This window comes from Adiantum capillus-veneris, chromosome 2, assembly GCF_014529385.1.
Source record: "Adiantum capillus-veneris isolate H3 chromosome 2, ASM1452938v2, whole genome shotgun sequence".
Lineage (NCBI taxonomy): Eukaryota > Viridiplantae > Streptophyta > Polypodiopsida > Polypodiales > Pteridaceae > Adiantum > Adiantum capillus-veneris.
In genome coordinates, this window is record NC_140932.1 from 180,127,893 (window position 1) to 180,199,981 (window position 72,089).

General features: G+C 42.3%; 1 protein-coding gene and 1 pseudogene across 1 annotated transcript; one reads left to right on the forward strand and one right to left on the reverse strand.

Annotated features, from left to right (window-relative positions):
• Positions 1–23,043: 23,043 nt before the first annotated feature.
• Positions 23,044–24,497, reverse strand: LOC147464167 (uncharacterized). The gene is made up of 4 exons (XM_086482650.1): positions 24,323–24,497; positions 24,122–24,207; positions 23,951–24,012; positions 23,044–23,861 (listed from the first exon to the last, which is right to left on the reverse strand). The coding sequence occupies exons 2-4, from the start codon at positions 24,160–24,162 to the stop codon at positions 23,650–23,652; spliced, it is 315 nt and encodes a 104-aa protein (XP_086338776.1). The 5' UTR covers positions 24,163–24,207; positions 24,323–24,497; the 3' UTR covers positions 23,044–23,649.
• A 36,799-nt stretch (positions 24,498–61,296) lies between these two features.
• Positions 61,297–61,954, forward strand: LOC147464168 (uncharacterized; annotated as a pseudogene).
• Positions 61,955–72,089: the final 10,135 nt, after the last annotated feature.

Below are 72,089 nucleotides of genomic sequence, written 5' to 3' on the forward strand. Positions count from 1 at the left end.
TTTGGGCACCTGATAGTGTCAAAATAGGGAATTACAACACGTTGAAATTGACTTGCAGCTCATTGGAAATCTTCCCAACCGCAAGGGTCCTTGACGTGTACTTTTGACTTGCAGAGGTTTTTGCGTCATTATGCTTGCAAAATTGGGTCAAATACCTGCGATTTCAGGCATGGACATGTTTGGGCAGATTGGTGCGAGTTAGGTAAAAGCATTTGGATCGTCTATTTTCAATAAGTATAAAGAAATACCAAAAGGGGCGCCAATCTTTGGGGCCAAGAGGGTGTCGATGTCTACTTGGTAGCACTCTAGCTGTCAGGCCGTGGTTTATGTAAAGTGTTAATTCTAGTCACTGGCTTATTTGTGAAGTTCCTTTGTGTCATAGAGTTTATCAAGTAAAGAATCCGATGAAAGCTAAAGTCTACCGCCCTACAAGCCGGTTTGAGCAGTCCAATACTTCGGCAGCTTAGCGAGCCTCCCCTCGGCCATTCCCTTACCACCATCAAGTGCTCCATTGCTATCCATCATTGTCCTCATCGAGATCTGCGTCTTCAGCCCTTCATTCCTCTCACATCGGGATAAAAATTCAGCCCAAGATCTTAATCTTGGTGGTCATCCGCAATCCCACATCGAAAGGATCCAAAGCTGCATCAAATCAGCCCCGGAGGTGCCTCATCTTGAGGAGTTACCGCAACAACAGAGCAATTTAGTCCCATATCTTCCCCTTGATGATCATCCGCAATCCCACATTGACAAGCATCCAAAGGTGCATCAAATGAGCCTTGGAGGTGCCTCATCTTACGAGTTACCGCGGTGACTGGGGTCTGCATGTGTGAATATTCCATTTACCCAATCTAAAGCAAATGCCACATCAATAATGGTGTGGGGGGCCCTTGAAAGGGTTGGTTGGGATCCCATAAGGTGTCATTCTCCTCCTCTCTCTTCCTCTCTCCCTCTATACATCTCTACTGCACTCTCTCTTATTCCCTCTCTTTGGGTTTGGGGAAAAGTAAAAGAAACCATCATTCAAACTAAAAGGAATCACTAATGCAAGGAAAGAAAGAAAAAGATTTGTGGAAGTGTAAAACCTTGATCTTCAACATTTCAATTCAGTTGCACCTGACATTGCTATTCTTGCAAGCACTCTCTTTGTTCTTGACGTGGGAAAAAAGCCTATGACGCCTCTCTCTCTCTAGGCGTCCTATTTTGGCATATAGACTCTCTCTATTTTTGAGGTCCACAAGTGCCTTAATCAAGCAACCACCAATGCTCCAATTCGGGACCATCGCCCCTACTAATGTGGATATTCTTCTGCGAATGTGTTTGTACAAGATTTTCCATGTTAATGAAGATATTCTTTAAGGGGGACCAATCAATTCTCTTATTCGCTCTTCTCCCTATTCTCTTTGTTAGATTCTATCTATCTAAGTCTATTGATTATTTGTATGTGCCCTCGTTTGTGGCACAAGGTTAAAATATATATCTATTCGTAGAGATCGAGAGAGAATGCATGACAGAAAGGGAGAATGTTCAAACCATCACATTCGGCAATGAATTTGTTATGAGTGCGCCCCAAGCTAAAAGAGAGTGAGAGGAGGCACTCACAATCAACAAGAATTTGAGATTTGATTATAAACTTAAATTTGATTGGAAGATTTAATGCTTGATTAACAAACTTGGAGGCTTGAATTACAAGACAAGGCTTCGTTACAAGGACATGGCTAAATAACAAGACAAGAGCTAGAAGAGGACTTACCTCGCAGGAGTCTACCTGGTGTTCACAAGATTGAGGGGCTCGTAGCCCAAGACCTCTCTCTACTTGGTTGGCCTATGGTGTTTTTGCTAAATGAGGTTTGAGATTAGTCCACGTTGCCTGCATCGTAGCCATCTATTATAAAACGTCATTGTAGGGCTATTTTCAAAGCTTTTGAGGAGTTAATTTCAGATTTCTCATACATAGCCTTTGTCGACTAAAGCCGTCACAAAGTGATGATGTGGCATGACCATCTGACAGAGAAATGGCCAAGTGGAAAAGAGAAACTAAACGTACTAACTTGAAGAACTTATGAAGCACCGATCGTTGGGCCCGAAACCCTAAAAGACAGAAGCTTGAACCCTGAAAGGAATTTTCGTAAAATGCATTGACATGCTGACGTGGCAGATTGTAGGGATGCTGATGTGGCAGGGCGTACAAATTTTTTGTGATTTGTGTTGCTAGTGCCACGTAGCATGCTGTACGGATGTCGCAAATTACGCTAGCCGCTTTTGGGAATCTCAAGTGTTAGCTTTTGGGGACTATAGCTTTCGGGTGAAAGTGCTTTTGAATTGATTGCTTTTGGGGGTCTGCTTTTAGACATCCCATACCATTGTGGCTTCCAAGGGACACTTAATCCCTTTAATGTGTTGAATGCTAATTATTGAGGCAAACTACTTCGTAGAGGTCCCTATCTCTACTAAGTCCCCTATCGTGTAAGCCTTGAACTTTCCTAGTCAATCATTGTTGAGCCCCATGTTACCTTGTGATGAGTTCCCTTGCTTTGATTCAATGTTCTCAGCTGCCTCTAAAGTGTGATTAGTGGTAGACTCGGTCTAATACACCCGGTGGGCTGAGTCTCTCTCTTTTCACTCAAAGACTTTGGCAAGGCAAAAAAACAGATATTTCTCCCAATTGTTTGTAGCTATTTCCACTCCAAATTTGGAAATGTTGTCGATATACAAAATGTAGCTCATCAACTCAAGAATATCTCAATTTGGAATTTTTCAAGATAATGGCACAAAGATATGTCGTTGTGAATAGCTCATGAGCTCAAGAATATGCTCAATTTATTTTGTAATTTTTCAATATAATGACACAAAGATATGATTTTGTGGTGAATTCGAGTTTGCCTACTTGATGCACACAAAAGGCATTTCGTCTGCTCTTGCCCCTTCACGCATACACAGATACTCTCATTCCTCTCCATTACTCACTCAAACCTGCAATTCCTATGTCCTCTCTCACCCTCTTAGTAGAATCCTCCTCTGTTAGGTCCCCACCCCGCCGTCTCAAACGGCGGATCTGATGGTAAACCTGGTGGCCACTAGATCTATAGCGGAAGCAAACAAAGTGGTTGAGGGTTCATCTAGCGGACGATCTCTCATCACAAAGTGAGTCGAGTTCGAGCCTACTAGCAACGAGATCTAGCTCCACCTCGCAAGGGAAGCGTGAATAACTTATCTAGCGATCCTAAGACCCACCTTCCATAAGGAGATAAATCCCGAGTGCCTTTTTCCCCATGTTTCAAAGGCACGTACACTTGAGACTTCACCACTCTAGGGGCAATGAGTATTACTAGTGTCGATTTATAACACTATGGGGACGGAGAGTTCCCGACCAATCGGGACCACCCTTCTTATAGGCATTGACAACCTGAGCCAAGCCCCCACTTTCCACCCCCACGCTCACACTTCTTCGTGTGTCCTAATTACTACCACAATGGTTGTTCAACATATAAGTTCCTTGATTAGTTTTCGATTCACAAGGTTCATTAAGACAGCCCTTCAACCGGTATTGCAAAGTGGCACCAAGAGAGTAATTCTAGTAAAAATTCTACTCAAACTTATTCATTAAAATTCCAATGTTTTGAAGGTACAACATCCCCCCTCCAGCAAGAGTTTACTCCTCCGGTTGTCGCCTAGCTGCCCATACAACTAGGTATGTCCACCGCATAGAAAGCACGACATGGACATTCCCACCGCATTGAAAGCAAGACGTGGGTTCCCACCGCAAGAATGCAAGTCGTGGGTAGAGGCCCTAAGCTAGTAACTCTAGCTACTGCGAAATCATCGCGAGCCGCCCCCTCTGATCAGTAGGGGGATCAGGACTAGTTCAACATTGGAAATAGAATGAACATGCATAGCTAAATTTTTCCTAGCAGACATTCTTTCCTATTTCAAACAGTATATCCATCAACCATTTTTTCCTACTTAGAATTTAATATACAATTGAATTCAAATGCCGAGGTTTCCGTCGGATTTCTCCAACATGTTTAGGGATATGTTCTTTCTTAACTTATCGTTTGCAATGTTAAATTAAACAAACTTGAATAAAAATGTGACCTACCTCCTCCATTTCCTCGTCATTGAACCGTGAGATAGCCGGTACTTGGTCGTCCATGGGAGCTTTCCCTTTCCCGTTCACGTCGCTTGTTCCTGCCTCGCGGTCATGGACACCATCGGAGCGAGTTCTCTTTACCGGGGCCATTTTATACTCACTACTTAATTGACAAACTCGGAAAAAAAGAATTAATGTTTGAGAGTACCATAACAATCAAGATGACAGATTAGAAGCACTGAACAATTCCTTTTATACGAGAGGGATAGATTTCCTTCAAGACATAGTGTTTTATGGATAGTACCTTACTTGTTCTATGGGAATTGGCTCTAAAGTTAAATACTTGGCTTTAGTAATTAGGAATTTCAGATTTTTATTAATTAAATTACTAGGGGGGTGAATTAGACATGCTCAATCACCTTCCTAATGTAAGTAGAGAGATGTATAATTACCATATGCATAGGTGAGAGGATATTCCCTTCCTAGTGGATTAATGAAGAATTAATTTTCCTTAATTACATCCTAATCTATGAAAATATTGAATCTAACTTAGTTACTCAACATTGTGTGATAATAGGGTGAAATTGATCAATTCCACATCATTACCCGCTTGATAATTATTTACTATGATGACTAGCGGGAGATTTCTTCTTACTAATCATGCATTAATCTAGGATTAGGAGAGATTAATGGCTTGCATAATTAACTATTGGATGATGATTATGTAATAGACTAATGATATGGAAAATTAGAGAGTAGCTATTGAGTAATTTAGCTATGATTAAGCATAATAGTTGCGAGATTAGGAGAATGATAGAGAGATTTGCAGCAAAGCTTAAAATAAATTGATATTAGCGTGATTAGGGGCTGAATCTACTCGAAATTTTGATCCAATGGAGTTCTCGAGATGAGAATCGGGCAACACTTCCCTCCTTTGCTCCTTCTCCAAAAACTATGTGTGCCGACAACACCTCCCCAAGGTGTGTGTGTAAGTGTGTGTGTGTGTACTAAGTGAGGGTGTGAGCATATCTGTGTGTATGTGTGTATGAGCACACTCTTAAATAGACCCTCCCATGCTGAAAATCGAACCTAGCTGCTATATGCATATGGAGAGGACTCATCTCATGCATGGTAAGTCCAGTTACATGCCTACCAAATGTCCAGTTAGCTTGTGTAACTGACTCTCACACTCTCTCTCAAGCAAGGCAACTCTCCCACAACTCCCTAGTCATGAGAAGGCGCCCCCTAGCTGCTAAAGCAAGCTCTGAGTGGCCTGGGACCTGTTCCCACACAGCCGCGAGCCCCGGTGCCTCCCCGCACAACCTTAGGAAATTTTGGTTTTAGGCTAAAACGGGCCATACGAGTTGGAATTTTATGCCGTAAATTGCTATACTAAGTTCTAACTAAGGTGTATCTATTCGAGTAACTGTCATATTTAGCAGCCGTCGGGGTCCGAAAATGCATTTTTTTCAAATTCGGGGTTCGGGTGCAGTTTTTCGAGACGGTCAAAACTAAACAGGTCGGGTGACCAAAAACTTACTATTTTGGAAAATTTTTCACAAAAATTATTTTAATTCACTTTTGGAAGCTTTATAACATTCTAAACATCATGGCACTAACAGAATTTGGAAAACTGCTAAAAATAGTAACTTTTTCCATTATGTTCATTCCATGGTACAATGGTGCTCTTTTTTGGTCGGGGTCAGAGACCTTACAACCTCCCCAAAGTGAATAATTTGAGATGTCCTCATCTCAAGAATGTGTTTGGGTAATCTTTTATGAGCGTTGGCTCGTCCTCCCAAGTTGCATCTTCTTTGGGGTAATCCTTCCACTTTACTAGATGCTCCGTTATTGATCTGTTGCGTAACTTTCTTTCCCTTGTCTCAAGTGCATAGTCAGGTTGGAGCTTGAGAACTCCTTGTGCTGGCATGACTATCTGGTCTGAGTCCAAGAATTGATCAGGATTAGGGATATAGGGTTTGAGTAAGCTGACGTGGAATACATCATGAACCTTTAAGTTTGTATGTAACTTTAGCTTGTAGGCCTGGTCACTCACAACTTTAGTGATCTCGACTGGTCCACAATACATTGGGCTTAGCTTCTTGTATCTGCCTAGTGATAAGTTGCTTTCTTTGGTCGGACTTGTAGAAAAATCTTCATCTCCTTCTTTGAAAGTTCTTTCCGAACGGTTCTTATTTGCATAGTACTTCTGTCTATCCTGAGCGGCCTGAATGTCTTGGCGAATAGCTTTAGTCTGAGCTTCCATATCTTCTAACATCTTCCTAGAGGCTTCTACCCTGATGGTTGGGTCTGAAAAGTTAAGCGGTGCTAAGTAGTCCTGTCCATAAAGAGCTTTGAAGGGTGACATTCCAATGATTTTGTGTTCGGAAAAATTATAAGCATATTCTACCAAAGGAAGATATTGTAACCACTTATTTGGCTCTTGCAAACAATAGGCCCTGAGAATTTCCTCAATGACTTGATTTACTATTTCAGTCTGCCCATCTGTTTGCGGATGATACGCTGTACTGAAGGCTAATTGTGACCCAATAGATTGGAAAAGAGAAGTCCAAAATTTTGATGTAAACTTGGCATCTCTATCACTGACGATACGCTTGGGTAAACCATGTAACCTAAAAATTTCCTTGATGAATATCCTGCTAATATCCGAAGCAGTAAAGGTTTTCTTTACGGGTATTAGATGAGCCACTTTTGTGAGCATATCAACAACCACAAAAACAGAGTCATAACCTCCTATAGAAGGTAATCCTGTAACGAAGTCCATACTGATGCATTCCCATTTCATCTGGGGTATGTCAAGAGGTTGAAGTTACCCTGGTAACTTGATTCTTTCGGCTTTTATCGGCTGACAAGAAAGACATTGCCTCACATAGTGAATTATGTCTCCTTTCATTCCAGACCAAAAATAACTCCTCCTGATAGCATGAAGAGTCTTAGCAGAACCTGGATGTCCTGATGTAGGGCTATCGTGTGCTTCATACAGAATAGCCTTCTTTAAAGCTGGATCTCTGGGTACACAGAGTCTATGTCTGTAGTAAAGACATCCTCCCATAAGAGAGTAATCTTTAGCTTCAAGCATCTTATTCTGCTGGACTAATGATACCATACATTGGTATTCTGGATCTACCAAAGATGCTTCTTTGATTCTATCCCAGATAGGGTTATTTGGAATAGAGATAGCTCCGAGAAAAGATTTTTGGCTAAGTCCATCTGCAACTGTATTTTCCTTCCCTGGTCTATACTTTATGTCAAGGTCATATTCTTGTAAAAGCTCTATCCATCACCGTTGTCGCATATTGAGAATAGGTTGAGTAAAAATCCATTTTAAGCTCTTGTGGTCTGTAACTAGCTGAAACTTTCGTCCGAGAAGATAATGTCTCCATAACTTCAGCGCATGTATAACCGCTAAAAGTTCCAAATCGTGAGTAGGATAATTCTTCTCATGATCCCTCAGCTTTCGTGAAGTATACGCCACCGGTCTTCCTTCTTGAGTAAGAACTCCGCCTAAAGCAAACTTGCTAGCATCAGTCGCTACTTCAAATTTCTTACTAAAATCTGGAAGCTTTAAGATAGGAGCTGAGAACAAGAATTCTTTTAGATTAGCAAAACTAGACTCGTGTTCGGCCTCCCATTCGATCCTCATTCCTTTCTTCAGGAGTTCCGTCAAAGGTGCAACAATACGTGCATAGTCCTTGACAAAAATCCTGTACCATCCCGTTATCCCAAGAAATCCTCTTACTTCGTTGACGGTAGATGGTTGAGGCCAATCAACGATATCCTTGACTTTATCTGGGTCCACTGAAATCCCTTCGGTCGATATGACAAATCCAAGATAGTTGACCTTTGGTGAGCAGAAGGTACACTTGCTCGCTTTAGCGTAAAGTTGGTGTTCTTGAAGAAGATCAAGTACTTTGCGAACATGTTTTTCATGTTCTGTCTCATTCTTAAAATTGATCAAATTGTCATCAAAGAAAACCAAGACAAAATCATCCAGATAAGGTTTGAAAATATGCTGCATAAGTCGATTGAAGCTTGCAAGAGCATTTGTTAGACCAAAAGACATTACTGTGAATTCGTAGTGTCCATACCTAGTGTTGAAAGCTGTCTTTGGAATATCTGATTCCTTGATCCTGATTTGGTAATATCCTGACCTTAGATCAATCTTTGTAAACATTTTGGCACCATGGAGCCTGTCCAAGAGTTCGTCAATCCTTGGAATTGGATACTTGTTTTTGATAGTTACCTGGTTCAATCCACGGTAATCTATGCATAGACTTAAGGTTCCATCCTGCACCCCAAGGAGAAGTACTGGGTCGAATGAATCCTTGTTCAATGAGTTGCCTAAGTTGATCCTTGAGTTCGATAGCCTCTGAAAGTGACATCCAGGGATAGGTTCACATCCAGGGATAGTCTCAAGCTCACATCCAGGGATAGTCTCAAGCTCATGATCTACCTCTCTATGTGGTGGAAGATTCGTAAGGTCTTCAAGAAATACATCATCATACTCCCTCAACCAGTTTGGTCAAAGTGTGGTATCTGATTGGTCCACCTTGTTGAGCTTTACAGCATAAATTTGCTGCCCTTTTTTCAGTCCCTTCAAAAGTCTGCTGGCCTTAACTAGAGTAGCCCTAGGTCTCCCGTTTTCCCCGTGGATTAAGACTTCATTACCCAAGTTATCTGTATAGGTAAAGTCCCTTGTGCACAATGGATGTGGGCCTGATTTTGCTTTAGCCAGTCCATCCCTAGTATCCCATCAAAGAATCCTAAGGGTAGGATTCGAAATTGGGTAGAAGTTGGGTGTCCCCTTATATCAAAGTCGATTGTCCATGTAGAGTGTTGAGATACTACTTCCTTGCCGTTTGCTAACTCTACAACTAGATTTCTTGTTAGATACTTATCTAGCTTTAGCTTCCTTATGCATCTGGGTGAAAGAAATGAAAGAGTGTTACCACAATCTATAAGGAAGTTAACTATTTCGCCTCTGAGAGATCCTGGCGTATGAATGATCGCGTATTTCTCGCAACCATTGGGGTTGTCAATTGCAGCGTGCAAGGTTGCTCTCTCCTCTGCTTCATCTCCCACAGTTGGTTGTACCACTGCGGCATTCACTCTGGTGATAGCTCCACGCCCTCACCCTTTGTTCATCCTTCCACGTACTCCTCTTCCATTAGATTGGCCATGCCCATGGACATTCAAGGCTATGGCATTGGCGCTGGTTGCCTGAGTCCTCTTGGGACACTTGGATCTGTAATGCCCAAACTCGCCGCAACCGTAGCATCGAACATTTGGGAACTCCATGGTTGTGGTGGTAGCCACAATAGGGCTCTCGTCATACGCTTGGTTGGCTAGTCTGTTATTCCAAACATTTGTCCTTGCCCTTTTTGCCAAATGATTCCTCCTATTCTGCTTAACTTTTTGTACTTCAAGAGCTAAAGGTTTGGCCCTCAACAAGGCATCCTGCAGCGTTGTTGGCCTGAGAGCTTCCAATCGAGTATTCAAAGGGTCGATTAGCCCTTGACAGAACCTTGCTACCTGTTGTTCCAACGTCATCTTAGGAGCATATCTCCGAAGAGTGACCAACTTTAAATAATATTCTTCGATAGATGAAGTCAGCTACCGAAGTGAAAAGAACTCGTTCATCTTCAAGGTTTTATAGGCGGGTGGTAAGTAACGCCCCATCACTGCAGCCTTAATGTCTTCCCAGGATTGGGAAGATCCCTTAATATCCAAGTCCCTACAATGTTGCTTCCACCATATCTTGGCGTCGCCAGACAAGGGGAACATCACAAGCATGGTTTGATTCACGGGTTGGGTTTCCGCAGCTTCAATTTAGTCGTCCATAGCCTCTATCCATACTTCCGCATCTCTCTCCACATTTGCCCCCTCGCCCTTAAAGAGTGGAGGTTGGGCTTGTTTAAGGAGGAGCTTCTTCTCTTGCGCCGCCGAGTAGAGAGCAGTAGGCGGTGCCTACATGGGTTACACGAGATTCTTGATACCATTTCTTGGATTTCAAATAAGCAAGAGACTTAAATAGAATTCAAGATCCCACTTTATCAAGAGACAGAGACTCAGAGACAAGAAAAAAAAAACACTTTATTGATGAAGATTTATTACAATCAAAACCTCTCAAGGCTTAGGATAACCCATGATCAATTTATTACATGGCTTTTGGAATGCTTATAAGATACGCCTAGCAGGTTGTGTTCACATGATACTCTACTTTATTCGTGAACTAGTTCCTATACTCATCCTTGAGTGGATAGTAAACTATAGTGTCGAGCTGGGATTCTTCTTTTGGTACTCCAAAAGTTCTAACTCTGTTTGATCGGATTACATTAGTGACCTTCTCCAAAAGCCACTCGTTGAGGGTTTGATTGGTGCTGTCAGAGACAGTCAGGTCCATACATGTAGGCAGCAAGTAGAATATCTGCACTACCCTCAATTCTTCTCCCCAACATATTTTCTTCAAATCGGTAACCAGGCATCCTAGCTTTCGAGCGTTGATGTAGTAAACCCCTCCTGCAAGTGTCCAATCTAGCCCCCATCCTCTATCGATGCGAGTGGAGTGCGGTGTATGAGCCTTCAGCAGCATCTCCATGACATCTCGCCTGAATTGGTAAATTGGGGATCGTCGAGCTTGTTCGTAAATAAGTTCAAACACTTGGAACTTATGATATTCTAGCACGAGGTCTTCCTGCAACACCAATGCAAGAAATTCGGATCAGCTATCTATATACCCTTAGTTCCTTTTAAATATTCAAACAATACGACTTTATTTCTCAGTCTAACCTAACCTTAGCTCTGATACCAGGTGTGAGGTCCCCACCCCGCCATCTCAAACGACGGATCTGATGGTAAACTTGGTGGCCACTAGATCTATAGTGGAAGCAAACAAAGTGGTTCAGGGTTCATCTAGCGGACGATCTCTCATCACAAAGTGAGTCGAGTTCGAGCCTACTAGCAACGAGATCTAGTTCCACCTCGCAGGGGAAGCGTGATTAACTTATTTAACAATCCTAAGACCCACCTTCCAAGAGGAGAGAAATCCCGAGTGCCTTTTTTTCCATGTTTCAGAGACACGTACACTTGAGACTTCACCGCTCTAGGGGCAATGAGTATTACTAGTGTCGATTTATAACACTATGGGAACAGAGAGTTCCCGACCAATCGGAACCACCCTTCTCTAGGCATTGGCAACCTGAGCCAAGCCCCCGCGTGATTAACTTATTTAACAATCCTAAGACCCACCTTCCAAGAGGAGAGAAATCCCGAGTGCCTTTTTTTCCATGTTTCAGAGACACGTACACTTGAGACTTCACCGCTCTAGGGGCAATGAGTATTACTAGTCCCGACCAATCGGAACCACCCTTCTCATAGGCATTGGCAACCTGAGCCAAGCCCCCACTTTCCACCCCCACACTCACACTTCTTCGTGTGTCCTAATTACTACCACAATGGTTGTTCACCATATATGTTCCTTGATTAGTTTTCGATTCACAAGGTTCATTAAGACAGCCCTTCAACCAGTATTGTAAAGTGACACTAAGACAGTAATTCTAGTAAAAATTCTACTCAAACTTATTCATTAAAATTCCAATGTTTTGGAGGTACAACATCCCCCTCCAGCGATAGTTTACTCCTCCCGTTGTCGCCTAGCTGCCCATACAACTAGATATGTCCACCACATAGAAAGCACGACATGGACATTTCCATCGCATAGAAAGCAAGACGTGGGTTCCCACCGCAAGAACGCAAGTCGTGGGTAGAGGCCCTAAGCTAGTAACTCTAGCTAGTGCGTAATCATCGCGAGCCGTCCCTTGTGATCAGTAGGGGGATCATGACTAGTTCAACATTGGAAATAGAATGAACATGCCGAGCTAAATTTTCCCTAGCAGACATTCTTTCCTATTTCAAACAGTATATCCATCAACCATTCTTTCCTACTTAGAATTTAATATACAATTGAATTCAAATGCCGAGGTTTCCGTCGGATTTCTCCAACATGTTTAGGGATATGTTCTTTCCTAACTTATCGTATGCAATGTTAAATTAAACAAACTTGAATAAAAATGTGACCTACCTCCTCCATTTCCTCGTCATTGACCCGTGAGATGGTCGGTACTTGGTCGTCCATGGGAGCTTTCCCTTTCCCGTTCACGTCGCTTGTTCCCGCCTCGCGGTCGTGGACACCATCGGAGCGAGTTCTCTTTACCGGGGCCATTTTATACTCACTACTTAATTGACAAACTCGGAAAAAAAGAATTAATGTCCGAGAGTACCATAACAATCAAGATGACAGATTAGAAGCACTGAACAATTTCTTTTATACGAGAGGGATAGATTTCCTTCAAGACATAGTGTTTTATGGATAGTACCTTGTTCTATGGGAATTGGCTCTAAAGTTAAATACTTGGCTTTAGTAATTAGGAATTTCAGATTTTTACTAATTAAGTTACTAGAGGGGTGAATTAGACATGCTCAATCACCTTCCTAATGTAAGTAGAGAGATGTATAATTACCATATGCATAGGTGAGAGGTGTAAGGTCTCTGACCCCAACCAAAAAGAGCACCCTTGTACCATGAAATGATCATAATGGAGAAAGTTAATATTTTTAGCAGTTTTTCAAATTCTGTCAATGCCATGATGTTTAGAATGTTATAAAGCTTCGAAATGTGAATTAAAATAATTTTAGTGAAAATTTTCCAAATATAGTAAGTTTTTGGTCACCCGACCCATCCAGTTTTGACTGTCTCGAAAAACTGCACCCGTACTCCAAATTTGAAAAAATGCATTTTCGGACCCCGGGGGCTGCTAAATATGGCAGGTACTCGGTCCAGTATGCCTTAGTTAGAGCTCAGTATAGCAATTTATGGCATCAAATTCCGACTCGTATGACCCGTTTTAGCATAGAACCAATTTTCCTAAAAATTGTCCGGGGAGGTACCGGGGGCCCGGGACTGTGTGGGAACAGGTTCCAGCCCACTCCAGATCAGCTTTAGCAGCTAGGGGGCGCCCTCTTGCTTTGTGGGAGTCCTGGGAGAGTTTCCAAGCCTGTAACTAAGTCTTAGAGTCAGTTAAACTAGCCAACTTGACACTTGGTGAGTAGGCAACTAGACTTGCCAATGCAGAGACTGAGTGCTCACTCAGATGCTTATAGCAGTACAAATCGATTTTTAGCTTGTAGGAGCCTATTTAAAGACCTACACACACACACACACACACATAGACATATATGCTCACACACACACATTGCATACTCACACACCTACACACTGGGAAGGTGCTGCCGGCACACACACAACTTTTGAAGGAGAAGCAAGGAGGGAGGTGCTGCCGAAATTCCCATCTTGAGGATTCATTGCATCAAAAATTTAAGAGGATTCTCAGTCCCTAATCACGGTAATTATGATTTAATTACTGCTCTTCTTAATCTCATCATTACCCACTCATAATTCTTGTCTACTATGCCTACTTTTAGCTATAATTCTCTATAGCTGCTCTTTAAGTTTTCATAGCTATACTTCAGTACATAATTATCATTCATTTAGTTAATTTATTCAGCCATTCATCATCCTTAATCAAGGATTAATGCATGATTAGGAAAGATTCTCTCTCTAGGAGGTATAGTCAATGAATTGTCAGCCAGTAATAGTGTAGATTTGATGAAATTCATTCTTTTACCACTTAATAGTGTTGTAATTAAATTAGACTCAATCTTCTCCCACATTAAAATGTGATTAAGGCTGAAAATTAATCCGTCATTAGGCCATTAAGAAGAGAATTTTATGTCACACATGCCTGCGGCAATTCTGCATCTTCATATTGCTCTAGGAAAATGGATGAGCTTGCTTACTTCATCTCTTTCGTGAGTCAATTAGTAAAATTTTGAATTTTTTAATCATCTAAGCCAAGTAATTAACCTTAGAGCCATTTCCCATAGGATAAGTAAAGAATTACCCATAAAATTGTTAGGTCTCGAAGGAAAAATCTAATCTCTTGCCTAAGGAGGATTCTTTAATAATTCTAATCTGCCATTTGGTTGTTATGATGCTCTCGGACTTTAGCTCTTTTCTTCAAGTTTATCATTTAAAGTAGTGAGTAAAATGGGCCCGGTTAAGAGAACTCGCTTCGGTGGTGCCCACGACCACGAGGTGGGAACGAGCAATACAAATGGAAAAGGAAAAGCTCCCATGGTCGAACAAGCACCGGCCATCTCACGAGCCAATGACGAAGAAATGGAAGAGGTAGATCACAGTTTTATTCAAGTTGTTTAATTTAACATTGCATACGTTTAGCTAGGAATGAACATATCCCCAAACATGTTGGAGAAATCTGACGAAAACCTCGGCAACTGAATTCATTTGTATATTAAGGTCTAAAGTAGGAAAGAAATGATTGACGGATATGCTGTTTGCAATAGGAAGGAATGTCTGCTAGGGAAAATTTAGCTCGGCATGTTCATTCTATTTCCAGTGTTGAATTAGTCATGAACCCCCTCCTGATTACAGGGGGCAGAGTTCCTGGTTAAGGGCTCTTGAATCCACGACTGCTGGTTAAGCGGTGGGAACCCACGACTGCTGGTTAAGCGGTGGGAATGTCCATGTCGTGCTTTCTATGCGGTGGACATACTTAGTTGTATGGGCAGCTAGGCGACAACGGGAGGAGTAAACTCTTGCTGGAGGGGGGATGTTGTACCTCCAGAACATTGGAATTTTAATGAATAAGTTTGAGTAGAATTCTTACTAGAATACTGTCTTGGTGTTGTTTGCAATACTGGTTGAAGGGCTGTCTTAACGAACAATGTGATTCGGAATTAATCAAGGAATGTTTATGTTGAACAACCATTGTGGTAGTAATTAGGTCACACAAGGAAGTGTGAGTATGGGGGTGGAAAGTGGGGGCTTGGTTCAGGTTGCCAATGTCTATGAGATGGGTGGTCCAGATTGGTTGGGAACTCTCTGTCTCCATAGTTCTTACTCGATATTAGTAATTACTCATTGCCCCTAGAGTGGTGAAATCTCGAGGGTACGTGCCTCTGAAACATGGGGAAAAAGGCACTCGGGGTTTCTCTCCTCTTGGAAAGTGGGTCTTAGGATCGCTAGATAGTTCAAGTACGCTTCCCCTACGAGGTGGAGCTAGATCTCCCTGCTAGTAGGCTCGAACTCGACTCACTTTGTGATGAGAGATCGTCTGCTAGTCGAACCCTGAACCATTTTGTTTGCTTCCGCAATAGATCTAGTGGCCACCAGGTTCACCGTCAGATCCGCCGTTTTATACGGTGGGGTGGGGACCTCACAAGAGGATATTCCCTTCCTAGTGGATTAATAACGGATTAATTTCCCTTAATTACATCCTAATCTATGAACAGATTGAATCTAACTTAGTTACTCAACATTGTGTGGTAATAGGGTGAAATTGACCAATTCCACATCATTACCGGCTTGACAATTATTTACTATGATGACTAGCGGGAGATTTCTTCTTACTAATCATGCATTAATCTAGGATTAGGAGAGATTAATGGCTTGCATAATTAACTATTGGATGATGATTATGTAACAGACTAATGATATGGAGAATTAGAGAGTAGCTATTGAGTAATTTAGCTATGATTAAGCATAATAGTTGCGAGATTAGGAGAATGATAGAGAGATTTGCAGCAAAGCTTAAAATAAATTGATATTACCGTGATTAGGGGCTGAAATCTACTCGAAATTCTGATCCAATGGAGTTCTTGAGATGAGAATCGGGCAGCACTTCCCTCCTCTGCTCCTTCTCCAAAAACTATGTGTGCCGGCAGCGCTTCCCCAAGGTGTGTGTGTAAGTGTGTGTGTGTGTGTACTGAGTGAGTGTGTGAGCATACCTATGTGTCTTTGTGTGAGCACACTCTTAAATAGGCTCTCCCATGCTGAAAATCGAACCTAGCTGCTATATGCATCTAGAGAGGACTCATCTCATGCATGGTAAGTCCAGCTACATGCCTACCAAGTGTTCAGTTAGCTAGTGTAACTGACTCTCACACTCTCTCTCAAGCAAGGCAACTCTCCCACAACTCCCTAGTCATGAGAAGGCGCCCCCTAGCTGCTAAAGCAAGCTCTGAGTGGCTTGGGACCTGTTCCCACACAGCCTCGAGTCCCGGTGCCTCCTCGCACAACCATAGGAAATTTTGGTTTTATGCTAAAACGGGCCATACGAGTCGAAAATTTATGCCGTAAATTGCTATACTAAGTTCTAACTAAGGTGTATCTGTCCGAGTACCTGCCATATTTAGCAGCCCCCGGGGTTCGAAAATGCATTTTTTCAAATTCGGGGTACGAGTGCGATTTTCCGAGACGGTCAAAACTAAACGGGTCGGGTGACCAAAAACTTACTATTTTGGGGATTTTTTCACAAAAATTATTTTAATTCACTTTTGAAAGCTTTATAACATTCTAAACATCATGGCACTGACAGAATTTGGAAAACTGCTAAAAATAGTAACTTTTTCCATTATGTTCATTCCATGGTACAATGGTGCTCTTTTTTGGTCGGGGTCAGAGACCTTACATCCTCCTTGGATTAGTTGTTACAGGCTTTTTACAATGACCCACTTCCTCAGAGATTATACAAAGCCTGTCAAATGTGACCTCGCCCTTCAATACACCCATCATCTGATTGTGTAAAATCTTGATGAGGGTTTGGCCCACGTTCCGCTGATTTCCCTCCATGATCCTGGCCATCTCTTGCATCTGGTTTTTAAAAATGTGCTTCTCATCCTTTTTCAATGCTATGACATGGGCCACATATGCTTCTATGCGTTTTGATTCTTTCAAGGATCTCAACGATGACACTCTAAGTAGCTTTCTTCCCAAGTGTTATCTCCTCCTTAGCTTTCCCTTAGGAACTCTACACCTATTACTTTGTCCACGTGATGACTATATTATGACTAGGTAAAGACAATGCACTTACCAGGCTAATCTGTGTTTGCCTTCACTTTGGTCTCTTTGACAAGGAAAGGAATCTCTCATGCATATACAAGTGGGGCCTGTACTTGGAAGTGTTTGTTGGCTTATAGAATTGCATAGAGAGTGTCTACTCAATTTGCACCATAGGATCATCCCATAGAGTGGGGCTTGGACTTGGAAGTGTTTGTTGGCTTATAGAACTGCATAGAGAGTGTCTACTCAATTTTCACCATATGAGTTTGTCTATGGAAAGGAAGCTCTCATGCATATACCAGTGTTTGAGATTGTTGTGTAAAATGCAAGGTGAACATAAAGAGAAGTTGGAGTAAATGATTTTTTTATCTAGAATTGCTACAAATGAATCGAGAGAGGGCCAATGATGATTATCTTGAGCAAGAAAAGAAAAGAATGGGAAAAATTTATAATATGCTATCAAGGACAAAAATTTAGGAGGGGGGTCTTGTAATGAAATATGGTTCTCGTTTGGATTTTACTTTTCAAAAGAAGTTGGCGGCGGACAAATGGTTGGGGCCATATAGAGTAAAACATGTTTTTTTCAAATGGCACATACAAGATGGAGAAATTGTTTTGGTGAACCGTTGTGCTACATAATAAATAGTTATAGATTGAAAAAATAATTTGCAAGGGGTGTGGTTTCAAATGCGAATAATCTCTTTATTAAGCATCTAGAGGGTTGGCAATGATGATAAGCTACTTTTGGCATGTATATAGTAGTGTATATATGCATGGACATGTGTATATACAAATATAAATGCATGGATTTGAAAGCCTTCCCTACTTGATTCAGTTTCAAATATGGTGGACAATGTACACATTGTAAATAGTCATGTTTGCATGTCGGAAGTCGCACATGTATACATATCTAAGTAAGGTATTGGAGCCTTGGATGTGGTACCAAGTGTTTTTTTTTCTCTAGGGTGTGCTTTCAAAATTTCTAGAATGTGAATAATGCAAGTGGGAAGTGTGGGCATGCTCATCTTGCCCCGAAAGTTTGACACCTAAGGTAAATATCTATTTGCGATGCTTTATATGCTATGGTGTTTGAATTGCCTTAATACTCACCAAAAATAGAGTTCTGGTACGTAGATATGCAGTTTGAGTATCCATCAAGGGTCAAAACAAGCAAAAAATGGCTCTTATAAGACCAAAATATGGGCCAAGATGGTATGAAAAGGCTTTTTTTTTTCACATCGACAATGATGGGCGTGGTGGCTCAAGTTAAGGGATGCTTGGTTCATTAAAAATTGCATGGAAAAGAGATACGAGGGTTTCTACAGGGTAGTCTAGTGCAGTCCCGACTGGTTTGCGTCCTTGTTTCTTCTCTTCACTTTAACTCTTGGGAGAGTCTATGGAAGTTTTGAGGTTTCAATGGGTATGTGTGGAAGGGATTGAGGGAAGAAGTTATGGCTTTTTGCAAGACAAATTGACCCTGTATTGGTGCCATTTGGGTTGAGGCTATGCCAAAGAATCCAACAAAGTGGAGTTTGGTGAAGCTTTTGCAATGGTTTAAGAGAGGCCTTTTTATGATCCTTTTGTGTCTTTTATTCTTCGTTGTCTATAATTCCAAACCTTGATCAACTCAACTCACTTTGTAGTATTAGCGGGTAGGGATAACTTTGTAGCTGAAATTTGGAGCTTGAGTTGAGTGTGGGGAGGTTTTTTTTTTGAACTATTGAGTACGCTTGTGTGAGGTAACTACACTATTTATGGGAAAGAAAGGGATTCCAAGTTTATTTTGACTTCGGCCATGAAGCTGATAAGAGAAGTTAAAAAAGGGCATGTGACCTTTATAATTTTTGCAAACGAATTAAAAGCCGAGCGCGAAAAAAAAGGACAAAAATCCAGTATTTGTGGAAAAGCTTTTTCTTAAGTTCAAGGATGTTTTTCTTGATGATCTGAGTAAGGGAGTTCCTTGTGTTAAGGTGTGTGTACACAACGTTTTTTCCTCCATAAATGTGTTTTCTGCTCCATCAATCAGTTCAAGGATGTTTTTTCCTGATGACTTGAGTAAGGGAGTTTCTTGTGTTTAGGTGTGAGGGTGTACAAGGTGTTGTTTGCTCCATCAATGTTACACTCAAAAGCAATAGAAGTAAAAGGATAATGAATAGACACTAGTGGGTGTTGAAAGCGTTTCTTCATGTTTGATGGGAATGGGATCTTGCTAGCTAGGGTGGATGAAAGAGAAACATCGTGCACACGTGAGTGTGTGGAGGCTAGATTATCACTCAAGCGAATTAGTTTCCAAGATGAATTAACTTGGACTCATAAACACAACCTTGAGTAGTTGCTAAGCCATAACAAGATCACCATAAACAAGAGAGAGATGTAATTCAAAATAGAATGGGTTTGCTTATTCATGAAATGAGCTTTAAGTAGCTCTACAGCCTTGCACCAATACATGTGGGATAATTCCACCTTTTCTCTCCTTGACTCATACTCTAGTACTCTAGGAAAAAGCTCACACCTTACAATCCTCCCCTTGAGGTTTGGACTAGGAAGAAAACATTGAAGGTTCTTTATCCACTAAGGATGACACATGGTATCCACTAAGGATTTCAATACAAGAGGAATCTTCCCCTTGAACTTTGGGCTACAACTTGATGAAGAAAGACAACACTCCGATCCAGGAGCACAGACAACATACATCCCCAATCCAGGAGACAGACAACATAACACTCCAATCCAAGAGCAAAAACAACACTCTAATCCAAGAGCAACAAATGTCTGCTTTGCTCTAATCCAAGAGCAAAAACAACACTCTAATCCAAGAGCAAAAACAACACTCTAATCCAAGAGCAACAAATGTCTGCTTTGCTCTAATCCAAGAGCACCTTCGTCTTCTTCAATGCTTTGTCTTCAACTGCTTTATAGTCTTTGTCTTTGTATTCTCCTCTTGAACAAGTGCTTATTTCCCCTTTTTGTTGTGCAATCAAGATTTATTGAAAAAACAAGTGCAATGCAAAAATACTAATGTAAGAGAACAAGTGCTAATGATGTTGCTGCCGGTTTTCCCTTCCCTAGAAGTCAATCTTTGAATTTCCCCATGGTGCCCTAGAGTGGTCTTTGCACTTGGAGACTCTCCAAGGCCAGTGTCTTGACTCCATACACGAGCACAATTATAATGTCCTCCATGTAGACGAATATGAATACATACAGTACAAATGATGCTTTGGTTGCAAGAATTTTATCTTTGAACTACAAGTGTGAAAATATTTTTCTTTGAAGCTCAAATATTTTTGAGCTTTGTGAAGCTCCTCTTTACTAGAATGAAGCCCCTCTTCACAATAAAGAAATATCTCCCTTTTCTTTGCTTTGAAGACTCCGATGAAGTCCTTTAAATGCTTGTAAAATTGGATGCACGATATAAAGCACCCTTTGCAGTTTAAAATGCTTCCTCAAATACTCCTTGTTAGCCCTTTGCATCAAAAGAAAAAGTTTGCCTCTGCTGCCGGAACAAGGCCCTAAAATTAGAAAATTTGGGGATTGGAGATGAGGGGACTCCTAAGATTGGAATGGAGCAATCGAGGGCTCTATGGAGAGCTTGCGAGGAGAGCTTCAGGATGAGATGATTAATTCTTGATAAGTACAAAACCGGGAAGATTAATTGAAGATGCAAACAACTAGAAAATTGACACAAAAAATGACTAGAAATGCAATAATAGGTGCTAATCCTCTCCCCAATTAAGCTTACTTAGCCATGGAGGGTAGTGGCCTCTTGGGTGTACCAAGGACATGCCCTCACATAGCTAGATTAGGGCTTGATTAATGAGAGATGCAAATAATTACAAGAAATTTCAATGGATTAAGAAATACTTAATCACTCTAATGGAGATTCTAATCACTAACACACTAAAGCATAACGACAAACCTAGCTAGCATAACCTAAAGCTCTGATACCACTTGATAGGAATGGGATCTTGCTAGCTAGGGTGGGTGAAAGAGAAACATCGTGCACACAAGCGAGTGTGTATGCTAGATTATCACTCAAGCGGATTAGGTTCCAAGATTAATCAACTTGGACTCATAAAAACACGATCTTGAGTAGTTGCTAAGCCATCACAAGCTCACAATAAAAGAAAGAGAGAGAGAGAGAGAGAGAGAGAGAGAGAGAGAGAGAGAGATGTAATGCAAAACGGAATGGGTTTGCTTATTCATGAAATGAGCTTTAAGTAGCTCTACATCCTTGCACCAATACATGTGGGATAATTCCACCTTTTCTCTTCTTGACTCATGCTCTAGTACTTTAGGACAAAGCTCACACCTTACAATGTTGATATGACAAGTGATGTGGCCATAAAAAAAGTATCAAATTTAGGTACCAAGATGGTATCTTCTATTCTGACCACCAAAGCCGCCACTTTGATGTTCATCCTGTAAACATGATCATGTTGTGATGCTACCTAAAATAATGTTCAACTAGTGGTTCATAGATTTTTACGTTGGAAGCATTCACCAGGGTGAGTTCTTAGCTCATTGGGTCCTAAATTTGTATCTGGTGAACCTTATATGGCCTTGTCCATCCAATTGTCAAATTTAAATGCTTATTCTTGATCTTTCCCAAGTACCACAACACTAGATCTCCTTTCTCAAACTCCTCCTTGAGACCTTGATCATGACACTCCTTCACTATCCTTTACTTCGTTTCCTGACACCACAAAACGTATTGGCTTACCTCCTCTTGAGCTACGCACTCTATCCTCTCTAGGGACGGTGTGAGTGCTTTTCAAGTCATATTCAATAGCTGCCTCAAGACTTGAGACATGGAATTCAAGTAGTACATTAGCTTCCTAGACCTATACTCACCAGAATGGAGACTAACCTTGAAAGCTGTCCTAAATGCCCATCATGCTATTGGTAGATAGGTATCCCAAATACACCCTTTAGTGCATGTCTTATTGGTGAGAATGAGCTTTAGCATTTTCTCAATATTTTGTTGTTACTCAGACTGAATATTACATCTAACGTAATGGGTAGTGGCTCTCTACCATTCTCCTAGATGAGGTTTACAAATGAGGGAAAAGTTAGTCTTGGTTATAACTCCGCTACTCATTGCCCCTTGTATGTGGTGATCTTTTTGTGCCCCTTGTATGTGGTGATCTTATGTGGTGATCCTTTTGAGAACAATTTTTGTACATTTTTAATCATTTTAGGCAACTAAAGGACATTAGTTCTTTTGCCCAATCTTGGTAATTTTGGAGAACTTTGTACACTTTGAACTTTATTATTTCCCACGTTCTTCTGATTGGACCTACCATTCATGTGGACAATTAAAATCGCCTTTTGTCTTAGTTTGTCAATGGACACTTCAATTCACAACCTTACATGACTTTCATTTTTAAGTTCACCTTGTTACTATTGTTGATCAAAAAGCATGTTGAGAAAACTCTAACTAGACGCTTTGCATTATAAGAGATGACTCTTTTACCTCGATTGAAACATTAACATTTTGACTGAGAGCTTCTCATTGTCACTTCAACAAAGAATCACAATAATAACAGCAATAACGTTCACCATTTAATAGCATCTTGATGATGCCAAAAGAATGTTCATCTCATTGAATGATGATGCATGAAGACAATTAACAAGAATGTTCTTGCTTTTATAAACACACTATCAAAACTAAGGAAAAAGAAATTATTTTCAGTGTTTTGAGCTATATAGCAAAACAAGAATGGAGATGGAGTCTCTTTCGATACTGTGTGTAAAGTTTTAAAAATACTTCAGAAGAGCTGTAGAACAAAACATAAATGGAGTTTACTCTGCATTGTGCCAACCTCTCCCTGCTCAAGAGAGGCAGGGAAGCCTGTTTGTCTGGCTTGTTGGTTGATTTTGAACGAGAACTACATTCCATACTTTGCCATGCACTCCCTAATTTCACTTACTTTGTGAACTAACAAGCAGCATAATTTCCATTGAAAGATGTACAATCTGCCAAGCAAGACAAAACAATTTGACCACAAAGAACACGGTTAGATTCACAAATCTCCTTTGGGATGCGGCAGCCATTGAGCCCCCTGCAAACACAGATGGCCCGTATCGAGCAACTACCTCATTAGACAAGTCCTTCCCTTTCCTGACATGCGCATGGGAAAGAGAGAATTGAAGCTAGCAAAACCATGTAGAGCTTAGTAGAACTAGACTCACAACCCATACTTGGATGTAACTTCACTACTCGTACAAAGCTCCAGCCTATGCCCAAGCATGCGCCTGCCTGCTTGTTATCAGGCAGTCTAAGCCTTCACAAACTCGCAGTAATTAACAAAGAGCTAGCAGTTTAATGTTTTCTATGCATACAACTGTAATCTTCCTATTCACAATGGAAAGTCCTTTCGAAGGTGTGACACATCACCTACTGTTCTGAACAGATATCTGGTGCTCAAGAAGCATTCTCAAGGTTGGGCTCTTCTGATTGAAAACTGAAATTGAAGGATGATTATACACCTTTCTCAAGGAAGCTGTGGGCTACATATATAAGCTTGAGACTATATGTATATGGGCATACAAGAGCATTTCATAAACTTGGTATTATACACTAAAGTCTAGAGCACTGGCAACATTTTGCTTCTTCAGTTCAGCAAATATTGCAGACTCCACAAAGAGAAAAAAGACTCACAGGATACTCCTCTGCATAGATCTCTTTGCCGAGGCCCAAAATGTAGAACTTAAACGACTTCTTTTTGTCGGCCATGACCACTCTTGTCACAGGTATGAAGCTTATTTCATGCCTTTCACAGATTACCCGGGCAGACTCTGGAATGAAAGCGCGTTCCGAAATGACGGACTCTGAAAACTTACTCAAACCATCAGAGAGGCAAGCAGGTTCACACTGATAACTCTGGCTTTTATACAGCCTCATTTCCCGCTCGCCTTACTGAAGTACACTTCATCAGGCACAGACTTTGTTGCACAAACACGTTTCACCAAGATGGTCCTCCTGAATGCAGAAAGCGCAGAGCATGTTGAGTTTGAAGTACTTTTGGGGAATGAAAGACATTCTCCCAGAGGCCATTTTGTGATTTTTTGACAGCCCTATATTGCCTCACCAATTCACACTGAGGAGAGTAAGGCACCTTGTCCATGACATTCCCTGCACCTCATCCACGTTTGAGAGTTCTCAGGACTGTTGCAGCTAAAATACAAATGCAACAACACCGAGAAATATTTAGCAAATAAAACTAGTAAATAAGAATTATTGAAATACAGAAGTGGCAAGCCTTTGCATGAGTTTGAACCAGCAGCCTTACCTGAAGAACCTCTTCCACTTTTCATGAGGAACTGTAGCCTATGCAACTTTCCTAAGCAATCTGAAGGTTTTGAAACAGCTTGTATCAATTACAAGTAAAATCATTTGAAAATTTAGGTCTTTGCCTAAGACAGAATAACAGCAAACCCTAAGAGTGTGTAAGAGGGTTGGGTGAGGGAGAGCACGGGTAGTAGAAAGGAACCTGTTTGCATACCAAAAAGTTTCAAAGACAAAATTCCAAGCTAACTTTTACCATCATGCATATTAACCTTATCCTCACAATTGGAACAAATACATTAGGGAAAATTACCAAAATACCCCCGTAATTTGTGGAAATTCCCAAAATACCCCTCAATTTTCAAAAATTCCCGATATACCCTTCTATCAATTTGGGACGGATTTGCCCCAATATTTGCATACTCTAATCTTTATCACAATAAAATTTTACCTCTGAGTGTCTTAGACAAAACTATTCACCAATGAGCTCACAAATAGCCGCATCTGTGTCTAAAAATGATGAGCATTTTCATCTTAAGAGCCCATAATACCATTCAAAATCCTACTTCTCTCATCTTCTATTGAGGGAGATATGTTTGCGAGGTTACTGAGGGGTATTTTGGAAGTTTTGGAGAAATTGATAGTCATCTAGGGAACTTCTGGAAAATATGAGGGATATCTTGCGATTTTTTGAAATTTGAGGAGTATTTTGGGGATTTCCACAAATTTCAGGGGTATATCGGTAATTTTCCCTAAAAATTGTTTCCAAACATGCAAAAAATTGTCAAGTGGAAGGTGTCTAGAACAAAATAAAGGTAGAGTATGTATTTTTGAGTTGTCTATATGGGATGGGTTCTCGTGGAATGCATCAATTTGTAAGATATGCCTCACATAGGCAGTGCTCCGTGTCACGAAGCGATGACGTTGCATGTCAACCCGGGACAGAGGATGCTGACGCGGACAACAATACCAATTTCCGCAGATTGCCTAAAATACTGACGTGGCAGCAGTACGGATCTCCACGTTTTGCACTGACATGCCACGTGGCAGGCTATACGGATTTCTCGATTTTCGTTGGCTGCTTTTTGGGCCAGTGGCTTTTAAGTTGGCAACTTTTCATGTAATTGCTTTTGATTTTGAGGCCAAGGGCCTTCAAATATGAACCCTAGGCCACTCTTTCCCTCGGTTAGCTAACCAACTTCTGAGCAGAGAGGGCCCACGGGAGTTGTAACTTTGCTCAAGCACTAATATAAAAATAAATACTGAAAGGGGTGCCAGATTTTGGGGCCAATACCTCCTAGCATGGAACTACGCCAGGCCTTGTCGACTTTGTACTAAAAGTGTGATAAAATTGTGAAGTATTTTAAGTGATTCTCTCTCGTGTCATGCCCGATTCCCGAGTTGGGGTGTCCAAGTCTATAACATTGGTATCAAAGCTTGAGGAGTGTGTTTTTCTCAAAGCATACCGGTCCTCCGAAGTTCACCGGAAATTTTATTTAAAGAATCTTCGTATCCTGACCCCGGACATATTAGCATCCTCCACCCTTACTTCATCACGCATCGGGCGTGCTCCTGTCTTCATCGCTCTGTTTTACAGGGCATAAGCCATAAAGAACCCCAGATTACACATGGATTCAAGTGACAAATCCCACAAGAATCAGATGAACCCACCCGACAACTCCGGATCGGATGAAAGTACGGGCAATCAGGACAAGAGTATGGGCCTCCTTGGCCTACGGAGTATGAGATGCAACGTCAACAGCATGTGATGCTTGTGCCAAACAGATGCGGCACTATTCGAAGGATCCCCAGTACACGAAATTTTTGACCCGCACCCGATTGATGAGATGCACTCCCGATGGTGTACGGCCATCGATTTTCATTAAAGTCCGCATTGAAGAAACCACTTGTCCCGCGGATGTACACTGAAGATGAACTTGATGATGTGATCGAACGACGAGTCAACCACATATTAAAGACCGCGAAGCCTCCAAAGAGACGCAGCAAGGGAACAAATTACCCTGGTTATTTGGGTTGACAGTCTTCGTTTGCAAATGCACGAAAAGCCAAGAAGCATGTACGTTTCGAGGGAGTGTCTAGTTCGTCCTCCACCTCTACTGATAGTTCCGACAGCTCTTCCTCTTTCGATTCCAATAATGATAACAGAAAGGGCAAGAAACGACAAAAGAACCAAAGACATGGACAGAACAAGAGGAAGGTAAAGAAAAGCAAATCCCACCGCAGATCTCGGAAATTTTCTAACAGTTCAGAGGAGGATTCATCCTCTTCTGAGAGCTCGGACTCTGATGACCAGATGTTTTATTTTAGGAAGAAGCATTTTTATAGAGCCAATCATTACAACTTTCTCGAAGATAAGAGCAAGAAGACCAAAGAATTCAAGGAGGGTGTACAAGTGATAAAATTTGATACCTTTTCAAGTTTTCAAGATGCACACAAACCCCTCACTTTTATTCAACAGTTTGACATAGCCATTTCTCGAGGGCGCTATTCAGAGCACCCAAGATTAGAAGGGCAGCCTCCTATTTGAAAGCAAATGCACGAACATGGTGGTCCGCTCTTCTGTTACGGAAAGAAGCACCAACAAAGTGGCTTAAGTTCAAGAGACTTTTTATTTCCTTGTAGCTCACTCAAGATTACGTACGTGACGTGATTACCACTTGGAATCATCTTCGGATAGCCAAGGCACATACTCTGGATACTTATTGTGAGAGATTTTGGGATGTTTTCTACCTACCTCATCCTTTAAAAAGATCAGTTTTAAGCAGCAAATCGGGCGATTTTGCTGTGGACTGCCCAAAGAGATACGAGATTACTGCTTGTTACAAAAATTTGAGTCCATACAACAGATGATGGGACATGCTAAGCAAGAGTTTTCTATGCATTCAGGTAACTTCACTCATCCAACAGATCAACCTTCAACAAGTGATGACAAAAGAAAAAGGAAAGAAAGATGCATGTCCCCGACTGACAAAGGAACAAAAAGACGAATACCTCAAAACGGGAGAGTGCTTTGACTGTGGGGAACAAGGACATATATCTGCAGGGTGATCCAAAAAGGCACAAGAATGAGAACGACTGACATAGTGAAATAGAACTTGGCGAGGAGATACTCGCTCCAAAATAGATACTGGATAGAAATTGAAGAAAGATATTGATGAGATGACAATATTTTGTTTTATGACTTTATGAATGAACGAGTTTGAAATAGGAATTTCCGAAGATGAGTTTGATTTATGTATGAAATTAATGTGTTTGGAAGATTCTGATATTTCTGAACAGATAACATGTGAAATCGAGAACAAGATCATGACCAATTTGCATATGAATACAATTGGGAGCACACAATGAACCCGACTACGATTCGAGATAAGAATCATGATTTTGAATGATGATGATGAATGATTGAATGAAACTGTGTTGAGCGCATCAAGAGTTCCCAAGGGATGAGATGGCTACACAACGAAAAGATGACTAGATTGAATGATTGAAACACTCTGTTCACTATGTTCTCAGTGTCTGATTGATGAACTGGAACTCCCAGAAATGAATCTTATTTTGATTACTCACACATGTGATTGTGTTTGAGTGCAAGATTGAAAGATGGAATGATTGACAAGATGAATGCATCATTTTGGTCTTGAGAAATCTATGGGACATGATCACAATAAGAATTAGTTAATCTGACATCAATGAGGTCCGGTGTGGATCTAGATGCGATTGCTAAATACGTTGTCAAGAGTCATGGGGGTCCTAGATCTTGATGTACTTTATGTGATATGATTTGAATGTGAAGTGACTGTCGTCTTTATGCAAGTGCTAGATTTGTGTTGTCTAGTGCGTTGGTACTTAAAGAGTCTACTGAATTGGTTTATGGCTTAGTGTTTGATTTTGCAAGCATAATCGAGAGTGATTGCAATTCTTTCAAGAGGGGAGTATGTTACAAAGTGATGATGTGGCATGACCACCCGAGATAGAGGATGCTAACTTGGACAGCAATACGGATTTTCGCAGATTGTGATGACATGCTGTTGTAGCAGCAATACGGATCTCCACCTTTTGAGCTGACATGCCACGTGGCAGGCTGTACATATTTCCATGATTTTTGCTGGCTGCTTTTTGGGCCAGTAGCTTTTGAGTTGGCACCTTTTTAGGTAATTGCTTTTTGATTTTGAGGCCAAGGGCCTTTAAATATGAACCCCGGGCCACTCTTTCCCTCAGTTAGCTGACGAGCTTCTGAGCAGAGAGGGCCCGCGGGAGTTGTAACTTTGAATATAAAAATAAATACTGAAAGGGGAGCCAGATTTTGGGGCCAATACCTTTGGACACGGAACTATGTCGAGCCCTGTCGACTCTGTTTAAAAAGTGTGATAAAATTGTGAAGTATTTTAAGTGATTCTCTCATGTGTCGTACCCGATACTTGACTTGGGGTGTCCAAGTCTTTTAAGTGATTCTCTCGTGTGTCGTACCCGATACTTGACTTGGGGTGTCCAAGTCTGTCACAGCTCTGGGCCATTCTCGTTAGATGCAAAGCAAGGGTTTCTCTCTAAAAGAAATCACTTGTGCTTGCATTTTGCACAAGTGTTGTCACAAAGTGATGATGAGGCATGGCCGAAAGGACACAAAACTCGGATGGAAGGGGCGAAAACCCTAGTGAAAGAGGCAAAAGAAGTTTTACCAACTTGCAAATGGCGGAGTGGCCTAGAAGGGGTTATGTTTAAAAACCTAACCCATACCAACTTATGGAACCTAGCTGAGGGGCCTGAAACATAACCTAACCCATACCAACTTATGGGTTATGTTTAAAAACCTAACCCATACCAACTTATGGAACCTAGCTGAGGGGCCTGAAATATTTCAAAAGAAAAGCAAGGCCCTAGTAGCGCTCATGACGTGCCAGGTCGTATGGACGCCCGTAATTTACAACGCCTTTTGTGGACGGCTGCTGATGTTGCATGTCAGGAGACGGGCACCACATGCCAATGGAAAAGAGCAGACTGAACAAATTTTTAGCACTTCAATAACAATTGAACTGAAAGAGATATACGACACATGAGACGAGGAGTGGCAGAATTCCAGCCCAAGAGAGCACTGGCCCCAAACCTTGGTGCCTTCAGTATTTCTTAATAATGCTTGAACTCAGTACAACGTCGGTACTCCAGATCCTGCACCTTCACGTGGGAGCGTCCTAGAGATTTGAGGCCATGTCACATATTCAAAGACCCTTGGCATATGAAAAGCAGCTAGATGAAAAGCTTCAAACTAAAAAGCATCTAGTCCAAAAACATCTTCCCCAAAAGCTTCCAACACATTAAGTAAAACTGCCATGTCAGCACCTACCAATGCAATTTGCGGAAGTCCATACAGCCTACCAAGTCATCAACATAAATCACGGACATCCATACATTTGCCACATCATCACCTATTTCGCAAGAGATTGAGTGTGTGTGTATTCCCGTTTTATTTTAAGGGCTTTAGGTCCCTTGGGCCCCATCGGATGGGGTCCCATAAGTTGGTGGGAACTCTTCTTTAAAAATAGGTCACTCGGTCAAACTTTGCAAGCTGGTGAAACTTCTTGTGTTGCTTCTAGGGTTTAGGCTTCTCCGCCGGGATTTGCAGGTTGGCTCCGTTCTTCAGTGGCTTGACATGTCAGCTATGTCTTGGGAATGCCATCAGCACCACAGGAATACTGTCTGTCGAGGCTTGTTTCAATTGTTCAAGAGCTTATGGACCATATTCCAGTCTGCTACAACCTTATGGAAGAAATCTAACCCTAATCTTGTTGAAAGTTCAGGATGGAAAGCCAATCGTCTTTTCGAGCTCGACTGATGTCGAGATTGCTTTTTAAGTTAGAGTTGTGTTTGAGAACTTGTTTGGTGATCCTGTTTGGAATTATTTTGAAATGGATGGTATCTGTTTTGAACCTGTCTTGGTGGAAATTGGAATTGTTTGACTTTGGTTTTAATACTGATTTCAATTATTGGCGATTTTCTTCAGGCCCCGCCTTTTAGCAGAGGTGGGAAAGATCATCGATGTTCAGCTTCTCGAGCACGGCTACTATTTGAGTTTGAGACTTTCGATATGGCGTCCAAGGTCATCGCAATGAGCCCCTTGGCCATCCAAGCAGCGAAAGCTCATTCTCGATAGTTGCACCATGGCTTCGATCCGGCTATCGATGCTCTTGTCAAGGAGGCAAACCTATCCATCTAAGTCTTCTTCCGTGGTCTGAGGAGAGAGTACCTCCTGCTACTTTCTAGGATAGGATCCGAGATTGGGACTGTCTTGGAGACACCTCAAACGACATATTCTATCACTGCCAAGGCAACAGATATATCTATAATACACATTCTGGTTCCAGACACACACACCCTCCCGAAACTTGTTTTACTACCTCGGGTGAGTGGTGGTTGGCTCCGCCAAAATGTGGAGTATTCGGGCCTCCCCAATCAGTGCTTCATTTGTCGACAGATGGGCCCAGGGAGGAGGCCCCGACCCATGGCACAGACCCAGGCCCAGCCAGGCAGAGACACGAGGAGCTCAGACAGGCTCTTCCTCCGAAACTAGTGACCAAACAGAGGAGGGTTGGCAGCAGGTCTATGGTCGACGTCGCCAGAGACCACCACGTCAGTTCGGTGCCCCTAGTGACCGACCTACACCCGACTAGCAACAGTGGGTTTCCACAGGGAATCGTTTGGACCCCTTACAGCAAAACGAGCCCATAGATACTCCTTCCACCTCAGCCTCGCCACCGATAACCCCTCCTCCAGCTTCGCTCACCGACTGCTTGCATCTTTGTGAGAGTTGAATTCGGCTATGTGGTCAGATTGTGCATGGCTGTTATGAGACATTTTGATCAGCTGCTTTTAGGCCTGGAGGCATTCATGGAGGGGGTATGTATGACTATTGCGGACTCATGGCAGCAGCCCATTGTGGGCAAAGGTATTATTGTGCCAGGCAAGGCCTAGTGAATCGCTATGCACGTTCATGGTTTCCTCATGCGCTTTGTGAACATTTATGTGCCCAATGTGGCAAGTGCACGAGCTGAGTTTTGATCACATATTGTAGAGTCCTTGCCGCATGCAAAGTAATCGTGTGTTGGGGGAGACTTCAACATGTTGGAGGACCTCTCAAATAGGATTGGAGGTAGCCATGCTACTGTGCACGGTGCTGAGTTGGCAGCTTGGGAGCGTTTATGTATGACCTTGAGTATTTTAGATGTTTGGCAACATGCACGGTTTGTATGGCCCCCAGATAACTTATCTTTCCCTTGCTCTGACCATAGAGTAAGAGGAGTGAATCTCCCATTGATCGCTTCTACACCAGTGATCACATCTGTGACATGGGAGGATCTATTTGCATTTTGTCAAGGAATACATTTTCAGATCATGCGCAAGCGATTCTTATCGTGATAGACAGACAGAGGAGTTGAGTATGATGTTGCGCATCCTTGAGAGGATCTTGCTGAATCCAGAGCTTAGAGAGTGGGTGGTGGCACTTTGGACAGAGAGTTTGAACACTTAGGACACCTTGCTGGTAGAGTGGCCTCTGGACTTACTGAGCTTAGTCGTTTCTTCCTCCAAGAGTCTGCAGCTCGCTTGGTTACAACAAGGGAGGAGGAGAAGCTTTTCCGATGGGGAATTGCTTCCTTGCACAGCGGATTCACGAGCACCACCCAGATAGTCCTTGGTTGGAGGAGCAGATACAACAAGCTCGTAAAGAAAGCGGCATCATGAGTTTGCCTTTCATCAGCAAGCATCTTTGTGGACCCAGGTGGGTGACAGAGTTACTGGGGAGTTGTAACGGGAGACGGGCACCATGTGCCAACGAAAAAGAATAGACTTTTAGCACCTCAATAACAATTGAGCTGAAAGAGATAGACGACACACGGAGTGGCTGAGTTCCACTGTCATGCCAAGGGTAGGACTAGGCGGGCACGGCCCTCGCAACATGCCGGACACACATGCAATAAAGGGGTCTATATATGGAAGAGAGCCAAGGGCCTATATATAGGATGGTTGGGAGGTTATTTGGATGTCTGTCTACCCTGCGGTCTTACATTGGTATCAGAGCTCAGGGAGGAGCGGGCTATGGAGGAGGGGGGAAATGCTTTGCATGGCTTGTCATATTCTCTCTCTCTATCTCTCTCCCCATTCATGGACGCTCAGCCTAAGGTTCTCTCGATCTTGCTCTTGATGTGTTCAAGGTCCATGCACAATTCTATGCGAAGTCGTGATGCACAAAGGTTGTGGGATCGACGTCTACACAAAGTTTGATTGAGTTCGAAGTCCAGGAGCAGGGCCATGTGCAGCCACTCTAAGGCGGGGGGAGAAGGCACAACGACTTGCATCAAATTGGGCCTGTTGGAGCTCATGTAAGGTGCAGCGGAATGAATGTTTGTGCTTTGCTCAAGATGAGTGCTTCGAAGTGTGCTCAAGGTTCCTTTTACTTACGGAAGGGAGAGCCTTCCGTCCCTTTAGTGAGAGAGTGCAATAATGGACACAAACAAAGTGAATGGACACTGTGAATGGAAGTGTATGAGATTGAGAGATAGAGAAGAGAATACGACACCAGAGACGTTGTAAAACCTCCTCCAAAGGCCCCACTCTCTATGGCAAGAGCGGTCTACTTATGATTGCACAAATCTCTACCATGCTTGGACTTGCCGACGATGTCGACGACGAGATGCGGGCTGAAATCTGCAAATCTTCTATCTGCTGAATTCTGAGTCTATGTCAGTGACGATGTCGATGGTGATGATGATGCACAGAAAACACAGATGCTGAAATCTACGTTTTCCGGGCTGAAACTGTAAACCTTGCGGAAACTGATCGTGCGGCGAGGAACTGCTGTGGGAAGGTGAGATCTGTGAGGTTCGGGACTTGATCTGCGGTGTCTAAAGGCTGAAAATTAAAAACGCTGGTGGTTCTTGATGTTCCGTCGCGATGATATACAAAAACACTGAGGTTGTGCTGCAAACCAAATACGCTAGGACTGAAATTGGTCCTTCTGTTGTCGCCGTGGTTCTGCAAATGCAAAACGCTAGACTGATCTGCCGTGTCGTGATGACGCTGGGGCTGATGTGCTATGCACAAAACACCAAGGCTGATCTGATGCAAAAATGCTAGGTCTTTTGTGGAGAAAACGCAAGAGTTGTCGCGGGGGTTGGTCTTGTTGAGAAGTTGCCTGTTGAGCAAGGCGCTCCACTGCCTCTTCTGCCATTTGATGCTAGTGTTGGTTTGCTTATATACAAACTTACTCAATTTGCCCTACCTACTTTCCAACAAAAGTCACTTAAAAATAATAAGTGAAAAATGTCAAAAATAGGTAAAATAGGCTAAATGCACTAGAAAATTCCCCTGAAGGATTCTGATGGATTCTGATGGGAATGCTTATGATCATGTTGTGTGCAACTAGAGGATATACATCTACACTAAGTGACTGGGCATGCACGGACTACGAATAGACTCACAAAAGTGCCAGATCACTTCTAATCTAGACTGACTGGACTGACTGAACCCTTGTCGTGCTGTAGCTTGTCCACGGACACATAGGGTTGGATGTGTCACGTGACATCCCCTCCTTTTCAAGGTGAGGTACTGGTACCGAACTATATGGCGTCGAGGGAGATCGCCAATAGCATCCGGAGTCCTGGAAGGGACTCTTCGCCGACCCACTCTGATGTGTGGGTCATGCAGTACTTGAACTTCATAAAGGTTTGCAACGCTTGCTTCTTTGGGCCGCACCGAAAGCGACACAAAGTCCTCTGAGGATCCTTTGATGCTTCAACTTCCTCGAGTGTCATGCTTCTTTCTTCTTCAAGAATCTCCATGGTTGAAAATTCCTGAAACCATTTTCAACACAAAACCATGAACATACCTATTCCATGTAAAGTGACTGAAAAAAATCGTGTCTTTCTCAAAGACTGTCCATGCAATGTAGATGAACAAAGAGACGGAGTGCCAAACCGTTCACCACACACACGCAAACAATGAGATTGAATCTTTCCCTTATGATCTAGAGCAATGAACTGTGGAAATTCACAACGAAAATGCCCATGCTTGGTGCTCATACTTCCATGTGCTCTTTCTACGAATGTGTCATGCCAAGGAAGGAACATGGAATGTGAATTCCTTGAATGCATACTTTCAGCTTTTCACGAACAATCCGCATACATTCGTGCTCATTCATGAGTGAAATGTGCTCAACGTACAAGACGCTGACTAAAATACAAGAAACGATCACGAATGAAACACTCAAACAATGTGTGCGTATTAATCATGCGAACACATAATACTTCCTGTGAGGGTTCTTTGGACATAAGCTCGAGAGTCAAGATCGGTTATTCGGGATCTATCGAATCTTCTTGTGGGGGATCTGTGGACCTCGACTTGAAAGTCAAGATCGATTCTTTTTGATTGATCAAATCTGCAACGAGGTTAGCTTTGCTAGAAAAAGCATTCACTAACACATCATCCTTGTGAACAATCACATCATCTTCATGCAACTCATCATGCTTGTCATAATAATCAATATCTAATTCTCCTAAATGATTTTCTCATGTTAAACTGATCATTTAATATGGGGAAGTGCCAGGGGAGAAAAAGCTAGAATATTGGTTAAGCTAGCAGATCGGCCACAATAGGGATCCAAAGGAGGGAAAATAGGGATCCAAAGGGGGGGCCATCTGCAAAAGAGACATGTGAAACAATGGGCTAAAAAGACCCTAAGCTTCAGCCCATTAAGACTTCCAAAATGCTAAGGTTCCAAAATTCAAAGGTTGTGTCCAAAGGTCAACCTTAAGGGAATTGGATGCTTTGTGTGTGACCAAAAAAGTCTTGCATATCCCTACATAGGAGGGGGCGAGCCTAGCAAGTAGGGGATGAGAGAGAAAGCCACACACACACACACACAAGCCCCCTTTACACAAAGGGAATGAGGGACACATGTTAATTTAAAAACACTTAATAAAAGAACCAATGAGAATTAAGTCCTCTAGAAGACTATTGGACAGTCTCCCAAGGGGTCAAATGAGCATTCAGCAGCCCAATGGCTTGCCTGATTCCTATTGGCCAGGAGGCAAAGGGGTCCAATGAGAGTTTAATTAAATTATTAATTTACCTAAAGCTCTCACAAAAGGGGAAAGGGAGACACATGTCAGAAGGCTATCACTTATGCTGCTTAATAGTCATTGGCTTGACTTGGGGAGGGCCAATGAGGGTTGAGCAAGAGCAAATAGCAAGAGGGCTCGCCCAAGAGAGAGAGGGGGCTGATTTTTGCAAGGCATTATCACACACACACTCACACAATCTCATGTGTGAAGAAAGAGAAGACTATCTCTTCCCAAGCTTTAATGGAGAGCTCATCACCTACTCCAAGCTTGTGAGATAGGAGCCTACATCGACACACTCTTGGCATGTGGATGCAAATCCAACCAAGAGCCAAGCTTCAATGCATGCTCATCTACTCTACCATGCTAATTACTAAGCTAAGCTATGCTAATATGAGTGATTATGTGAGGAGATGTACATCTTTCTCGTAAGATACTCCTTCTTCCTCTCAATCTACTCTCATACCCTGCTAGCTCTCACCATCTTCGAAGGTGTGTGAGGTCTTGGGTCTGAGAACGGGGATAATTAAATTTGTGTTTGCTAAGTGTTTTGCTTAGTGCATGAAGCTTTCATCTTCATTGCACTAGCTAGTCTTGAAGGAACACAAAGAATTGTCTTGTACAATGTCTCTCTTGATGGGAGAAACCATAATACAAAGCCTTTTGGAGGGGGGACCGGCTTCATGAAAATCTGGTCCTCAACTGTTGTCAATAGCTTAATTTCACTCTCTTTTGAAAGTATTGTTGATGCTATTTAACTAGGTGTTATGCTTTTTGTTGCTCTCTCCTCCCAAGCACTCTTGTAATTCTCATTAGGAATCTATTCTAATAAAAAGACCACTATGTTCATGCTAATTTCCTCTACACATAAGTTTTTAGGCCATTAAATGTTACATTGGTATCAGAGCACAAGGTTTCTCTTTTGTTGCTCAAGAAGGGAGGTCCTCAAGCTAGCTATAAATGGTTGGTATTATTAATGGCCTGTGAGTAAGTAGAATAGGGATTTTTCAGCCTTGCAGTGCGCCTGCCTTCGTGCAGTTAACGGGGCATCACCGTCGAGAGCTATGGTCTTAATGGTGGAGTCCTACGGGGCTTGCCTACGGCTTGCCTACGGCTTAACCACTATTGAGCTATTAGAAGCTTGACAGGAGCCGGTGCTGTTTTGGTGTTGAAAGACCCTCTCTTCTATTCCTTGCAATTAATGGTATTCGAACCGCGGGTACAGTAGCTTGAGTGCTTTTTCTAAAGGGGTAAAGAGGAGTAGCAACTAGGGCTTGAAGTGCCAAAGTACACCTAAAAAGTTTACACCTAAAAGTTGTTAGAATAAATGACAATAGTAAAGAGAGTGAAATTAATGTTGATAACTTTGATTTTGCTAATGAGCAAGTTACTAATGATACTCCGATGCTTGTTAACTATCTTGTTTCTAGGCTTCAACAAGCCATGGGCAATCCATCTCTCCAAAGTGAAGTGCAACGGCAGCTCCGTGCTCATGGGATTCTCCAAGCTCATCACCATGATGAGAGAACACCTAGGAAGCCTCCTTGTGAGACTCCCAAAAGAGGTCTCTCTCCGATTCGGGAAGAAGAAGAGAATCCATACGAAGGGCTCAAGAACTTACTTCTTGATGATGCATCTCCTTCCCAAAGGAGAACTCAAGAGCCTCCACCGAAGGAACGAGAAAGAAGTGAGTCTCCCGCCACCTCGACAGAGATGGCTCCACGAAGACGGCGGGCTAAACGCTCTCCATCACCACCAAAGCGGAGAAGACCATCACACTCTTCTCCACACCATAATTGAAAGAGGGATGATAAAAAGCAAGAGAAGAAAAAGGCGAGAAAGAGGACACCCTCTTCTTCATCTTCTTCATCCTCTTCTTCTTATGAAAGTGATGGTAAAGACAACGAAGATCAAGACAAGAAAAAGGCAAGAAAGAGGGCACCCTCTTCTCCACCTTCTTTAAATTCTTCACCTTTTGAAGAAAGTGATGGTGCAACCTTTGAACCATCAAAAAGAAGAGGCCATAGGAAATCCTATGCAGCATGGAAGAGGTCATCCAAGTTGAAGAAATTCAAAGAGGGAGGGAAGAGAATCTCTTTCCTTACCTATGATGGTACCTTTAGTGCTACGGACAAAGTCTTGGCCTTTATCCAACAGTTTGATGCGGCGTTTGGAGATGAGGGCTTCATGGAGTCCTCTAAGCTACGCCATGTAGCTATGCACTTTCAAAAGTCCGCCAGACAATGGTGGTCTAGCCTACGAGCCAATGGTGAAGCTCCACAAACATGGAAAGCTTTAAGAGCTTCCATTATGAAGCAGTTTTTGGCCACCGATGCCAAAGACAAAGTACTCACCGAATGGCGAAGCTTAAAGCTCTCTCCCTATGAATCCATCCATAAATATGTAGACATGTTTTGGGACCTACAACTCAAAGACACTGTCTTCAAAAAGTAAAAACAAAAGCAACAATTTTGGAGAGCAAAAGCAACAATTTTGTGCGGGCTTAACCGAAGAAATGGCGGAGTATGTTAACTCCCAAAGGCCACGTACCATATCGGCGGTAATACACCATACTATGGTGGCCTCTCGAATCAATTTCCAAACGGGGGCTAAAAGAAATAATAAGCCCACGGAAAACAAGGGTTCCTACGAGCCTAAGGGGAAGGACAATGTCCAAAAGTCTCCTAAGGGCAACTCCAACAAAGCTAAAGAGAAGGGAGTTTACAAAGGTAAAAACAAACTCTCAAGAGCTTGAGCTTTATCGCAAGAATAACCGGTGCTTCAAGTGCGGCGGACAAGGGCATGCGTATCGCGCTTGTCCCCAAAAGAACAACCGCCAAGATCCTCCTAGAGCTTCCTTGGTTGAAATCCAAGAGGAGGAGACTCACCAAACCCACCACAAAGGATCTCCTCTATGCCATGCTTGGGGAAAGGTAAGAGAACATGATGCTTTTATTCTCTTTGACCCTGGTTCTACTCACAATTTTATATCTATAGAGTTGGCCACCAAGCTAAGCATACAATCCTACGAGATGGGAGATATCCTACCCGTAGACAGTGCTTTCAAGGAGCAAGAATCTTCAGTCACTCCCTTAATCGAGAAATTGAGGCTTCATGTTCAAAGCTATGTGGACAAAGAGGACTTCTTTATCTCTCCTCTCAAGCATGAGGATGTAATCCTAGGGGCACCATGGTTTGACAGCCTGGCTGCCAATGTTAAATTTCTTGAAAGGAGAATCTCCTTTAAGTTTAGGGAAAAAGATATGTATATAGATGCTAAGGAAATGGGTAACACTATCCCCATTGTACATACACCAGCTTTCAACAAGTCAATAAAGAGCTCTATTTCTGTGTACATGATTTTTGTTAAAGATTCTCAAAATGAACCTAATGCTTTAGCAAAAGAAAATAAAAGCAACCAAAAGGAATTAGAGTTATCCAATTTTCTCAAGGGGTTTCAAGATGTTTTTATTGACGACATCCCTTGTGAGCTACCTCCTAAACCAGGTAATGATGACCATGCAATTGAACTTCTTCCAGGAAGTTCACCGCCTAACAAACCTCCTTATAGAGTTTCTCAAGATCAACAAGAGGAGATTATGCGGCAAGTGCATGAGTTAGTTGAGAAGGGCATGGTTAGGCCTAGCTCATCTCCATTTTGCTCACTAGTGCTATTAGTGCAAAAGAAAGACGGCACATATCGTATGTGTGTCGACTATAGAGCACTAAATAGGATCACTATCAAGAATAGGTTTCCCGTTCCACGGGAAGAAGACCTATTTGATAAGCTACAAGGATCAACCTACTTCAGTAGGATTGACCTAAAAAATGGCTATCATCAAATAAGGATAGTTGATCAAGACATTGTAAAGACCGCATTTCTCACCACATTTGGTCTTTACGAATACATTGTCATGCCTTTTGGCTTGACCAATGCACCAGCCACATTCAACCGCTTGATGGAGAAGCTGTTCAGGCCTCATCAAACCTTCACTGGAGTGTTCTTTGATGATATTATCATCTACTCTAATTCATTAGACGAACACAAGCAACACCTCCAGGTAATATTTCAAGTTTGAAGAGAGAATAAACTTTATGTTAATCGAAAGAAAAGTGAATTTTTCTTGCAAGAGATTCAGTATTTAGGTCACATTATCTCTCAAGATGGCATCCAAATGGATCCATCCAAGTTAGAGGTAATAAAAGGATGGCCTAAACCAAGGAATCTTCATGAACTAAGAAGCTTTATAGGTATGTGTGCATACTATAGACGCTTCATAGAAAAGTTCTCACAAATTGCGGGACCATTACATGACCTAACAAAGAAAAGCGTTAGGTACACATGGTCTGCTAAGGAGAACAATGCTTTCGGAAAGCTTAAAGAAAAGCTTATCTCTCAACCTGTGCTTACACTTCCGGATCTCTCAAAACCATTTGAGGTCCAATGTGATGCTTGTGGTGATTGCCTTGGAGCTATTTTGCTCCAAGAAGGGCACGCCATAGGCTATGAGAGTCGAAAGCTCGACCCTGTTGAGCAAGCTCTAGGCATATACAAAAAAGAACTCCTTGCAGTTCTACATGCCTTAGACTCATGGAAGCACTATTTATTGGGGACTCCTTTCATTCTGCAAACGGATCACCAAAGTCTTAAGTACTTCATGACGCAGACCAAGCTCTCCGACAAACAAATGAGGTGGGAAAATTTCCTTTCGCAATTTCATTTTAATATTGCTCACATTGCTGGCAAGCATAATCAAGTAGCTAATGCACTCTCAAGACAACCGAGAGTGAATGCGGTTTCCATAGCAGCTCACAATGATCTATCTTCAATGATAGATGAGTACACTATTGATCCTGATTTTAGAGATGTGATTTCAGCCCTTGCATTAGGGAAGAAAGAAGAACCATTTACTTTACAAGATGGTTATATTCTCTATGGCAATAGACTATGCGTTACTAACTCACTACGTGAGAAAGTAATGTATGAAGCTCATGGTCCACCGTATGCGGGGCATAGAGGGATTCAGTCTACCTTAAAAGGAATTGAAACATATTTCTATTGGCCTACCATGAAAGTGAACATACAAGAGTATGTTTCTAAATGTGTGGTATGCCAAAAGACAAAATTTGATAGAGGGAAGCAACTTGGATTGCTTCAACCCTTGCCAATCCCTAATTCACCATGGGAGAGCATATCCATGGATTTTATCTTTGGATTGCCTAAGTCTATCCATGGGAATACGGGAATATGGACGATAGTAGACAGCTTCAGTCAACAAGCTCATTTTATACCTGTCAAAAAGACTATCAAAACCCATCAAATGGCAACCCTCTTCATTTCACAAATTTTTAGGTACCATGGCTTGCCAATGTCCATAGTGTCGGATACAGATCCTAGAATGACCAGTAATTTTTGGAAGGGTCTCTTTGAGAATTTAGGGACAAGGCTAAACTTCTCTTCGGCCTATCATCCACAAACGGATGGCCAAAGTGAAATAGCTAACCTAACCATTCTCGATCTACTAAAAGACTATGTAATGGAAGTAGATCAAAGATCCCAATGGGAGAAGTTCTTGCCCTTAGTGGAGTATGCTTACAATAACATTGTACATACTTCCATGGGAAAAGCACCTTTCGAGGTAATTGAGGGGAGATCAAAAAGTCCCTTGCTACTTAAGGTACATGGGAAGATCTTCGCTGCAGATGAGTATAGCCGAGACCTACAAGAATCTTTTCAAAAGATTAAGGATGCTAACTCTATCTCACAGCAAAGGCAAAAGGCTGCTGCTGACAAGCACAGAAGAGCCCAAACCTTTAAAGAAAATGATTGGGTCTTATAAAAGTTTCCTAAGGCTCGATTAAGGCACACGATGGGCAAGAATCCTACGGGCCACCAAAAGTACTATGCTAAACTAGCAAAAAGGTACTATGGTCCCTTCCAGATTCTTAGGCCAATCAATGAGATGGCCTATCAACTCAAGTTGCCCAATCATTGGCTCATACACAATGCTTTCCATGTGAGCCTATTAAAGCCTTACAAAGGAGAGCCACCACAAGAACCAACTATTGAAGACCCACCGGAGATCGAGGACCAAGAGGAGGTGCTGTAGCGCGAGTCCATTCTCCGACATGAAGACAAGGTACTAAGAGGCGGTAAGACTATCCGACGATATCTTATTAAGTTTAAGAATTATCCTTTTGAAGATGCTAGATGGATGCAAGGCATACAATTAAAGGATAACCTAAACCTTGTCAATGCTTACAATGCTTCCCAAGAGTAAGCAAATGTACAAAATGTTAAAAATGAACAAAATTTTTGTCTTATAAGACTCTGTTTTTCTTTATTGTGCACAAAAATGAAGTAGTATGCATGCTTAGATCAAGTTTGCGGAGACGACGTCTCCCAAACACCAAGTAGAGCTTGTCACTCTACTATGGAAGACTGATAGGACTAATGTGCAGACATGCTTGCGGCAGCCTCAGGCTCTCAAGCGCCAAATGGACTAGTCATCCATTGTGGAATGATGTCGTAGAGTAACATAGGGATCCTCTACCTGCTAAGAAAAGGATTCATGAATATGCTTTATCTTCTCTACACCATAGTCGAGGACGACTATGATTTCAAGAGAGAGGTAATGTCATAATAATCAATATCTAATTCTCCTAAATGATTTTCTCATGTTAAACTGATCATTTAATATGGGGAAGTGCCAAGGGAGAAAAAGCTAGAATATTGGTTAAGCTAGCAGACCGGCCACAATAGGGATCCAAAGAAGGGAAAATAGGGATCCAAAGGGGGGGCCATCTGCAAAAGAGCCATGTGAAACAATGGGCTAAAAAGACCCTAAGGTTCAGCCCATTAAGACTTCCAAAATGCTAAGGTTCCAAAATTCAAAGGTTGTGTCCAAAGGTCAACCTTAAGGGAATTGGATGCTTTGTGTGTGACCAAAAAAGTCTTGCATATCCCTACATAGGAGGGGGCGAGCCTAGCAAGTAGGGGATGAGAGAGAAAGCCACACACACACACACACACACACACACACACACACACACACACACACACACACACACACACACACACAAGCCCCCTTTACACAAAGGGAATGAGGGACACATGTCAACTCCCTAGCCCAGATGCCCACAAGGTGTACCCAATTCCTATTGGATGGCCTTGGAGGTGGACCATGAGAATTAGGTTAGAGTAAATCTAGTTTAATCAATTTAAAAACACTTAATAAAAGAACCAATGAGAATTAAGTCCTCTAGAAGACTATTGGACAGTCTCCCAAGGGGTCCAATGAGCATTCAACAGCCCAATGGCTTGCCTGATTCCTATTGGCCAGGAGGCAAAGGGGTCCAATGAGAGTTTAATTGAATTATTAATTTACCTAAAGGTCTCACAAAAGGGGGAAGGGGGACACATGTCAGAAGGCTATCACTTATGCTGCTTAATAGTCATTGGCTTGACTTGGGGAGGGCCAATGAGGGTTTAGCAAGAGCAAATAGCAAGAGGGCTCGCCCAAGAGAGAGAGGGGGCTGATTTTTGCAAGGCATTATCACACACACAGTCACATAATCTCATGTGTGAAGAAAGAGAAGAATATCTCTTCCCAAGCTTTAATGGAGAGCTCATCACCTACTCCAAGCTTGTGAGATAGAAGCCTACATCGACACACTCTTGGCATGTGGATGCAAATCCAACCAAGATCCGAGCTTCAATGCATGCTCATCTCCTCTACCATGCTAATTACTAAGCTAAGCTATGCTAATATGAGTGATTATGTGAGGAGATGTACATCTTTCTCGTAAGATACTCCTTCTTCCTCTCAATCTACTCTCATACCTTGCTAGCTCTCACCATCTTCGAAGGTGTGTGAGGTCTTGGGTCTGAGAACGGGGATAATTAAAGTTTTGTTTGCTAAGTGTTTTTCTTAGTGCATGAAGCTTTCATCTTCATTGCACCAGCTAGTCTTGAAGGAACACAAAGAATTGTATTGTACAATATCTCTCTTGATGGGAGAAACCATAATACAAAGCCTTTTGGAGGGGGGACCGGCTCCATGCAAATCCTGTCCTCAACTGTTGTCAATAGCTTAATTTCTCTCTCTTTTGAAAGTATTGTTGATGCTATCTAACAAGGTGTTGTGCTTTTTGTTGCTCTCTCCACCCAAGCACTCTTGTAATTCTCATTAGGAATCTATTCTAATGAAAAGCCCACTATGTTCATGCTAATTTCCGCTACACATAAGTTTTTAAGACATTAAATGTTACAATGGTTGTGAGAAATCATATCTTGATCATACAAATCATTTTTTCAGTGTCATCCAAAACTTCATGCTCGTCATTATCATTTGAATCATCATGCAACTCATGTGTGTCATTCAAATCCTGTGTGTCATGCTTTGGAGAAGAAGAGACTGAGAGAGTCTCCTTTTCCTAATTCTCTTGCATCTGTGCTTGAACTTGAGAAAAGAGTCGCAAGAATTCTTTCATGTGTTGGTCGCTCTTTCCTTTGACGGCGGCTGCCATTCTTTCTTGGTGTTTGTGCTCCATTTCTGCTCTTCTTTCTGCGTGTCTGCGATCCATTTCTGCTTTTCTTTCTTTGCATTCACGATCAAATTCTGCCATTCTTTATGCATTTCTTGCTTCACGTTCTACCTTCCTTTCCATAAACATCTGGTCTAAAGCCTCCGTAGGAGTTAGGGAAATCCTTGACGTAGATGGGGAAGGGGGAGGGTCGGTGTTGACCGCTGGGTCAACAACACAACATAACTCAAGTTTCATACCAAAGTCTTATCTTTTGCGAGTTATGAAATGCTGCGGATTATGGCTATAAACATCATTTGTAATGAGTAGTTATTCTAGTTTCAGAAGCTGGGGTGCAATGGCACTTCCAGATTGTAAATACAAAGCCATTTGACCCTTTAAACCCCATTTTTGGTTAAACCTAAGGTAGCCTTACTATATAATGTACCTGGGTCATTTTGTAAAAAAAAGACTTTAATCATAATCAAACTTTAGCGCTGCCGTCTACTGTGTGTGAGAGAGAAAGAGAGTGAGCGTGGGCTTCATCCTCTCGCTACGCCCGACTCGCTCAACGCATTGGAGATCCGACTGCACCATTGCTGTAGGCTCGAGGAGAGCTACGCGACAACGCCAAGCATTCCACGCGAGACGAAGCGCACACGCCGACGCATCTACGAGCTATTTGTGGCCGTAAGTGTATCAAACGATGTCTGTTTTCTGCGTGCTAGTAGTCTATAGAATCGTGGCAACATAAGCTACGCATAGGTATTCATAAATTTCAGTTTCGGGCACTTTCAGAATTCTGCTCTGTCATCCTACGCATTTTCCGCAGACGGGTTTAGAGTGAGGGTTTTGAGTATAGAAGCTTAGGGACAGGTGTATCCTAGTGAGGGGATGGTGTTCCTTAAGTTTCGTACGAATCTGGCATGATTAGGTGAGTTACCTTTCGTATGTGTGTATGTGGCTAGGTGGTGTAGTTGAGAGCAGTGAGGTTCTTGATTGTGGTTTAGTTGGCCTTCCAGAGTGTTGTATGTGTAGGATGGTCTCAGCTTGACAAGCTAAAGAGATTTTCTCCGTGTGCCTATCGTGTCATCTGTGTCCTCGATTGACATTATGTTGATCTAGGTAGTGTTTGCATGCACTTCGTGGGTGTGTGAGACTTCCCATCCAACAGTCGGAAAAAACTCCAGGTGGGGAAAATTCTTCTTCGCCTCTCTCATGCTCATCACCTCCAAGCAATGTATCCATTCCGCTTCGAGTGATGACCATTTTGAAGTCGTGGATTCTTGTGGGTTCTTGTGGTCTTGAGGTTCTTAAGTTCATGAAGAACTTGGGTTCTTGAGGGTCTTGCGGGTCTTGAGGTTCTTCTTTAGCTTACAATCGGTGTTAGAGAAGGATCTTCTCTTCACCCGAGTTCTACTCCTTTCCGCGGGCGCACCCCTTGGTGGCCTTGCGCTCACACCAAGGTTGCTTTTTTCCACCTCACATCAATTGGCCGGCCGCAAGTGCACGGTCCGCTCTCAAATGAGTGAAAAGAGACACAAGGGAGGCTAGACAAGCCCTTCTTTCTTGGGATTCCTGTCACTCTTCAAAAACACGATTAGGAATCAACACGCCCAAGCGAACTTGGGTTCGTGCGACCGCAACAAAAAAAACAAATTCTTGTGATTCTTGTGGTTCTTTCCTTGAGTGATACAGAACACTGTCAAAGCTCTGATACCAATGTAAGGTGCAGCGGAATGAATGTTTGCGCTTTGCTCAAGATGAGTGCTCTGAACTGTGCTCAAGGTTCCTTTTACTTACGAAAGGGAGAGCCTTCCGTTCCTTGAGTGAGAGAGTGCAATGGACACAAACCAATTGAATGGACACTGTGAATGGAAGTGTATGAGATTGAGAGATAGAGAAGAGAATACGATTCCAGAGATGCTGTAAAACACTCCTCCGAAGGCCCCACTCTCTATGGTGAGAGCGGTCTACTTATGATTGCACAAATGTCTACAATGCTTGGACTTGCCGATGATGTCATGGACGATGCGAACGACGACGAGATAGGCTGAAATCTGCAAATCTTCTATCTGCTGAATTTTGACTCTATGTCGGTGACGATGTCGATGGCAACGATGCAACGATGACGCGCTGAAAACGCAGATGCTGAAATCTGCGTTTTCTGGGCTGAAACTGTAAACCTTGCAGAAACTGATTGTGTGGCGAGGAATTGTTGCGGGAAGGTGAGATCTGCGAGGTTCGGGACTTGATCTGCGGTGTCTAAAGGGTGAAAACTGAAAACGCTGGTGGTTCTTGATGTTCCGTCGCGATGATATACAAAAACGCTGAGGTTGTGCTGCAAACCAAAAACGTTAGTGCTGAAATTGGTCCTTTTGTCACCGTGGTTCTGCAAATGCAAAACACAAGGCTGATCTGCTGTGTCGTGATGACGTCGGGGCTGATCTGCTATGCACAAAACTCCAAGGTTGATCTGATGCAAAAACTCTATGTCTTCTGTGGAGAAAACGCCAGAGCTATCGTGGGGGTTGGTCTTGTTGAGAAGTTGCCTGTTGAGCAAGGCGCTCTTGCTGCCTCTTCTGCCATTTAGTGCTAGTCTAGGTTTGCTTATATACAAACTTACTCAATTTGCCCTACCTACTTTCCAACAAAAGTCACTTAAAAATAATAAGTGAAAAATGTCAAAAATACGCTAAATGCACTGGAAAGTTCCTCAGAAGAATTCTGATGGATTCTGATGGGATGCTTATGATAACGCTGTGTGCAACCAGAGGATATGCATCTACACTAAATGATGGAGCATGCACGGTCTACGAATAGACTCACAAAAGTGCCAGATCACTTCTAATCTAGACTGACTGGATTGACTGAACCCTTGTCGAACTGTAGCTCTTGTCCACGGACACATAGGGTTGGATGTGTCACGTGACAGCTCAATAGGTGCACGTCGGCAAGCAAAGAAAGACCTGTTGTTGAAGGGGTCGCGAGATTTAAGCCATATATCGGCGGCTCCATCTTCCCGAGTCCTGCGCGCTATCGACCCAGCTTGCCATAGCTCCACTTTCCTTGTTTTTTTCACATTCAGGACTCCCAAAGGCTAAAGTTGGCGACCCTAATATTCTTAAGGGTGCATGCCCACCCCGGGCACACACCCCACAATCATTGCGTTAGCAGGTTGGGCATGGTGCATAGTTACACAAGGCATGGGCATGCCTAGCTATGGATGCAGAAAAGTCACATGCAAAAAAATTACAAGTGCAATTTCTTGAGAAAGGTCACAAGTGCGACTTCTCGAGAGGCATTGAATGTTCTCCACGGGAAGCCTTGCAACATGCATGTTACCAATAGGGATGAAAGGTATGTGAGACCAAGTCGGCAAGGTGCCAGGCCGAGAAGCCATGTAGCCGATAAGGGGGATCGAAGTATGTATTCCCTCAGTGGGGCGGTATCCTGCCACAAGAGGAAGCTACTGCAAAAATTAAGGCTTGAACGGGAAATCCAAGACATGCATGGATGCATATAAGGTTGTGCATGTCAACTATGACGCCGTGGAAGCAAGGATCTAAATCGACAACATGGTAGTACAAGTCGTCACACAATTCATGAGGCATGCAATTGTTTTATAGTTTTGATGAGGTATGCAATTGTTTTATATTTTTGATGAGGATGTGATTTCTCATTATGCCATGCACACAAGGTGTGTGTGCTCTAAACACTCAAAGTACAAGCACGGCTTGTAACGGTAACCTTAAGCACTGATTTTGTTAAGAATCACTGATCGGTTGGAAGACCCCAGTCAAGCATGGCTTGAATACAAAATACTTTCAATTAGAAGCATGGCTTCTCTTGAGTATCTAAATCGAGCACGCTCATCCAAGATTACATTTTGGGTGCAATGCCAAGGTCTAGAATCTCACGGAGATTGGCACAACCTGTTGCTAGCCGAAATGAAGGGAGCCAAGTTGCTCCGCAGGGCTGGCTCCTTCTAGCAGATGGTGGAGAATACTTACCACGCAACAATATTAGAAATTCCAGGTATGCTTTGCAACTGCAATTAAGCTATATGTCTATTCCAGGTACTTTCATGATGTTTGATGTAACATTCGACATGGTCATTTAGTTGCATAGGTTCAACACAGTTGATTCTCTTTTGACATGATATATTTATGGCGGTAGCAGCATCTATTGCCTACCGGAACAAAAGTATTTATGTGAAGCAAGGCTACAATTTGGGCATTTGGCATTGAAAATTCCCACATTGATAATAGGCTATGAGCATACGAATTGAAGAGGATTTGTCAATGTGCCTATAGTGGATGTCGATGGTACACGCGACAACTCTCTCTCGTGCAGCTGAATCGGCTATGGGCCAAATTTGAGCAAGTTTTTCCTACGCCATTTGAGGACAACTGGTTACAGCCACGACCAAGTTAGCCAATTTTAAGTTCTTCTTATTTTTCCATGTTTATACCTTTGCTTGGAAATTACTGTTTTTGTGCAAAACAAAGTGCTTTGACAATTTAATACGAAGCAAGGCTTCTCACTTGTGCCAAGATAATGTCCATTGACTTGGAATCAAGGGGCATTTGCACACAAGTTTGGAGAAACTGGTAAAATAGGGAATATCACCTCACAGAATCCCTACCAGTATAGACTGTGCAAGGCACTTCTGGTTTTGGCTCTCACGTTTGAGGCCGTTAGTCTCGCCAAGGGCTTACCACTCTGCAGGCAAGGCATGCTAGCTAGGTGGAATGGCCTCCACCACTTTTTGGTTTATGCTCCCGCTATAACACCAGACACTTTGTCAAGGACAAGATGAGTTCTGGATTGTTTAACATGATTTTTGGGTTGTTGTCAAAACATAACAACACTAAAAAAAACGTAAAACTCGGACTTAATTCAAAGGCAAAGTGCTATCACTAAGTCACATTGGTGTCGTCACAACCACATACACGGTAGTTGGGTCAGTCTGTGACTTGTTTGTGTTTTTCTATCACCTTTCTCGATGAGAGAGTCATAACAAAAAATTGTTGCATGCTTATAGGATAAGATGCACGTTAGGAATAAAATGCACAAGAGCATGGCAATCAACTATACACGTCATAGTAGTTTAAGGAAAGTTTCTCATCCCCGCATGTTCTCTCTCTCTCTCTTAATTCTCTCGAAGAATAATGAAAACTTTCTAAGACGCTTTTGCTACATGTTTTGCTTGTGAGTCAGCCTGAGCCAAGGTGCTCTAACTCTCAGCTTGAAATTGGCCAAGACGCCATCCAACTTAGTCTTTACGGTTCGTCGATTGAACACTAATTGACACAAGGGCTATGAGCCACACAAGCTGGCTAAGAGCCATTGTCAGAGCTAGGGTAAGACCCAATTGTTGCATTCCTTGGGTGAATGTTCTCTAGCTTGCATCAATCTACCCAGTGGAGTTCCCATCGATGTTACTGGCCAAGCAAGAGTCTTGCCATTATAGATCCTTTGGGAGTTCTGTAATGTTTTTAGTGCGACGCTCGAGTTGAGTTTTTGATAATCTTAAACTCACATCAGCTGATCTATACCATGGAGTCTAGAGGCAGCAAATAGTTGAGACAGCATGGTTATCCATAAGAGCTAGGCATCTCCCTTGTGTGGATCTCTCTTGTTCTCTCTATAGCATTACGAGTGTCTATGGAAGCACAGTTTTGGGGTAAGACCCAGTGGGTGATTACTAAATCACCCCATAGGCATCGAGAATCACAGTTTGATCCATAACAATTGTACTTTCAAGGAAAGAAGTCCGCAAACTACCAAGGGGTAATGGACTTATTCAATGTTTCAAGTTGATTCCAACTATTTTTGTACACAGTCGCCTGTGTTGATTACCGTTATTTGCTCATACGACAGATTCTATAAAAGGCCTTGCCAAGGGGTTTGACTACGTAGATTCTAACAAAATGATGTTTAAGCTAGAAGGATTTCATCTAGCTTGCTCCTCAGCCGCGTGACAAGGTCATGTCTGACAATAGCATTTTCAGAAAGTGTTGTCACTTTCTCTCTTCACTGCTCATCAGGATACCATGACAGGTTTGATTGTTGACACAGTTACAGACCTACATGGTAGGGTTCTATTTGGCACATGTTGTCGCCTGAGATACAACATGGTCTAGGAACTCAAGGAGTCCAGTTTAGCCAATGTGGAGCAATGAAAATGAGGGTCCCTCTCACTCACGTCGCAAAGTTTTTGCAGTTACCTCCACACACAAGTACATCTCGTACTTGAAGGATGTCCTTTTTTCCGACATCCTTATTTAGATATATTCCACATGTGGAGAATATGAGTCTCTGTGACTAACACTGGCGCCTAATTCCTAATGATGTGTCGCAATGAAGTCCCTAGGTGCTGGTCACATCCGTTTGTTAGACCATTTGGAGAATATCAGGAACAATTTCAGTGGCCAAAAATTGTTGGAAGGCTAAGTACAGACTTGTTGCAATTACAAGTGATGTGAAACCACCATGTAGTGGATGATTGTTTCTACAAATAGCCAAGTATGCTATATTAATGAGAATGTCTCATGGTTGGTACGTAGGTGTGGCTGAGTTTTTATATTTTGTTATAGTCAAACTTTTGTTGCAAGGCTTTCCCGCACGTACCGTGGAAAGTCTCGTCATGGAATCGTGGTTCGGATATGTTTGTGTTAAATGCATGGAAACTAGGTGTTATGGGCCCTAGTGTTTAAACATATTTATTTGGAGTGGCATGCAAATTCCTGGACTTTATTCTCTCTATACCTTTTGCACTGCAAGTGCAATTTGTCTTGCAGATTTACTATGAGTTCACACCCGACCATACACAATAATGGTTTAGTGTGGGTGTTTGTGATTGGATGATCTAAATTCTATGAGTTTACTTCGGTCAGATTCACATAAAGTATACGATTGGAACCTCACTTGGTGAGTCGTAGGTTATCATCAGTAATGGAAGACTGTCTGTAATTGATTGGGGAAAGCACCTCACTCTTATTCTCTGCTATTCATCCTGGGTTGGATGGTGTAACAGACTTGGACACTCTAAGTCAAGAATCAATCGCGAGACAACACCCAATAACCACTTCAAAACAATTCACAGGTCACAATAGATTTCCACTGGCCCGGTGGAGTTTGGTGCCTAGAGATATTGGCCCCAAAGACTGGCGCCCCTTTCGGTATTTCTTTATGTATTAAATCAATGTCAAAGTACAAGAGAGCGGTTAGGGTTTCACTCTCAGTCTCTGTGTCCAGATGCTCTGCAGAGTGAGCCCTAAACCGTTTACTTAAAGATTACAAGGAAATCCCAAAAGCAGAGCCCCAAAAGCTTCCAGTTCAAAAGCAAAATTCTCTCTCTCTCTCTCTCTCTCTCTCTCTCTCTCTCTCTGTTTCAAGAGAGCAAAAATAAAGCAAATCAGCTCTCTCTCTCTCTCTCTCTCTCTCTCTCTCTCTCTCTCTCTCTCTCTCTCTCTCTCTCTCTCTCTCTCTCTCTCTCTCTCTCTCTCTCTCTCTCTCTCTCTCCAATTCAACTTGCGTAGCCAAAAGCCTAAAATTTGCATCGCTAGGAGGCTGCTTTTTAGCTCCACGTTTTTTGAAAATCCGTACGCTGGCCACGTGGAATTTTCAGCCGCCAAAATCAGGGTTTCCACCACTAAAGGGTTTCAACCAGTAGTTAGGGTTAGGGTTTCCAAAAAATAGGGTTTTTGGTAGAAATTAGGGTTTGCAAGAATTAGGATTTCTATAGATTAGGTTTTTTGCTGTCGATAGCCACGTCATCACTTTGTGACATACCCCCCTCTTGAAAGCATTGTAATCGACCTTGATTACGCCTGCAAAACGGCAGAAGCCATAAACCGTCTTAGCAGACACTGACTGTTAGTACCTATGTACTAGGAACACACATCTAGCACATGTACCAAATCGACAGTCACATCACTGGACATCACAGGACATCACTAGACATCACAGAACATCACATGAAATTCAACATTTATTCGGATCTTAGACCATGATTTATCGGCAATGTAGCTAGCAATCACATCTAGATCCAATCGGGATTTCATCGATGTCCGATTGACTATCCCCTATTGCAACCATGTCTATTCAAGATCAATCAAACCAAAATGCTACAATCATTTCATCTATCAGTTCCTGCACTTAAAAGAATTCAAGAACAAATCAGTATCATAATCAAGAATTCCATTTCATGAAGTCATCCAGCAAAATACTGTCAGCTCTCAGTATCCCTGAAGCTCAAAGAGACATCAATGACTTTAGTATCAAAATCAAGGTATCTGTTGATGAAGGAGCGGAGTGACTCCCCTCTTGTGCATCCCACTGCACCAGATCTCCGGCCAAGCTGAATTTTGGGTTCCGTTTGGAGTAGACTATGCTACACCAAAAGCATCGAGGTAAAGTTTCACAATCTGACGAGTATCTGCTAGGTCATCCTCCTCCATCCACTTTGCATCCAATGCAGGATAGTTCTTGAACTTAACCAAGAACCACCTTCGGACTTTACCTTTATTCTTTGTATCCTTATGTGCCAAAATTTGTTCAAGAACAAGGATCTCCTCATTTTCTTCCACTTCGGGTTGCTCATCAGGCTCCCCATCATCAGGCACATCAGCTTTAAAGGTTTCAAGAGACTCATATGAAATGCATTGTGAATCCTCCAAGTATCTAGTAGTTTCAATCGGAAGGAGACATCATTTCTCTTTTCAGTGATCTGGAAATGTCCATAGTATTGCATACTAAGCTTTGGAAAAAGCCTCTCCTTTCCCTTTTTCTTTCTTAGGTGTTCCTTCTCAAAACATAAGAGCACCCAATCATCCTCCTTCAATTTCAAGTCGCGATGATGGAGATCTGTTGCCTTTTTCTGTCGTACTTGAGACTTTTGCAAAGTCTCGTGAACCTTGGAAAAAGTCGTATCCAAATCTCGCGTATATTCATCCGCTTCAAAAAAATGTTATCTTTCGTGCTTAGGAAGGGTGGAACCTTCGCAGCACCTTCAACAATCTCAAATGGCGCCTTCCCCGTCAAAGAGTGTATCGTCTTATTGTACGCAAATTCCACCAAAGGTAAGTACTCTTCCCATTGAGTCTTCTGATCCGAGATACAAGACTTCAATAAATCTAAAACCAGTGAATTGGCAATCTCAGATTTCTTGTCAGTCTGCAAGTGGAACGATGAAGAGAACTGCAACCGCGTGCCAATGTTCTCCCAAATTGCCTTCCAAAACAACCTCGTAAATCTAGGGTCTCTGTCATAGACAATCGTCTCAGGCATGCCACGTAATCGGAAAATAATGGTGACCATTATATGTTGTCCGGAGATCAAAAATGAAATTCATTTCAATACTTTCCCGGGGGCGGGGGGGGTATGGGTAAAGGCTGTAACAATCCCTGTGATTTATGCCTATCAAACTTGACCATCTGGCATACTAAGCACCTGCACACAAACTCTTCCACATCCTTTTTGAGTCTCGGCCAAAAGAAGTATCTCTCTAACCCTTTCATGGTGGTAGCAATGCCGCGGTGACCCGTAAAAGGTGGACAGTGGCATTCGGTCATAACCTTTTCCCTCAACGGCTGTGTAACACACAACATGGTTTTTATCATCAAGTAGCCTTCCCGAATGGACTATCCTGCTACTATCTCCCCATCCCGTATCCGTGTGAAAACAATCTTCAAAATCTGTATCTGTGGCATACTGGTCGACCATATCCTCGAAGCTCCTATGATGTATCACGGAAATAGCCAGAACTAATGGCTTCCGAGACAAAGCATTCGCCACCACATTCTTCTATCCCTGCACATGGACAATCTGGAAGTGCTTCTGTGACAAGAAGTAGCGTAAACTCTCATGGTCCGCTCTGAGTAGGTAATGCCGCCACTGTGTAAGAGCATGGATAACCGCCAAAAGTCTTTCTCATAAATATGTGTTGTCATCTCCGGCCTTGAGAACAATCGGTTCTCGTAAGCAATGACACGGCCTTCTTGCATTAAGACTGCACCCATACTACAACCACAAGCATCACAATATACTTCAAATGACTTCTGCAAGTCCGGAAAAGTCAAAACTAGTCCCGTAGTCAATTTCTGTTTCAATGTCTAAAAGACAGTCTCCTCTGTGGATCTCCACGAGAAAGGGACTCCTTTCTGTGTCAAGATATGTAAAGGGAAAGCAACATCTACAAACTTTTGAATGAACCGCCTATAGTACGAACACAGTCCCAAGAAGCTTCCAACTTCATGGACATTCTTCAAATCGGGCCAATCACGGATAGTGTCTATCTTGGCCAGATCCATTTGCACTCTTGCTGCTGAGACAATGTGTCCCAAAAAGTGTATCTCTGAAGTAGATGATCTCTGTGTTCTACCTCATTCTTGGAGAAAACAATGATATCATCAAAGAAAGTGCCAACAAATAGCCTGTACTCTCAAAAAATCTTGTCCATCATCCGGTTAAATGTCGCAGGAGCATCGGTTAAGCCAAAAGGCATCACAAAAACTCAAATAACCCAAAAGTAGTCCGAAAGGCTGTCTAGTAGATGTCTCCCAGTGCGATTCAAATCTGATGATATCCACTCTTCAAATCTTGCTAAAGCACGAAGATCCCTGTAGCTTGTTGAGTATATCATCGATCCTAGGAATCAAAAATCTGTTCTTGATGGTGATTTTGTTGAGAGCTCTATAATCGATGCACATTCTCCAAGATTCGTCTTTCTTCAAATCCGACAACAGTGGAGAGCAATACGGTGAAGTACTAGGCTGGACAAGACCCTTTTCCAAGAGGTCTTTCACTTGGTTCATAATCTTTTCATTCTGTACTCGGCTCACACTGTAAGGTGGCCGGTTCGGTGGCGTGCTTGTAGGTATCATATCAATGGTCTGATCTTCAGGCCCTCTAAAAAGCAATCGGCATGAGTGTGGAGAAAATTCTTGGCGTTCTTTTGTTCAGGTCAAAACATATTCAACCTTTATCCATCATTCAGTTCTCTCCCAAAAGAATGAGTAAAGAAACTGAAGTTCATCAAGTACAATCTCTGAGCCCTTCATTTGTCAAAGTCGCTTTCTCGGACCGGTAGTCAACCACGGTGTAGTTCTTGTGGTACCAAGGGATTTCATGTAGAACGTCACTTGCATGCCCTGAACACCCCTGTCATTGCAAACAAAGTTTGCCAATGCTCGGTGTAATGGAAACATCCCGTCCGGGTGCCAGTCGAACTACCTTCGCCTGTGGCGTCAGTCTGTCGGGTATAATTCCAAATCAAGCCGCCAATTCCAAGTGAAAAGAAGTTGGCCTTGTCTCCTTCAAAAGAGCTTCCTGATCCTTCACTTTGCCCCAAAAAAAGCGGCAAACTTTGTACTTTCATTCATTTGATTCGGTGCAGGTTCCACGCCATGTGGTACCAGTTCTGCTTTTTTATCTGCCTTTTCTGCCATGTTCCTCAGCTGCTCTCGAACTCTCAGGCCTATCGTCGTCCTTATCATTGTGTCCTTTTGGTGCCTTTTTAGGGCACTTCACGTAGATATGTCCATGTTCCCCTCATCCAAAGCACTTCCTCTCTCTGATGAACCGAGCTCTCTCCTCAGAAGTAAGCGTGGGTCGTGCATCCTTTTTCTCTGGGTTTCTCTTTTTCTTTCTACTTTCATTCCTAGAAGTCTGTTCGGCTCGTTGTGTCATGGCCTCATCTGTGGGGTAGGTCAGACCAAGCAGTGATCTCGGATCTCTGTAGCTAGAACCAAGGTAAACCGCTCAATCTATTCTCTGAACGAGATCTTCTTGAATGAAGAGGCGGGTAGAAAAGAGCTCCAAAATCTCTCACTGTAAGCATTTATTGTATCTTTCTTGGTCATCCGAAGATGGTTCCAAGCAGCTCGTATATCCCGTTCATACTCTTGCATCAACCAAGAAGAAATAAAAAGCTTCTTGACTTTCAGCCATTTAACTGGCGCAGTCTTGTTTAAAAGAAGTGTGGACCACCAAGTAAGAGCATTCCCCTTAAAGTAAGAGGCATCTCTCCGAATCTTGGAGTGCTCTGAGTAGCGTCCTCCCGCGAAAGCGATGTCAAACTACTGTATAAAAGACAAAGACTTCGAAGCATATGAGTATCCGAAAAAAGTATCAAATTTGATCGAGTGTCCACCTTCCTTAAACTCTCAAACTTTCTTGCTTTTATCTTCCAGAAAGTCATACTGGTTGGCTTTATAAAAATTCTTCTTGTTCGTATAAAAGTTTCCGTCATCGAAGTCTGAATTTTTTGTAGATGAGTCCTCAATAGAACTGCCAGTTTCTGGGCTAGATTTAGACTTCTTTGCCTTTTTCTTGCCCTTTCCGAAGCGTTGTTTCTTGCTTCGCTTTTTTCCTCTTCTGTCTTCTTTGCTCAAATCTGAAGAGCTAGAAGAAGTGTCAGAAGAAGAAGAAGAAGAAGAACTGGGTACTCCTTCAAAGTGAACACGCTTCTTCTGTTTCTTTGCTTTGTCAAATGTCAACTGACGACCCAAATAACCCGGGAAGTCAATGATTTTCTTCTGCTTTTTGTGATTTTTGGCTTTCTTTTGCGCGCTAAAAAGCTGAGCAATCCGTGCATCAACCACCTCTTCTAATTCCTTCTCTGAATATTTCTTGTGAGCAGAAGGTTTCTTGAGAGCGGGGGTGGTGTAGTGGTTTTATGCCACTGCTCGTGCACTTCCTGAAAAGAAGTCTCGCTCATATATTTTGCAAATTTTGGTTCCTTTGCAAAATTGAGCATCGTCTTTGTTGCATCGCCGATCAATTGACGAGGCTCCATCTCTCGTCGCTCCGCCTGAGTAGGCCAAGGTGGGCCATACTCTCTGCCGATATCTTCGTTGTGATCTCTGTCCGCATCTCCAAATGCAGAGGGAGTCGTTTGATCCTTGCGTGAAGCCATAGGTGCCGTGAAAAAAAAATTGAGGATCGGATTCCCCGTAGAAGAGAAATCGGCCGTGCTCTGATACCACTGTAACAGACTTGGACACTCCAAGTCAAGAATGAGTCGCGACAGCACCAAATAACCACTTCAAAACAATTCACAAATCACAATAGATTTGCACTGGCCCGGCGGAGTTCCGTGCCTAGAGGTATTGGCCCCAAAGACTGGCGCCCATTTCAGTATTTCTTTATGTATTAAATCAATGTCAAAGTACAAGAGAGTGGTTAGGGTTTCACTCTCAGAATTTGCGTCCAAATGCTCCACAGAGTGAGCCCTAAACCGTTTAGTTAAAGATTACAAGGGATGCCCAAAAGTAGAGCCCCAAAAGCTTCCAGTTCAAAAGCAAAATTCTCTCTCTCTCTCAAGAGAGCAAAGATAAAGCAAATCAACTCTCTCTCTCTCTCTCTCTCTCTCTCTCTCTCTCTCTCTCTCTCTCTCTCTCTCTCTCTCCAATTGAACTTGCGTGGCCAAAAGCCTCAAATTTGCGTCGCTAGGAGGCTACTTTGCAGCTCCGGCTTTTTTTGGAAATCTGTACGCTGGCCACATGGCATTTTCAGCTGCCAAAATCAGGGTTTCCACCACTTTAGGGTTTCAACCAGTAGTTAGGATTAGGGTTTCAAAAAATTAGGGTTTTTGTAAATTAGGGTTTCTGGTAGAAATTAGGGTTTGCAAGAATTAGGGTTTTTGCAGATTTGGGTTTCTTCTATCGGTAGCCACGTCATCACTTTGTGACATATGGGCAGCTTAGAAGCATTCTATTTAATACTAAAGGTTGTGCTAAGCGCATACGTTGATTAACCATGCTAAAGGATATGCTAAGTGCATACGTTAGCAAGAAGCGACACAACCGGATCGGTTACCTTTCTGGTTGGGAGTTTGTTTCGCATGATGAAAGGCATGTTGCGACTAGTTTTACTCTCTGTCTATTATTCTCAAGTTATCAACCTTGATCATCAGTTTGGATGAGGGTGGTTACTGACAAGAAACAACAGCAAGTCAAGGACTTGGTTGGTGTTGATAAGTATATCAACGTGTTACTTTCATGGAAAGTTGAGCAAAGGTCTTATTGCACGTTCCAATACCTTCAGATAGTTTGAAACCTGGGTATGCATTTAGACACCTTTTAGTTGTGATAACTCGTTTAGCATACTCAAGTGAGTTCTAAATGGAGTTCCACGCTATGTTGGTTATGGGTCCGTTAATCAAGACGGTTACACAGGGACAACAATCTGGAAAAATCAAGATGTTATTCTTGATTTCATTAAACCTCCCACTGAACCGGGTTCTGATCCAACAAACCGTTGGATCCATGAGGGATGCCACGGTGCAAAACATTAGTGTTCTTATGAAGATACCACCACTTGTGGTTTCGAGGATGAAAACGCTTCTCCAAGGGGAAGTAATGTCATGCCAAGGGTAGGACTAGGGGAGCACGGCCCTGGCAACGTGCCGGACACACATGCAGTAAAGGGGTCTATATATGGAAGAGGGCCATATATAAGATGGTTGGGAGGTTATTCAGATGTTTGTCTACCCTGCGGTCTTACATCCACCCCAAGAGAGCACTGGCCCTAAACCTTGGCCCACTAGCCCTAGACCATGGCCCCCCTTTCAGTATTTCTTTATATTATTTGAACTCTGTACAATGCCGAAACTCGCGCTGCGCACCTTCACCCAGAAGAGTGTGCCAGAGAATGAGCCCTTTGCACATATTTGAAGGCCCTTGGCCTTGAAAAGCAGTTACATGAAAAGCTTGAAACTCATAAGCATCTGTTCCAAAAACTGTCCCCAAAAGCAACTAGCACAAATTGCAAAAATCTGTACAGCCTACCTCGTGGCATGTCAACGCAAAAAGCGTGGGTCCCAACTGCTGCCACATCAGCATGCCAACGCAATTTGCAGAGATTTGTACTATTGTCCGCATCATCATGTCAGTGCGAATTGCAGGAATCCGTACAGCTTCCACGTCATCAGTTCTCCACGCACACGTGCTCTCTGTGTGTGTGTGCGGGGGGGGGGGGGGGGGGGGGGGTTGCTTTATTTCAATGCCTTTATGACATATGTCACTTTGGCCCCATCGGACGCAGTCTCATAATTTGGTGGGAACTCTTCTTTAGAAATAGGCCATTCGACAAGACTTTGTAAGTCGGTAAAACTTCTTCTATTGCTTCGGCTTCTTCTGCTTCTTCTTCTTAGGGTTTAGGCCCGTTGGCCGGGATCTGTAGGTTGGCTCCGTTCTTTAGTGGCTTGACACGTCAATAGTTTGTGGCATCCCCTCTTCTTGAAAGTAAGCGATCGTCCACAATTACAACATTTCTGCAAAACAACTCAAGTTGGCTCAAAAGTTTTTGAGGGACAATCAAATTTTTTATTCAAAATCACAGGTCAGCAATTTGCGACATCCCCTCTTTTTGAATGAGATTAGAACAAAGGGATACACCATTGTCTGCATGATTAGAGAGTTAGAGTGTAGATTGAGAGTGTGTGTGCATAGATCTTGCTTCATCGGCTTTCCCTCTTCTCCTCTCTTACTTTACTCCTCTTCTTAGAGTCCTCATTCCGTCACATTAGGTGCATCCATACCTCCATGCACTAGCCGGGTTCCGATCCACCGGATTGACATTATGTCGGTGGGTTGTGCGCTATGCTATGACCACCAACATTGGCGCCATTGCCGGGGATCGAACGCCTAAACTAGGGGATCCCCCGTGTGATGGTTTGAGTTTTTAATTTTCTTTAGGATTAGGTATTGGTGATGGTTAATGGTTGATTTGTGATGAGATTTTGTTAAAAAAGTTGTGTGTAATTTTTATGTTTTCTCTTTATTTTCACTAATTGATCACTAATTTACTACTAATCCGCTAAAAATTGGAGTGTTTTACATGTTTATGTGCCTAATTAGAGGCTTGTGCATCACTCTTACGGGTTGAAATTTCATCAATTTTGCATGATTTGAGTGATTAGAAAGTGTGTAATTATGTGTGATTTATGCTAATTTTGATGTCTAATTACTCACTAATCTTGTGTGTTTTTGGTGCTACACATAAATGAATCTCTAATTGGATTTTTTGCCTTCATGATTATGTGTTTGATTTGAAGAAAAATGATGCTACACATGATGCTTTGTGATTAGTGCTTGTAGGTGGAGATGCGGTGAAGTGGTTGCCTACACACACACACACACACACACACACACACACACACACACACACACACACACACACGTGTGTAATCGTCAATTGGAGTGGAGAAATCGACGTGATTCTTGTTGTAATGTGAGTGCATTAACCCACTTTAAAATCTGAAATTAAAGTTCAGGTTTAAAAATTGATTAGGTGCACTTAATCGGTGCAAATCTATGTGCACTAGTGTATGCCAACGTGAGGGTAAATGTGTACAAACTGGTGCTTGTTTTTTTGGCAATTTTGATGCTAATGTATTTGATGCAAAATCATTGATTGATTATGGTCATTATGTTGATATGATTTATGGTTTTTGATTGCCAATTTTGCACCGAACTGCTGTCCAAATTTTGGTAGAATTGTGTGTGATTAATTGGTGCATTTTAGGCTTAATTGTGCTTGTGTATACACACATAATTAAACTAATTTCAAGTGGCAACTTGGAGTGTTTATGATTGTATTGTGATGTTGGATTAGTGGTAAACAAGTGTATGCATAAAAATTTTCTAATTGAACCACCAATTGCGCTAATTTTTGGGCAAAAAATGGACAAAAAAGAGGTTAAAACGGGTCTTGGTTTGATTAGCAATTGATGTGTTAAAAACAAACACACACACACACACACACACACACACAAACATACACCCCTCTTCATTTTTCTTACTTTCTTTCTCTCAGATTCACACACACACACACACACATCCAAAAAAAAAAACTAAAAAAAAAATCAATAAAAAAAAACGTACACACAAAAACCGCCCCCTTTAAATATTCCTTGATTTTCTCTTTGTTTCTTTCACTCACACACACCACATACACACACACACAAAAGACCCTCCACTTAAATATTCCTTGAATTTCTCTCTTTGTCTCTTTCCCTCAATCACTCCTTGATTTTCTCCTTTTGTCTCTTTGCCCTCTTTCACTCACCCACACAAAAGATCTCCATTAAACACTCCCTTGATTCTCTCTTTTTTGTCTCTTTCTCTCACTCGAATTTACACACACACATACGTCCAAAAAAAAAAAAAAACTTTATAGAAAAAAAGGATTTTTTTTTCTTTCTTTCTTTGCTTCTCACACATATTCCACACGCATCACACGCCCCACATACTCGACGCTCATGTGCATATACACATGATTAGATACATTTAGAGCAGATACGTCCGAGAGTTAGGTTTTGCCAGATTTGAGTCCGATTGTGCGTGTAAACCTTGATATAGTGCAGATTTTGATTTTAGTCTACATTTCACGAGTTGAAGAGGTTTAGAGGCCTATCACACGTCGAGAGCGCACATATGATGGCCATGACCACTTCGTGCCCTGAGTACACATTGCTCACACTTGTAGGCGAGCACAGAGGCCGGCCCTTTTACACGGACACATATGGATATTTCTTTGTCCAGTGCCGCACCTCCTTTGGACCTACACAGACTCTCCAGGTAGTGCAAGTCCTTCACGACGACACGCGGGATGGCACATTTAGAGATGACTATCGCGCCACGTATGTGGTCGATCATTTGATTAGGCTAGAGGAGAGCTAGTACACGCAGATGATTGCCTTGAGGCCTTCGACCATCCCGTGAAGGTTACATTACAGCGGGTAGGTCCTCGAGTGATCTATATAGATAGTGCTCAACGCATATATCGATTAGAGTGTCGCACTTCTGGTAGACGCCTATCCACAGATGTTGTGACACTAGTTGGCGAGCCTAAAGAGATATGCTACATGAGCACCACATGCATTGAGCTTTACTTTTTAACTTGTGGATTGCCGTACGATCCTTGATCGACCCAGCGCCCTACTTCGAGTAGGAGTGCCTCACCTCCTTTAGACACAGTGCCACCACCCACATCACTCATGAAGCCACCGCAAGGATTCTCCTCACCTAGACTTGATTTGCCTCCAAGCGTTTTGAGCTATCACGAGTCTAGAGCGATGTACACGGCGAATGCTAGCACTTTGCGTACCACTCATAGTGAGCCACAGATAGAGACCCAGAGCCTTCGAGACACGTACTTTAGAGAGTCTCAACCTCGACACCTTGCACTATCTAGAGACCCATGCCAGCCTTTGATGACACAGATTAGAGAGCATACGAGAGAGTCTATGAGGACCACATCACCCCAGTTGAGAGCACCAGAGGTAGGTCCCGGTAGATCACCCATTGTAGATATGAGTGCCCCTAGACCACTGACCCCCACCCTTCAGACACTGTCCGAGACTAGAGAGACTAGGGATAGCATGAGAGATATAGATAGTCACATCTTGCATATAGTAGGCCGATCTCCACGAGGGGTTGCATATTATGTTGACACTTATGATCACGCCTTTGTGAGGCTAGCCACCCTGCAACGCATGATGTCTACACCTAGGCAGATTGTGAGATCCTACCCACAGGCCGATAGAGCAGTTTTTATTGAAGAGCTCGGAGAGCAGTATCTCTTGATTGAGACCCTTGATTTTGATGACATTGAGCGAGCACACCCAGATGACATCCTAGACACAGACACATCCTAGGCTAGTGGAGCTTCAGAGAGTTGAGTAGACCGTGACCTATCTAGATGAGCTTGGTTGTAGGTACAGACGCCTGACGAGTGGTGGATCTAGAGATCCTTCAGCCCACCTTCTTGCATATTTGATAGGATATCCATGTGAGCGAGTTTATAGGGATCTCAATCATGCAGTATATGTTTTGACTATAGGTCTACCGTACTCCCCTTGACTTAGACATGATGATTTATGTTTACCCACGACGACCACGCTAGCTCCACATCTACCGAGAGCTCCGAGTCCTCGAGAGACACCACTAGAGAGATCACCTCCTAGGCTTCTTTTGTCACGTCATATTCTACCACCTTGGGAGATTCCAGATGAGGATGATAGTGTGCCATAAGAGATAGCTCCAGCACCTAGCCTGACACAGGTAGAGCCCTTGAGACTAGAGCCCAATCAGAGTATTGTTAGGGATCCTACACAACCTACCACACTTATCCACACAACTTCCAACACACAACGAGAGATCTCACAGATTCATAGAGTGAGTGACTCCGATGGCTTTGTTATAGATGAGACCACTCCACAGATTCTAGCTGCCCTTGAGCATCCTTGTTTAGATATGCCGACCTCACAAAGGCCCTTAGAGATAGCTGTCGAGCTAGAGCCATCTACAAGAGTAGATCCCCTTATGAGAGAAGATGCAGAGCCGACATCATCGCTATCCCACTCTTTTAGCTTGCATAGCGGTGCCATAGCCAGTGAGTCACAGAGAGAGCAGCCACCACATATAGATGTTTCCCTAGTGCCATCTACGAGTGCCGATTCACGATCAGATCACCCGATTGAGCGGAGACTAGCCACGAGCTGTACTTTTCTAGATCAGGTTCCTAGAGACCACATTACTGACACCACAGAGATAGAGGTTAAACCACAGATACATGGACGTACACGGACTAGAGTGACCTCTACTAACACCCTATGTAGGGATATGATAGAGCCTGCTAGACTTGTTTGGAGACCACGTGCACAGGCATCTCAGCCATGTGTAGAGCCTTCTCTAGGCAGAGGCTCTACGACGATGAGTACTGCCACTGAGGAGCGACACACGATAGATCAGGCACGTAGCTCTCCACGTAGACCTTCCAAGACAACCCAACAGGTATTTATTCCCCGTGATGATACATGCTAGAAATACAAGATCATACCCTAGAGTGAGATCTCCACGAGCCAGATGTCGAGAGATGAGACTACCCCTAGAGAGGTCGGTACCTTCACAACAGATAGTATGTCCTAGAGCTAGATGCACACGTAGACACGCTAGGAGAGCTCAGATTGACATCCCTACGAGAGCGCGAGCATTGCAGATTTGGCTACCGAAGAGCCTTCCACAGACTATTCGAGTGGAGGCTGATGCCCCCCCTACGCCCATTCCTTGTGCTGTTGAGCAGAATTTACATATGGAGCTAGGTGTTAGCCAGCCCTTGACTATTAGAGATCAAGCTAAGAGAGTGCAGATCATGCTTCATGGTGAGAGCTTTCTCTTGACTCCTAGTTGCACCAGATTTGAGATTTGTACACATTGATATGTGCACTAGATTTATGTGCATATACCAGAGGCACTTTTTTTCCTTTTGGGTTTTTTCCCTCTGGATATCCAGGTTTTAGACCCTAGCTTAGATGTTTTATTTTATTATTCTGTTACTTTTGTTATTTTATCTTGCTGCTGACATACCTCTTGAAGGTACAGTGCTTTTGTTGATCTTTTGATACAGCACGTAGACAGACATTAGCTTGCCCATGGAGATTGGACGATCATGTAGACATGATGTATCTCTAGACATGAGGAGCTTCCATGACATTGACCTCTTCATCGAGCCCATACACAGGTGTACTCCTTCCTATGCTATATGGTCTTGTACATTATTTTTTGATTATGGCTTCTTCTTGGTTTGATTAAGTGCATTCAATTATGTTTTGTTATCTGCCATTAAAGATGTATAAACTTGTCCTTTCTTTAGTTAATTGACTTAGAGTTTAGTTTTATTGATGAGCCTTGAGGTTAGGAGGCCGTGACTTTAGGTTAACTCATTTACTTGACTACTAGTCCTAGTTGGTAAAATTATTTGAGTGTTTGAAACCTTAGGAGTGTTTTAAGCATAGAGAGGCTTTCTCACCCAAACAACAAAGAAAACTAGTGAAAATACAAAGGAAATGGAAGAAAAACAAAAGTGCCACAAGTGTAAAAGCTTAAGATGGAAGAGAAATCCTAGCTTGATTTGGTACTTCACGCACATGTATTGCCTATGGTATTAGAGCCCTAGAGGTTCCCAGTGTGGGTGCTTTTCTTTGAGAAGCAAAAAGCCTTGGGTATACAAATAAGCACACACGTCAAATGATTTTGCAAAATATGAAAAATAACAAATGAAAAGAAAGAAAAATGAAATTAGAAAGACTTCCATTGAGCTTCAAGTAAAAAAATTTCAAGCTTTTGTTTCGAGTTGTGAGAGTTAGTTAGCTAATCTATGACAGACATAATTAGGGAATCTTGCATTGGGATAAATTTACTAACTTAACTAGTACTAGAGTAAATGTTTTAACCCTTAGTCATAGCTAACTAATTGATAGATTCATTCATAAGCCCAAAACTCTTGATTAATTAATTTCAGCAAGTGCAATTTATTTTTCCTTAATGGCAGTGTAACATTTCATAATTCTTTGCATTTACTCATTACTACATGTGCTTTGCCTTTTCCTTATGCCTTATCACTATATATTTGAGCTTGCTACCTCATCCACCTTTTTCTTTTTGCAGGAAAATTCTTTCTCAAGCATCGACCACGACATGGCTTTGTCAGGGATGACAAAGCTTCGGGAGGGGAGAGTGTTGACGGGCGAGCATCAACGACATGCATTATGCTTCCATTGGTGTGTACACATATGTGTATGAATATATTTTTTGTATTTACGGGCTCCACAGTGGGTTCCAAGTTGTACATTGATGATTAGATGAGCCTAGATATCTGCAGCATGTTATACATTTTTTGGCCGGCCGCCCATTTTTAAAAGCCCTTGTATATAAGTCAATTCACAAGATGTGAAAGGGAATTCTTAGAGAAGAGAGTGTGAGGGAGTGTGGAGAAGAAGAAGAGGAGTGGCTATGGAGCTTGGATCTTCCACATCATATGTAGTAGTCATTGGGATTAATGGAAGCTAAGTTCTCTCTACTTTCTCTTGTCTTTCAAGCTTATGTGTGTTAATGGTGTATGATTAGTGTTAATCTTCTCTTCTCTCTCAAGTTTTCCCTCTTGTTTGAGCATTTTTGCTTCACATGTGTGCTAGATTAGAGTGTGTATATACGTGGGCTACATACATTTCTCTCATTAGGCTTCTTTGTGTATGCTTAATGTGTGATTAGAGTGTGTGTGCTTGAGATTAGAGCAAAGGGATACACCATTGTCTGCATGATTAGAGAGTTAGAGTGTAGATTGAGAGTGTGTGTGCATAGATCTTGCTTCATCGGCTTTCCCTCTTCTCCTCTCTTGCTTTACTCCTCTTCGTAGAGTCCTCATTCCATCACATTAGGTGCATCCATGCCTCCATGCACTAGCCAGGTTCCCATCCACCAGATTGACTATGTCGGTGGGTTGTGCGCTGTGCTATGACCACCAACATTCTTGAATTTAACCAAGAACCGCCTTATCATTTTACCTTTTACCTTTCTATCTTTATGTGCCAATATTTGTTCTGGAACGAGTATCTCCTCATTTTTCTCCACTTCGGGTTGCTCATCTGGCTCCCCATCATCGAGCGCGTCGCCTTTAAAAGGCTTCTAGAGACTCACATGAAAAGCATTGTGAATCCTGTAATGGCTATTGCCCGCACAGGAGCAATAGGCATTACGGGAATGATTAACCGCAACTACATTATATGAACATCAACATATAGAATGACAAGAGAAGGAAGTACATAGTACACAAGCACAAAACACCTCTTGCTTCATTCATGTGTAATCCAGACACAGAGTTACAACAGTAGATGCCATGATTATCATAGAGATTGGTTAAGTTTAGTGTATAACTGAATAAAATAGTTTTTGAATCTTGAGGTTGCAAAATGCATTCAACAATAGAAAAACTTTGTCTTCTTGACGCTAAAATTGGTTCCGTACTCAGACAATATATTAAGAGTCGCATGCCCTGCGCCACTATGGAATGTTAAGTCGTTGTTGGCAATAATTTCACTCGGTCCGTTCGGTATACTATAGCTGTTTTATGGAGTTTCTACCTTTACCGCCTGCTGCACAAAAGACCTTTGAGAATATGTGAATAGATTTTCACACACCACCCTGGAATAGCATACCAAACCGATGTCTGCCATCTGCAGCCATCTAAACTTGATCCGAGAGCTACTGCATACATGGAAATGAATCGTGGTTATTGGCAAGAAGGGACCTCCGAAGCAGTAGCTATTGTGCGTTCAAACCCACACCACCAGCATTCCCTACTTCGTATGCAGTTGCTGAAGAGCAACTCTGCAGTATATTGTTGTTACTAATCTCAACTGCGCTCGCATTGGCTGCCGCCTACACGTGGTTTAGCAAGAGAAGCTCTTTACAAGCAGCAATAGTGGCCATATTGTCTGTAAAGTTTCTGCTATCCCACCCAGTTGTTGAATGGTCAGCAGTTTGAACTGCTGTTGGATGCTAATAGGGGTATACCTATCTCCAAAAATGCCAATACTCTGCAGGCCTTGTTCTTCGCCTTCTCTAGCATCAAATCTCATTATGTGGATTAAAAAAGGATTAGCTTTCGCTTCTTCTCTTTGACTATTCTTTTGATCGTGGTTATCGGACGAAATATCTGATCTTTGAGAGTGCTTATCATGCAGTCTGCAAGCATCCGAAGTAACCTCCAGCTTCATCTGCGAAATATTATAACCAGACTTTGAAAGGTCTCCAGTACTCCTTTAATCCGGTTCTACCCGGCTTGCTGTGCATGCTGCATGGGCAAACTGCGCGGAAAACAATTGGTGTGAATCTTGAGAATTAGGCATGGGACTTGCTGCATATCATTTCCATGAACATTGAAGGATGGCCGAGGGCACAAGGTTGTTGAATCTGCATGAGCTATAATTGGAGCGTCATAATGCTGGTCATAACTAGTGCGCCTGCAGAAACGAGTTGAGTAAGGTGTAGTTGAAGCTGGACATACTGTTCAGGTGGCCACTGGGTCTTGTTTCATACAAAGCTGCTATGATCGCTATGCGGGGAAGGTGTAGGTAGGCTTATAATTAGGTATTGAGGCTTCACTGCAAAAGAAGGCCGAATCAATATGCCGATGGGGCAAACAGTGACATTGTCGACCCTTGTACTGCTGGAATGAATAGGGAGGAGCTTGGCCTATAGACTCTCTCCCCCACTCACGCTGTCTGTCTCCTGTTTGCTAAGCGCGCAGTTGGAAGATGCCAAGGGCCGTCAGCAAGTGGGGGCACAACAAGAGTTCGCGCAGTGGGTGCTCACTGAGAGTCCAGAAGCCCGCACAGCACACGATATATAGCATTGCCTACTGGGATCCATCTCCGAACTGTTGCGCCTTTGTGAACCTCTGTCTTCAAACTGCTGCCTCTGCGAACCTGCTTTTGATGCGTTGCTGCTTTTATTTTCACGACAACGTTTTTTATTAACAGCTTTTCACGACCTTGTCTTTTTACTTTAATTTGAGCTCTGCCACGTGGTCGATTCTACGACCAGATAGAGAAAAAAGTTCCTTTGGCTCACCAAGTAAAAATTTAATGAGGCAAGCAATTCGGAACGATTTGCAGAAAAAATACAAAACATCTTTCATGATCAATTCAACGCAAAATATGGTGTCCACGAGAGTTGGTTAATGTTAGCTCCAAGGAGATGCAACAACATTGCAGTGGAAGTCAAGTAGTAAATCATGCAGGTGCCTACGCTGCCGATCAGGATCAAAAGAATAGTCAAAGAGAAGAAGCAGAATCTGATTCTTTTTTCCACACAAAGAGATTTGATGTTCAAGAAGCTGACGAACACGGGCTTCGGAGTAATGGCATTTTTGGAGACATGCATTCCAATATATCAACACCTATTAGACTCTAGAAGCAGTTCACTGCTGCCCATTCAACAACTAGGTGGGATAGCGGAAACTCTATAGACAATATGGTCAATATTGCGGCATGTAAAGATCTTTTCTTGCTAATAACCATGATTTGGTGGCGAATCCTATGAGCGAAGGTCCATGTGTGCAGTAGCTATTGGATCAAGTCCAGATGGCTGTAGATGACAAACATCAGCTTGGTATTGTAGCCAACACAAACCCTCATTTTCCCTTGAAGGAAAGCTACTCCAGGGCGGGCAATGATAATCTATCCATATCTTCTTAAAGGTCTTTTGTGCAACAGGCTATTGAGATAGAAACTCCATATAACAACTATAGTATATCGAACAGATCGAGTGCAATTATCACCAACAACAACTGAGCAATGACTTAACATTCCATAGCGCAAGGCATACTGCTGTTAATATATTGACATCTGAGTGCAAAAGCAATTTCAACGTCAAGAATTATACAGATTTTATCTACTCTCGAACACATTTTGCAACCTCAAGATTCAGAAATTAATTATTTTATTTAGTTACACACTCAATATATCATATATGTTGGGTGCCAAGTGTCCTCTTCTGCAAATAAATTCCTCATGATGCTGCATCTTATCTTGGTTTTCTTGTAGAGATGAGTGAGCTTTCTTTGCATCTCTTATTGGTTTAGCATATAAGATCCATTACATCGGCAAAAATTCAAGGGGGGTTGTCTAGACAGAGGGGCTGGTTGGAGTGTTATGGATTGGAGGCCACCAGGGCTTGAGAAGGAGAGTTGGCCGCATGGGGTGATGGAAACGACACTAAACATATGGAATTTGGTTGTATGCAAAAAAGGGCTAGATTTCTTGCAGGCTTCATGCAGCCACCTCAATTGCATCGTTAACAGAACTACTAGCTAGTACCACTGCCGTAAGCATTGACTTCTGCATCTTTTGGAGGGATCGCACCTTAAGAGACTTCAAGTTGCATGTTTTGACTAGAGATATTAGCTTCTAATGGATGGCTGTTGCGTCCCCTATACGTGGAAAGTGGTTATTGGAGGCCCAAAATTGATGAACCTTTAGAGTTGTTTTTTGCTCATTACTACTCAAAGCATCGGACTCACGGAAGTTCAAAAGCAGACTCTCAACATAGAAAACAAATCTATTGCTCTTGAAAATGATATCATTGTCAAAGGCATCAATAGATCTTTTACAGTTGTTGATGACGAGCTTGATTATACCATCTCTATGGCAAGTAGACATAATTGCTGATTTTAGCAGCTTACAACACACACACACACACACACACACACACACACACACACACACACACACACACACACACACACACACACACACACACACACAGAAGGTAATATTGATCAGAGGACATAGAACATAAACTTACATTTGTGTGTTTTGTATATGGCAGGGAGGAAATATATTCACAACACTACAAGATCCAATTGCACAAGCGTGACTCCAGCTCATCAACACTGCAAGGTTCTCTATCTGCATCCAATTTTCCACACGCATGTGTTTGCTTGGCGCAACACATAAATGCTACGGGGCAGGGCACGGATTCCATTTCTTATAATTTTTTGGAGAGACCACAGTGCCAACTCCCCACCATACTTTTGTATGGCACCTTTGCATGACGTGCATTGTATACTTTGCAATTTCAGACTATGATGTTTCATTGCAAGACGATATGTTTAACTATTCACATTGCTTATTTGTAGCTCGACTAAAAAATCGGTCTATAGATTGGACAATTGAAAAGCAGCAATACAACATTGCAAGTTAGTAAAGCACCTCATCTATTATTGTTGCTCATTCATGCTTTATCTATTCGCTTGTTTTAGAATTTTTTGCATTACTTTCTTTGCTTTGGTTTATTTAAATCTCATTTTCAAGCCTATATACTTGATGTCGATCAACATCTGCACATGTTAGTTACACATGCAACTCTTTACATGCGGGTGCTAGCCAATGCATGTGATGTATTACAGTAGTGAATGCATGTGGTGTATCACGGTAGTGAATTTACCTTGTGCATATTTACTTTAGCTCTAAATAATTGATACCGTACTAGGTGTCGAAATAATTGATGTCATACTATATATGTTCTCGTTTCTTTCGTACTAGGTGTCAACATGAAGTTATCAAGACCTAGAAGATTATAGTCCAAGTATCAATAAGCTAGGAAGAAAACTGCAACCAAATTGAAACTAGCTTATCGTCCATATTCTAGGTCATGGTTTAACATTACTGCATTGTATAAAGATTGGAGCATGCAAATTAATATCTTTGCTCACAATTTAGAAATATGTCCCTCATGCTTGGTGGCATACCTCACATATATAGCTATAAACGAGGTTGGCATACAAATGAAATAAACACTCCTACTGCCCTCACTTTTGGATTATTGTTGGATGCTTTTCCATCGGAGTGAGAACAACAAGACTTAGCAGCATAATCCATTACCAGTTCAAGATACCAACCATGAATCAACAATAACCCCTCTCTATTCATGACACCAATGAGTGATACTTGGATAGGAAAGAGGTAGATATTATAATTATAGAGAGCTATCCATGTTAACTCAATGGTAACCATCCCTATAATCTTGAATAGTTGATGCACTTAACTTTGTCTCGTCCCATAAACATTATAGAATTTTTCAAATGTATATATGCCTTTCGTGCAGTGCCGGCATTGCCAAATTAGTCATGCTTCTGTTTCCTCTAGTATGCAATGTTAAATATCAATTTTCATATGTCCTATTGTATTCTATAGATGTTATATAGCAAGGCCTACCAAGCAAGACTAGTTGTGTGCCTTGATCCACTCTCCGTAACATCATCATCCTCAACCATTAGCTACGACGTTGAGTCTTCGGTGTGTGTATTCTTGTGCGTGTGTATTTATTTGTGTGCGTTAAGAACGTTGAGACTTTTGTGTGTGTATTATTTATATGCGTTTGCTGAACGTTTGAGTACATGTCTATTTGTGGGTTTGTTGAAGTTGAGTCTTTGGCATGTGTGTTTGTGTGCGTTTCCTGATTTTGATTTCCTAGGAAAAAAAAAGCAAGGGACCAAAATACTCCTCTAATTTGAGGAAATTCCTAAAATACCCCTTAATTTCAAAAATTCCCAAAATACCCCAAATATTTTATCACAAAATGCCCCTCAAATTTTCCAAAATTCTCAAAATATCTCTGGTTGTGAGATTAAATTTTTCCAAAGATGCAAAAAATTGTATCTTTCATAAGAAGACTGATTGTCTATCAATACAAGATACTAAAACTAGGCTAATTGGTGATTGTGAGATGAGTTTATATAAACTCTCTATGAAGTGTTTTGACA

Coding starts and splice junctions, on each gene's coding strand:
- LOC147464167 (XM_086482650.1), bottom strand. CDS start 24,162: ATGTCATGGACAAGGTGCCTTACTCTCCTCAGTGTGAATTG. Junction 24,013..24,121: donor ACTCTCCTCAGTGTGAATTG/GTGAGGCAATAT, acceptor TTCTGCATTCAG/GAGGACCATCTTGGTGAAAC. Junction 23,862..23,950: donor GCCTGATGAAGTGTACTTCA/GTAAGGCGAGCG, acceptor GTAAGTTTTCAG/AGTCCGTCATTTCGGAACGC.